This window comes from Drosophila kikkawai, chromosome 3L, assembly GCF_030179895.1.
Source record: "Drosophila kikkawai strain 14028-0561.14 chromosome 3L, DkikHiC1v2, whole genome shotgun sequence".
Lineage (NCBI taxonomy): Eukaryota > Metazoa > Arthropoda > Insecta > Diptera > Drosophilidae > Drosophila > Drosophila kikkawai.
In genome coordinates this window covers 26,580,354-26,652,442 of record NC_091730.1, presented here as the reverse complement: position 1 = coordinate 26,652,442, position 72,089 = coordinate 26,580,354, and the positions used below count along the sequence as shown (strand labels likewise).

Genomic DNA, 72,089 nt, shown 5'->3' with positions numbered 1-72,089 from the left:
AAATTTTAAGCAGAAATCAAAACTACAATTAAAAAATAAATTGAATATCAAAAAATGCTACCATTGTGGCAAAAGTGGGCACTTTAAGAAGGATTGCTACATATATTTGAGGGAGAAAGAGAAAGAAAATAATAACGACAATAACAAACATGCACAAATGGCAGAAGCTTCAACTGATTCGAATCGTTCTGGATTTGCGTTCATGTTTAAACGTGAAGTAGAACAAGAAAAACTAATTTCATTCCTTTTAGACTCAGGAGCATCTGACCACTTAATTAATGACGAGGGTTTATATAAAAGTTATACGATTTTGGAAACACCTATAAAAATTGCAGTGGCGAAGTGTGGCCAATTTATAAATGCAACAAAAATTGGCACAGTGGAATTGTTCACTAATTCTGAAGCGAGAGTTATTTTGAAAAATGTTCTGTTTTGTTCAGATGTTCCACACAATCTCTTGTCAGTAAAGAAAATGCAGGATGCTGGATTAACAATCTTGTTTCATCCAGGAGGTGTCTCTATTAGTAAAGCTGATGAAATTTTAATAAATGGTAAATATTTAGATAATGTTCCGATAATTAACCTCTCAAGTCCAAAAAGGGCATGTCTTTCAAATTCTGTTAAAACTAACAATTATATTTAAGTCGTTACTGTGAAAATAATAGTATAGAGTTGTGGCAATGCTTTAAGAGAATTTTATGATATCTAAAGGGTACAATAGATTTGAAATTAATTTTTCAAAGAAATAAACATTTTAATAACATTTTGGTAGGGTACGTAGATTCAGATTGGGGAGGCAGTGAGTTAGAAAGAAAAAGCACAACTGGGTATATCTTTAAAATGTTTGATTCGAATATGATTTGTTGGAATACGAGAAAACAGAGTTCAGTAGCTGCTTCTTCAACAGAAGCCGAGTATATGGCATTGTTTGAAGCAGTAAGGGAGGCAATTTGCCTAAATTCTTTATTGACTAGCTTAAAACTTAAAATAGAAAATCCAATTAAAATATATGAGGACAATCAAGGTTGCATATGTATTGCCAAAAACCCTTCATGCCATAAACGAACAATACATATAGATATAAAATATTATTTTACAAGGGAACAAATAGAAAAGGTTTTGAGAATTGCGAAATCAAATGAATTTGATGAATTAATCAAAAGAAGGAGAAAAGGATCTCATGGACAATATTTTTGTAGGGATAATACAAATTAAGTTTATTTTATTTTAGGGTAAAGTTCACAAGATTATAAATGTTTAAATTATTTACGGAAAATTCTTCTTTCGCACTATGGACGCACTCGACTTGCCTCGTTCAGTTTTCTACAGCGACTGACTCCGACTGTACGAATTTAGGGTTATGGACACTATGAAAGAAAGAGTGATGGCAGATCAGAGTTTGGAGTGGGACAACAATACTGTACTCCTTTGCTGATGAAATAGTGGCGGTTATGGTGAAATAGGAATTAGTGTGTACACTCCATGTTTATTAAGGCTGTCCCTAATACTCCTACTTACTCCAATCCCACAATCGGCCATCCTGAAAATTCATTCGCCCCTGAATGAACTCCATTTTTTAACATATTCTGCTGCAGTTGTGGTAACTTTAGGTCCTTCCTGGTTCCCTTCTTTCTCAACTTCATAACGACCGTGGTTTAGTTTTTTTGTTATTTTATACGGGCCGAAAAATTTTGGTCGAAGTTTCATACCTGTTCCATACTGAGTTCTCTTTATAGCAACCAAGTCTCCTACTTCATACTCAGTTTCGACCTTTCTTTTCTCATTAAAGTTTCTCCTGTTCTCCTGTTGCACCTTTTCTATGTTTTCCTGTGCTTTCTTTCGAATTTCATCCCTCTCATCTTTTTGTTCTTCTATTTCTAATTCTTCTAGCAGCTCCTTTATATCATCTATTTTAATTCTCATCTTCAATCCTGTCAAAATTGTAAACGGACTATACTTAGTTGTTCGAGAAGGAGTACTGTTTATTATCTGTTGGACTCTTTCTACGTGGCGATACCAATTTACAGGGTTTTCCTGACACATTTTCCCTAACATCGGAATTACGATCTTATGAATTCGTTCGACTTGTCCATTGCCTCTGGGTAAACCTGTTGTGATGTGAAGTAGCTGAATGCCTTCGCGATTGCAGTACTCTGTGAAAGATCCTGAAGTGAATGCTGTTCCCCTGTCTGTGACTATCCTGCGAGGATTCCCAAAAACTGCTGCTTGCTTTTGAAGTTTTTCTATAACCTCTTCTGTTCCTGTTGATTTTGTCGGATAAAGCCAGACAAATTTTGAAAATCCATCCACAACCGCCAGTATGTGGTTATACTTCTTCTTCGTGTCGGTAAGTGGACCGACGTGGTCGATGTGGTAGGTTCCGAGTGGTTCCTGAGCTTTGTCGATCGGCGATAGTAATCCCTCCTTTTTTCCGCGTTTAGAGTCTATAATCAAGCACTCTACACATCCTCTAACAACTCTTTCTACTTTATTTTGAATTCCTGGAATGTAGTAGGACTTCTCTAGTACGTCTCTGGTTTTTTTAACTCCGAAGTGACCCTCCTTGTGTGCTATGGAAATAATTTCATCTTCCATCGATTCGGGAACGACAAGCAGTTCATTTACAGGGTCCTTATAAAGGATATCATTTTGTAAATAGAAATCTTCGTGCTCCTTGTTGCTGACCAATATTACTTTAACAGCTTTTATCCAATTGTCCCTGTTCTGTGCTTCAATTAAACGTGATTTTGTGGAATCCGTAATAAGAAAGCAAGACAAACGGCTGAGCGCATCAACATGCCTCATCTTCGTTCCGGCTCGGTGTTCTACTTTGAACTCAAATTCCTGCAAAGACATGGCCCACCTTGCAACTCTAGGGGGCAGATCGTCTTTTTTGATGGTCATTGCAAAAGCGTTGCAATCTGTTACTACTGTAAAGGGTTTCCCTAACAAGTACACTCTCCACTTTTTCATTGCGTTCACAATGGCTAAAACCTCAAGCTCATAAGAACTGTACTTCTCTTCACAAGCATTTGTTTTGCGGCTCATAAATTCGATCGGGTGAAATTGCTGATCATCTGGGTCCTTTTGCATCAAAACGCCGCCAAAGCCGTATTTACTTGCATCTGTATGTACTTCCGTTACAGCCAAAGGATCGAACAGTTTGAGTACTGGTGCTGATACCAATAGTTGTTTTAAGTGGTTGAAGGAAACGACACCCTGCTCAGTCATCACGATGGTCCTATCGTTTTTCTGATTTGATTCCTTCCGAAGCATGTCGCTCAAAGGCTTTGCTACCAAGGCATAGTCTTTGATAAAGCACCGCATATATGACGTTAAGCCCAAGTATCTCTGCAGAGCTTGCCTACTTTGAGGAACTGGAAAGTTAACGACCGCTTTGATTTTCTCGTCCGTTGGGGATATGGTTCCATTTTCAATCGTATAACCTAAAAAGTTTATCCTGCCTTTCAAAATCTGTGCTTTTTCCCACTTAATTCGTAAACCTGCCTTCGATGCTGCGTTTAATACGATCTCCAAAGCCTTTATTCCATCTGTTTCGTCCTTGCTGGGCACGATTATATCGTCCATATATACTACGATTGTCTGATTTTGAATAAGTTCTCTCAAGACTGCTGAAACATAACGACAAAACACAGCCGGAGAGTTTGAGATACCAAATGGAACATGCGTAAATTCATACTGTCCGTTATGAGTCACGAAAGCTGTATATTTTCTCGAATCTTTGTCAATTGGGACATGGAAAAAACCGTTCATCATGTCGAGAGTGGTAAAGATTTTCGACCCTTGCAGTCTATCCAGGACATCGTCAATCAGGCTCATTGGAAAGTTGTCTTTCTTGATTTTTTGGTTGAGTTTTCGATAGTCGCAACAAAATCTCTTCGATCCATCCTTTTTTGAGAGCAATACTACAGGTGATGCGTACTCTGAGCAACTTGGTAAAATTATTCCCTCCGAAAGCCATTCCTGCACCTGCTTTTCTATGAAACATTTGTTCTCATACGAAGTGCGTCGCGGGCGTTGATAAACCGGAACATCATCTTCCAATATGATCTTCATATTAACGGGAGACACTAAAGACTTTGCTGGCTTGTAATTTTTAACGAGACTTTCTACTTTTAGCTTCTGACTGTTTCCCAGGTGAGATAAATCAATTTTATCGAGGACTGAGGTTTCATCGATTATCTCTGTGACACGCATTCCTTTGAATGCCGAAGCGAACTCTTTTTCTTTTGCCTTAAATACAACTCCTTTCGAGCTAAACATTACATCAATAGATTGTAGCACGTCATTTCCTACAATGGCTGCGTACTCCAACTCATTCTGTTTGACTACATGAAAAGTTGTCGTGAAGCATACGCCATCCGCCTGAAGGTTAAGGTCGAAGCATCCAATTGTTTTAAGCTCGCCTTTTCCGATACCTCTAAGATGTTTAACTACAGGCTTGAGTTTCAAATCTTCAAAACTTCTGAAAATATCCTCCCTCATCAAGCATAAGTCGCACCCCGAATCTATCATAGCTACAAATGTCAAACCTTCCGCTACTACTGTTTTATAAATTGACCCTTTTTCGGTATTAACTCCAACAATATTCGCCTGTTCTCTCTTTACGACAACATCGTTTTTCTTCTGCGTGCAGTTCTTTGAGATGTGCCCTTTCTGGTTGCAATAATAACAAACTATCTCTCCTTTACACTCTCTGGCAATGTGACCTTCATTGTTGCACTTGAAACATTTTCTCTGAGTGTTACCATGTGCTTTGTTAACTGTTACCTCTTTCTTAAAAATTTCCTTACTATTTCCTTTTCCTTTAATCTTTTCGTAAAATGAAATTTCGTCCTTCAGCTCTCTGACAGTTTTAGCGCGATATAATCCAGCTTTATTTATCTTGCCATCTGGTATGCCCTCAACAACATACGAAACCAAACTTTCCTCATCAAGATTAATCGATTTGCTGATCTCCATCATGCTGTACAAATATTTAATACATGTCTCTTTTGGTTGTTTTTGCTTCTGCCGAAGAATCTTACGAATCTCAGCTGAGCATAGTTTTTTACCGAACTCTTCCTTCAAAGCTTTCTTCAACTCTTCCCAACCCCTAATTCCGTTTGTACTTTTGATATAAAGCTTGGCGGCTCCAATCAAAAGTTGTTTGGCGTAAATGAATCTTTGCAAATGGTCCCACCCTACAGTTACTGCAACATCTTCGAACTCGGACAACCAATGATTGACATCTTCCTGCTCGGAGCCAGAGAAAGATGAAATGCTGTCTTGAACATCGCGTAGAGTAAATCTCGAGCTTACGTTCAAACTAGCCTCCTGATAATTTGATGAACCTGAAACACTCACTGCATCCTCATCCGCCTCTCCGCCCACATCTAAGCCAAAGTGATCAAACAATCTATCCTGCAAAGCACTCTTTCTTCCACTTGTATCCAAACCCAATTCCGATAATTTTGCTCTTAATAGAGGCACTGTCAAATCGAGGATTGTTCTAGCATCCATGTTAGTACGTAAGCCGATTACAAATACTTTTAAATGTTAAATTATAGAATTCAATAATTGTAAACAAGCAATGCAATTATGTTAACCAATTTCAAGAAAACAAATTTGTTGAACACTCCGTTTCCAGCTCACCCAGAGCCAGTACTTACGACTCTCTTCCGCCGCTCTTCTCGTCTCTTCAATGTTGTCGTAGTAAAGCTCTCTTTCGTTGCGAAATTCGTCTTTTCCGCAACCTCAATTAGCTTTACGTTATGGATCACGTCTCTCTCTCTCGCCTTTACGTTGTCTGCTTTCTGTAGTTGTCGCTACTGCTTTACGTCGTCTGCTCCCTGTAGTTGTCGCTACTGCTTTACGTCGCCTGCTTCCTGTAGTTGTCGCTACTGCTTGTCTAACGTCGTCGATCTGCTGCTCACGTAGCCGTTGTCTCTTCTGCTTTTATATAGTATACTTTTCTGCTTTTATATAGTATACTTTTCTGCACCTCGTCGCTGCTTTTCTCTAGCTCGTACTCGTCGCTGCTCTCTAGCTCGTACTCGTCGCTGCTCTTCTTTATTCGTCGTTGTTCTCCTCGATTTGTTGTTGCTGTAAAATTCGTCGTCTATTTCACCAGCTCTTCATCTGCTCATCCATTCGTTTTCCAACACGGAAAATTCCTGTTCAGACACGTCTTCAAAGTGTCCAAAAATTTTCACAAGTACGCCGTCGTTGCAATAGGTTTCTATTCACAGGGTCTATTTGTCATCTGCCATCACTTCGTCCAAAAATATTTGCAGCAGTACTCCAGTTCTTCTGTTTCGTCGCTCTCGAGAATTCACACACACACTACAATGAGGTTTTCGTCTGTGTTGTGAGCGTTTGTGCGTACGTGACTTCGCTGTCTACCAATACATGCAGGAATACACCTTTTTAGTTAAAAAAAAATGCTTCTTCGAGTACACTTTTTAATGGTTTTGTTTCTTCAACGTTTCTTCAATGCTTCGAAATTTTGGTGACTCCGTCTTGATCAATTTTCCGTCGTTTTAGCTAGTTTTTATTTGCTGTTTGTGTTAACGCACTTTTCTTTAATTATTCTTGGACTTATCCCGGACGAGCCCCCAATAATTTGTAGGGATAATACAAATTAAGTTTATTTTATTTTAGGGTAAAGTTCACAAGATTATAAATGTTTAAATTATTTACGGAAAATTCTTCTTTCGCACTATGGACGCACTCGACTTGCCTCGTTCAGTTTTCTACAGCGACTGACTCCGACTCTACGAATTTAGGGTTATGGACACTATGAAAGAAAGAGTGATGGCAGATCAGAGTTTGGAGTGGGACAACAATACTGTACTCCTTTGCTGATGAAATAGTGGCGGTTATGGTGAAATAGGAATTAGTGTGTACACTCCATGTTTATTAAGGCTGTCCCTAATACTCCTACTTACTCCAATCCCACATTTTTTTTTTTTTAATTTTGATTTGCTAAGAAATATTGTATAACTTAATTTCTAATTTCAAACTGGTTTGATTGAGGTTTTTCTGGGTGTTCCCTCAATCCAAGCAACGAATGTTGAACCATATTGTAATTTCCCAGAGCCTGCCTTATTGCTCAAGTTTGATTTAATCTTAATGTATAAATAACAAACTATTAATTATGTTTTTGAGGAGGTGTGTTAGAAGACCCTTAATATCGATATATCATTTGAAGAACACCCTTGATATCGATATTAGTATGTCGTGGCAAAAACACAACTAATGGAAGACGTCCACAATATATTCTGCGTGGTCACTTCCTCTTCCGTTTTTAATCTTCTGAGAGAGAAGACGTGTTATCTGATTTTCATTAAATAAAATAAAGTGCAGTGTGACGAAAAGAACTAAATAAAGAGGAAATATTAAACTTGATTTAAACAAGAAGAAGCCTTAATACTGGATGGGTGTTGACTGGATGCGATTGAGGAGATATTGCTGGATTTATCGCGCAGCCTTTTTGTCTAAAAGAGAAGCTTCTGAACCTTTTAATAAAATATAAGACGAAAATTGTCGAAAGTGAGGCGTCGCTGGAATTCGTGGAAAACGGAACTTACCGAGAATTGGTGAAAAGACCGCGTCTTGCTGGCGTCACACAAACAATCCGAACGACTTGAAAAGGGGCAACCGCGCATTACATACAGATAACGATCGGCAAATCGGTGTGCGTGTGTGTGTGGAGCACCAAGCAGGAGTGTGCAAGCAAAACAAAAGAGGAACGTCGTCGAGGGAGTTGCAGTTGAAGAGCGCCAATTCTGTGCGACACAGAGGTCGTAGATTGGCAGGGTGCAACAAAAACAACAACTGTCGCAAAGCAGTCGACTGCAACAGAAACTACCAAGCAGTGCATCGACAAGGGATCGGTAAAGTAGACTGAGGTGAGATCATAAGTCTTAAGTACGAATTTTCTAATTGTATAAGGCCAAATCAATACAATTATGTGAGTATACGATGTATATTTTGTCGCAATGATAGACTCTGGATGTGATCTGAGCTTGATGAGGGAAGATCTAATGAAGAAGTTAAAAGGAGTATGTCTGAGGAAGGAGACAAAGAGTTTGTGAGGCATAGGGAATGGAGAGATTAAAACGATTGGACAATTTGAGACACAGGTGACAGCAGGAGGCGTGAGCTTCAATGTAACTTTTAATGTAATCAAACAAAAAGACATTGAGTATGCAACTATCATTGGAAACGACGTTTTGAAGGAAGTAGATAATATCTTTAGTTCAGGTGGTGTACAGTTTAAGAAAAAAGAAGTATCGGAGATATTTAAGGGATTGTGCGTAAGTGAGGTAATTTCTGAACCTAAAACATCCGATGGAGTGCAATTAATCATCTTAGTAAGAGTTTGAGAGGTGAGGTTGAAGAGCTGATAAACAACTATGAAGCAAAGAAGGAAATTGAGTCGCCAGTAAAAATGAAACTTGTGCTTGAAGACACTTTTCCTATTTATCAGTCCCCACGTAGAATTTCATATGAAAATAAGATGATCATTGAACAACAGGTCCAAGATTGGTTAGAGGAAGGAATCATATCACCCAGTTGTTCTCCATACGCAGCACCAGTAGTTCTGGTTGGTAAGAAAGATGGCTCAAAAAGACTTTGTTGCGATTTCAGGAAAATTAATTTAAAAATTAGAAGAGACAATTTTCCAATGGTGTTAATAGATGACGTACTTGACCGATTGAAGAGGGCAAAGGTTTTTTCAACGTTGCATCTCAGTAATGGTTACTTTTATGTCCCTCTAGAGCTAGATTCTAAGAAGTACACTGCGTTCGTAACTTATAATGGGCAGTATGAGTTTAATTTTGTACGATTTAATATATCAAACTCGCCAGCAGTATTCTGCAGATATATAAATGCTGTTTTGAGAGATTTAGTGCAACAAAAGAAGGTAATAGTCTACATGGACGATATAGTTATCCCGACAGTTGACGAAAAGGAAGGACTATCAGTTTTGAAGCAGTTTTTAACAGTCGCGAGTAAAGCAGGGTTGCGTATCAAGTGGGAAAAATCACAGCTTTTGCAAAAAAGAATTCCGTTTTTGGGGTTTGTTATCGAAAACGAGTCTATTTCTCCCTCAAAGGACAAAATTGAGGCTGTATTACACTTTCCATGTCCTAAAACAAAGAAAGCGTTACAAAGATTCTTGGGTTTAACTTCGTACTTGCGCAGATTCATCAAAAACTACGCAACAGAGGCAAAACCGTTAACTGACATGCTAAGAAAAGAATGCGAAAGAACAGATAAGAAGTATATCGAGTAAAAGGATACGTAGTCAGTAGCGTTCGATCATCTGAAATGTTTAATAGTTGAAGCTCCTGTTCTTAAGCTGTATGATCCAAAAGCTGTCACGGAGGTACACACAGATGCCAGTAAGCACGGATTTGGTGCCATGCTAATGCAGATGGATTCAGAAGATAGGCAGTTCCATCCAGTAGAGTTCATGAGCCGTAAAACTAGTCCAACGGAAGAGAAATACAGCGCGTATGAGTTGTAGGTACTAGCTATAATAAATGCCATCAAAAAGTGGAGAGTATACTTACTTGGAATCGAGTTCAAGATAATAACGGACTGTGACGCTTTTGCAATGACAGTAGGGAAAAAGGATGTGCCTGTAAGAGTAGCAAAATGGACAATGTTTCTGGAAGAATATAGGTACAAAGTCGAACACCGATCGGGTAGTCTAATGAAGCATGTAGATGCTTTAAGTCGAGTGTCATGCTGTCTGTTAGTCAAAGCATTAGGGTATCGTTTAAGGGAAGCGCAGGACAAGGATGACAGAATCAAAGCCTTGAAGATGCTGTTGGAGTCTGAGAAAACCTATGATGACTATTTTGTGCGAAATAATATTTTTCACAAAGACCCAAATAAAGAACTATTAGTAGTACCAGAATCAATGCAGGATGAAATAATCACTAAGGCTCATCAAGAAGGACATATTGGAAGCAAGAAAACGAGAGAGTTGGTAGAAAGAAATTATACTATAAACAGTATACAATCGAAGGTAAAGAAAATAATTCGAAATTGTGTAGAATGTCTGATTGCTGAAGCTAAGCGAGGAAAGAAAGAGGGATTTTTATGTCCGATTGATAAAGCACAAGAACCGTAAGGAACATATCAAGTGGATCACGTAGGACCTCTAACAGAAATCAAAAAGATGTACAACCACATATTTGTCGTAGTTGATGGGTTTTCGAAGTTTGTATGGTTATACCCCACTAAATCTACAGGGACAGAAGAAGTTTTAGACAAACTCAAAAAGCAGGCGGCAATATTTGGTAACCCGCGAAGAATTGTAACAGATAGATGAACAGCGTTTACTTCGAGTTTATTTCGAGACTACTGTGAGGAAGAAGGAATACAGTTGTTGCACTTTACCACAGGTATGCCAAGAGGTAACGGACAGGTGGAGAGAGTCCACAAACTTGTTTTTCCAATGCTGAACAAACTCTGCCATGGCAATTCGACCAAGTGGTATGCACATGTAGATCGGATACAGCAGATTATATACAACACACCCCCTCGAAGTACGAAGTTCACACCATTCTCAGTGCTAACAGGCTTACAAATGAAAACAAAAACTGACGAAATTAGAGAACTTTTACAAGAAATAGCTTTAAAGGCATTAACAGAAGAACGCGAAGAGATCAGGCGAAAGGCACAAGAAAACAGAAAATACAGCAAGAAAATAGAAAGAGCTTCAATGAAAAGAGGAAAATAGAAATAGAATATGAAGTAGGGTATTTTGTAGCAATTAAAATAACTCAGTATGGAGCAAAAATGAAATTACGACCAAAATTTTTTGGACCTTATAAGGTAGTTGCAAAGAAAAGTCATGGACGCTACGAGGTAGAAAAAGTTGGTTGCCAAGAAGGTCCCAATCGCACGTTTACAGCAGCAGAGTTTATGAAAAAATGGGTTTAGTTCGGGACGAACTAAGATTCAGGATGGCCGAATATTTGTAGGATTGTAGGATTGGTATATTTGTAGAAGAGTATCCCTAATGTATTTAAGTATATCCTTAAAGTATGTTAGTATTTAAGTATATCCATTGATGAAAGACTAGAACTAAGATTCGGGATGGCATGCTTTATGAGATGCGGGCACACTACACTTAAGAGAAGAGCTGAGCAGTTGTGAAGTTAAGAAGTTTTAAGAAAAACCGCGACATATATGTAAATTGTTTTTCATTTCATCACTTCTATAAGTACAATGTTTATTATACATTTTTATAAACTTGCTTGGAGATGTTTCCGACCCTATAAAGTATATATATTCTTGATCAGCATCAACAGCCGAGTCGATCTAGCTATGTCCGGCTGTCCGTCTGTCCATCTGTCTATCTGTCCATCTGTCCATCTGTCCGTCTGTCCATCTATCCGTCTGTCTGTTTTTTTCAACGCAAACTAGAAGAAGATTTTTGTATGAATAAAGAGAAAGACGTGAAATTTCGACCTCCGCACAAAACATTAAATATCACTACAAAGACACCAATTCTATTGCTGAGTTCCAGCACATAGCTCCATAAAGTCGTGAAATATAATCCGAAACACTATAAAATCACTCAATTCAACAAAAGCACTCAATCTACAAAACAACAACAACATGTCTTCTGCTAAGAGACTGCGAGAGCGTTCCAACACGGAGTTTAAAGCGCTCGATGCCACATCGACTCAAATGCTCCAACTCATCAATGCGAGGTTTGATGAGCAGAAGGATATCCTTTCCAAGGAGCTGCGGGAAAGTGAGGCACGCGTTCTCTGCAACCTTCAGGAGAAGTTCCAGGCGATGGCAGCAGAGATATCCAACCTCACTCAAAGAGTCACTCAACTTGAGAATGAGGTAAAGAAGGTAGACGAGCTGCAGCAAAGGGTCCAGGAATTGGGGAGCCAATTGTCAGCAAAGGACTCTGCCAGTGGCCTAGTAGGATAGTTGAAGCACAAGTCGTAGACTTGGACGCAAGGCTGGCAGCCAAAAGCATCGCAGAAGAGGAAGCTGCGGTCGCAACCAATTTGCGTTGGCATGCTATACCACAAGCTGTGCTTCTCGCTGAACTTAACTCCGCCTCCTCCTGTAAGGTCCGTTTTCCGCACACGGCCACGTTGATCGGGTCAAACATTTGTAGACCCGGTCATAATTATAAAATTCGAGCACGTGCTCGGCAAGGCGGAGCTACTGCGAGCAATAGGGGCATACCGGCGAAACAATAAAAAACAACTAAGCCTGCAGCTGATCGGGTTTGAGTCGCCAGCTCTAATATATGTAAATGAGCAGCTGACAAAACACAACTAAGATATATTTAAAAAGGCCATGCGATGCAAAAGGCACAACCAGCTCACAGGTGTTTTTACACGACGTGGTGTGGTGTACGTGAAGCTGAGCGACGGAGGGGAACCTCGATATGTGCAAAGCTCACACCAGCTTTCTGATCTAATCAACGATGCTGGCGGCGCCGATTAGAGCACATTTCGAGATTAAGACTCAATTTTGTATCTCCTATGTTTACACATAACTATATTTATTAGATTTAAAATTAATGTTGGTCGCTATGTTTTCTTTGTGTCCTTTTCAGTATGTTTCCAATGCCTTAATTTATGTATAATATCTGTGCAACAGGTAATTTTTCTTATATATTTGAAATGGAAGGCAGTGTAGTTGTATCCCATAGCCATACCTTGCTGCGCATACTGGGAAAGCAGAGATCTGGCCTTAAAATTTGCCACATAAACGCTCAAAGTCTGCCGAAAAAAATTGAGGAGTTCAGATATATGTACATATGTTTGTCAATTCTGGGTTAGATGTCATATGCGTATCTGAAACGTGGTTTGTACAAGACTTCCGTGACTCGTTAATTTCATGTGATGGTTAAATGTTTACCGTGGGTATCGTGCCAGTCATGGGGGGGGTTTAGCAATTTTTGTGTCTAAAAAATTAAAGACAATGTTCGTATGTAAGCATCCGGATAATAGTCAGATAGAATATATTTTCCTAGAGATTATAAATAAATTTGCATCAAGTAAAATTATTATTGGATGCATTTACCGCCCACGATGTGATATTACTTATAATGAAATAATTAGTTTGCTAGGAGATATATCGCAAAATTATGCAGACATTATAATAGCTGGAGATCTGAATAGCAACATGCTGAGGGAACACATCTTAAAAACAAGAAAGGAAGCTAACTTCGGCACGCCGAAGTTTGTATACCCTTGCAGATTGGTTTTTATGTTTATATTATAGATTTAAATGCTGAAAGCACTCACAAAACAGAGTTTCATTACATTTTACCTATACTTATTATGTTTACAGTTTGACAGTTACAGTTTTACATTCCCAGCTTTACATATTTTATACATTTACCGATCGCTTCTATGGCAGCTATGTATAAGATATAGTTGTCCGATTTTTATGAAATTTATACCAAAATTCTAGAATAATAAAAAAAGCTTATATCTCAGAGTAGATAAACATACGTTGAAAAACAACGAAGCTATAATTTTTTTCCTATTTATTTCTCGATCGTTCCTATGGCAGCTATATCATATAGTCGTCCGATTTTCATAAAATTTTTACCAAAATTCTGAAATAATATAAAATGGCCATATCTAAAAAATGTTGAAAAACAGCAAAGTTATAATTTTTTTTCTAAAAATATATCGAACATTTGTATGGCAGCTATATGATATAGTCGTCCGATCTGGCCCGTTCCGACATATATAGCAGTGAGAGCATATAGAAGACTATATGCAAAGTTTCAATTAGATAGCTTTAAAACTGAGGGACTAGTTTGCGTAGAAACAGACAGACGGACAGACGGACAGACGGACAGATGGACAGACGGACAGACGGACATGGCTAGATCGACTTGGCTGTTGATGCTGATCAAGAATATATATACTTTATAGGGTCGGAAACGTCTCCTTCACTGCGTTGCAAACTTCTGACTGAAATTATAATACCCTGCAAGGGTATAATGAATTTGAATCCATAGGCATGCACTTGGTAAACTCTGTGTTTCCAACACATTTCAGCAGAACTTGCAGCTCTTTGTAGATGTCTTCTTTGTCTCTGACGTTAAAAAAGTATATTTGTTTGACCAACTCATCGTGCCTTCGTTCTCAAAACATGACCTTATATATTTGACCTCCAATACAATGACGAGTCGATAGTATTTAGTGACTTTAAGAACCTTGACTATGGCTTGCTTATGACTGAATTTGATAAGTGCAACTGGAATAATATTTTTGTATCTCGTATAGACCAGCAGCAACTTGCACAGTTTCAAAACAACATCAGCTATTTATACGAAAACTTTGTTCCGGTTAAAACCAAAGTGATTAAACATTCCGTCAAATGTTGGTTAAATAATGACATTAAGCTAGCAATAAAATCCCGAAATGACGCATACCAAAAGTGGAAAAGGTATAGGACGCCAGAACATTATGGACGATTTAAGTTACTGAGAAACACGGTGACCAAACTAATTGACTCTGCAAAGACAAACTTGTATAGAAGTAGATTACAAACATCAGCATCCACCTCACAAACTTGGAAAGAGTAAAGTCATTAGGAATAGGTAGGAAACCAGCAGCGCCGAAACAGGATGTTGACATAGAGGAATTAAACACAAGTCTGTCGAAATGCAATGTACCTGAAATCTGCGAAAACAATATGTACCTGAGATCAGTACCTCGAAACCTCTATGATAGTAGATTTAGATTTGTTTGTGTCAATCAGTGTGAAGTGCTCGTCAATATTCTTAAAATGAAATCAGACGCAGTTGGACTTGACGACATTAATCCTAAATTTATAAAAGTATTGTTACCAAAAATCCTGAAATACATAACATATATATTCAACACGGCCTTTACAACTTTCACGTTTCCAGACCGTTGGAAAATCGCAAAAATTATCCCTGTTCCGAAGGCAAACAGATAATATAGTCCCATTTCTATTCTTCCGTATCTATCAAAGGCCTTTGAGAATATAATGGCATCTCAAATTAACTCGTTCATCCATGATAACGCTTTACTGAATAATAACCAATCAGGAGTTAGGAAACACACCAGCTGCACTTCGGCAATTTTAAAAATATCAAATGATATACGAGAATATGCTGACAACTCCAATGTGACGCTTCTTGTACTACTTGACTATAGTAAAGCCTTTGACACCGTTAATCATAATGTCCTATGTGCAAAATTAGTAACTCAGTTCAAATTCTCAAAAACTGCTGTCAAACTAATGACATCATATTTACAAAACCGTCGTCAATCTGTCGTAGTGTCAAATGTGTCGCCTTCTTTTGCGTTTACAAAACGCGGTGTGCCGCAAGGTTCTATACTTGGTCCGCTTTTGTTTACCCTTTATGTAAATGATCTTCCCTCCATGTTGTCAAGTTGTAATGACCATATGTACGCAGATGACGTCGAAATGCATATGAGCCGTCCCCTAAATAGAATAATTGAGTGTGTAGACATATGTAATAATGAATTAGTGAAAATAAGCAACTGGGCAAAAGAAAACGGACTAGGACTGAATCCGTCAAAATCCAAGTGCATAATTATTTATAAAAAGAAAATCAGTCTTAACATTGGTCCCTTAATTTTAAATGACATTCCTATTGAATGCGTAAAAAGAGCGACCAATTTGGGTTTTATTTTTAATACTACGCTGAACTGGAGTGATCACATTAACACCGCGGTTGGGAAAACGTGTGGATTGTTAAGGTCGCTTTATTTGGTTAGAAACTTTCAACCCCTAAATGTAAGAATGTTGCTTGCGAAATCTTGCCTGATCCCAACTTTATTCTATGGGATCGAATTATTTGCTAATTGTGACTCAATCAGCCAGCACAAACTTAAAATGGCCTTCAACAGCATTACAAGATTCGTATTTAATTTGCGACGATTTGATCACGTAACTAGACTATCAACAAAATATTTGAACTTCACTTGGCAGATTGGATAAAAATGAGAGTGTTAGTTTACTTACAAAAAATAATTTTTTCCAAATTACCAATTTATTTGTATTAAACACTTAGATTAAGATTTAAGATTAAGACTTAAGATTATGGAACCAATTAAGGAATGTACCGAAAAGAAACTGCACACTTTTTTTCTACTATAACTTTCATGTTTTTGATTCGATTTCAATTTTTCTTTTTGTTCTTTTTATAGCAAAACTTAAACTTTCAAATTTTATAAACAGAATTAAAAAAAAATTAACTTCTTATTTTTAAGCGAATTTTTCGCTTAACTCCTCTCATCAGGTTCTGCACACCCTCCTTGGTGACCTTGCCGGCTGCACGCATCCAGTTTTTTTTCATTTCTTTGTTATTTTGGGAGAGACTACCATTTTTTATTAAATTTCGCTTAACGATGGCCCAATATCTCTCAATGGGACGCAGCTCTGGGCAATTTGGTGGGTTCTCCTCTTTTGAAACAAACTTGATGTTCTCCGCCTCAAGGAGCGCCAATGTTGACCGGGCATAGTGCGCTGACGCTAAGTCTGGCCAAAATATTGTCGACACGTTGCTTTCTATAAAACGGTATTAAACGTTTTTTAATGCACTCTTTTTGGTAAACCTCTGCGTTTATTGTGCCATTTGTGAAAAATGGGCTGGTTTTTAGGCCACATGTGCAAATTGCCTGCCATATCAGGACTTTCTCCCCAAATTTGTCCACTTCTATTTTGGTGACCGAGTCGCTAATTGTTTCACCTTTGGCTTTTGTGTAAAATTGGGGGCCTGGTAATGTTTTTGAGTCCAATTTTACATTTGTTTCGTCGTCCATTACGACGCATTCCACTGCATCAGTGAGCAAGCGATCATAAAGCTTGCGTACTCTCGTTTTGCCGACTTCTTGTTGGCGCAAACTTTTTTTTGGCACTTTTTGTTTTTTTATAAGTCTTTAGGCCATGCCGTTGTTTTATGCGCTGCACCATACTTACACTCGTTCGCGCTTTTTTGGCCAAATCTCGAACTGACGTCGTATTTAATTTGCGACGATTTGATCACGTAACTAGACTATCAACAAAATATTTGAACTTCACTTGGCAGATTGGATAAAAATGAGAGTGTTAGTTTACTTACAAAAAATAATTTTTTCCAAATTACCAATTTATTTGTATTAAACACTTAGATTCTCCACTACGCGAAGGTCAAATATTATTATACAAATAAGGCACAGATCCCACAGATAAGATTATGGAACCAATTAAGGAATGTACCGAAAAGAAACTGCACACTTTTTTTCTACTATAACTTTCATGTTTTTGATTCGATTTCAATTTTTCTTTTTGTTCTTTTTATAGCAAAACTTAAACTTTCAAATTTTATAAACAGAATTAAAAAAAAATTAACTTCTTATTTTTAAGCGAATTTTTCGCTTAACTCCTCTCATCAGGTTCTGCACACCCTCCTTGGTGACCTTGCCGGCTGCACGCATCCAGTTTTTTTTCATTTCTTTGTTATTTTGGGAGAGACTACCATTTTTTATTAAATTTCGCTTAACGATGGCCCAATATCTCTCAATGGGACGCAGCTCTGGGCAATTTGGTGGGTTCTCCTCTTTTGAAACAAACTTGATGTTCTCCGCCTCAAGGAGCGCCAATGTTGACCGGGCATAGTGCGCTGACGCTAAGTCTGGCCAAAATATTGTCGACACGTTGCTTTCTATAAAACGGTATTAAACGTTTTTTAATGCACTCTTTTTGGTAAACCTCTGCGTTTATTGTGCCATTTGTGAAAAATGGGCTGGTTTTTAGGCCACATGTGCAAATTGCCTGCCATATCAGGACTTTCTCCCCAAATTTGTCCACTTCTATTTTGGTGACCGAGTCGCTAATTGTTTCACCTTTGGCTTTTGTGTAAAATTGGGGGCCTGGTAATGTTTTTGAGTCCAATTTTACATTTGTTTCGTCGTCCATTACGACGCATTCCACTGCATCAGTGAGCAAGCGATCATAAAGCTTGCGTACTCTCGTTTTGCCGACTTCTTGTTGGCGCAAACTTTTTTTTGGCACTTTTTGTTTTTTTATAAGTCTTTAGGCCATGCCGTTGTTTTATGCGCTGCACCATACTTACACTCGTTCGCGCTTTTTTGGCCAAATCTCGAACTGACGTCGTGGGATTTTTCTCAATTAAGGGGGTCTTCTCATTGGGCAACTTTTTTTTCGATTTTTTTTTTTTGCATTTATTCATAGCTTGGGATGGTCTGTATATGTCCCCAAAAGGATTCTTAGAAATTTGAAATACTTTAGAAGATACAGCCTCATTTGTGAAGCAAAGTCTTCGCAAAATGAGCTTTTTTCAAACTTCAAACGCGTTTATCTCGAACCATGTTTTTCGAACTGGCGGCCATGATATCTCCAGTTCAACTCAACCGATTTTCATGAAACAAAGTGAAATCGACGCAGAATTGTCACCATTCTCGGGTGACGGAACAGATTTTTTTTAAATTTTTTTTTTTCTATTTTTTTTGTACACTAAACTACAAAAAAAAAGCCCGAAATCGAAATTTTTTTTTGAATGGCCGCCATTTTGTTTAAAAAAATTTTTTTTTAAATCTGTTCCGTCACCCGAAAATGACATCTATTCTGATTATAACCCCGTTTTCTTTTTTAATTTCGGACGCTCTGGAGACCCTGAATAGTGGCCGCCAGGACGACACCTTTTTTTCGACCACCAAGTTTGAAGTCTCATTACTCTTTGAACAACCCTCGCATCGAGGCAAGAACAACTTTTTTAGTTACTTTGAACATTTTTGAATACAATAAATAAAAAAAGTTTTCAATTATTCTTTGCGTTTTCAAATAAGAATTTTTTTAAAAAGGGTCCAAAAAACGGGTTTTGAATGAGAAGACCCCCTTAAAGCTAGCACCTTCTTATCGACGCTGGCATCCCTTGGACCTTTTTTTCTGACAGTTTTTGGCAAATCTTTTAGAGAACATGTCTTCCCAAATTTGATAATAATATTCTTAACACTATTAACGCTTACTTTATAGCGTTTGGCTAAGTTTCGGTACGAAACACCGTTTTCTGTGCAGTAATTGTGCAAAATTTTTTGACGGACGTGTTCTTCAATACGAGGCATTGCGAAATGTGCAAAACAAATAGTAAAAAGAGAACATGCAAACAACGCAGAATTAATAGAGCTTTCTAACGGTGCACCGCATGGCATGATCGAATGCTCCCACTGAGAGCTTTTCACAATTGAAAGTGTGCAGTTTCTTTTCGGTACATTCCTTACCAAGCTATCTAAGAAATATTAGCAGTGCCGCGCAGTTTAAGGTAAAACTTATTGCACACTTTCAAGAATAAAATCTGACATAAAATAAAACAAAGCGACCGTAGTTTTTAATTTTAGTATAAGAATAATTAAAAATTGTATATCATATAGATGTGAACTGATAAGGAACTTGTCCTGTGTGACTAGCGCATTAACTTATAAGTATTTTGTACTCGAAGCGTTAGGAAGAATATCTTCAAATAAATAATAAATAATAGTCCCTCAGTTTTAAAGCTATCTGAATGAAACTTGGCATATAGTCTTCTATATACTCTCACAGCTATATATGTCGGAACGGGCCGGATCAGACGACTATAACATATAGCTGCCATACAAATGTTCGATAAATTTTTCGAAAAAAATTATAACTTGGCTGTTTTTCAACATTTTTGCACCGTTTTTGAGATGTGGCCATGGGATATATGTTTTCAGATTTCCGGTGTGAATTTTATGAAAATCGGACGACTATATCTTATAGCTGCCATAGGAACGATCGGGAAATTAATACGAAAAAAATTATAACTTCGTTGTTTTTCAACGTATTTTTATCTACTCTAAGATATAGGCTTATTTTATTATTTCAGAATTTTGGTATAAGTTTTATGAAAATCAGACAACTATATAATATAGCTGCCATATAAACGATCGGTAGATGTTGAGAAAATGTAAAGCTGGGAATGCAAAACTGTAACTGTCAAACTGTAAACATAGTAAGTATAGGTAAAATCACTAACCATACAACGTATAGACTGGTCATTTCATACAACGAAAATGGACACAAAAATTTCTTAGCGTACGGTCCCATGTTAATTGTTTGCTGTTAGCGACAGACCGTCTGTTAGATTTTAGCTGTTAGCGACCCGTCCCATGTTAGCTGTCAGCTGTTAGCGTCAGGCCTTTACATGTATGCGTGTTCATGCATGTGTGCGATCGTTTCATTTCGGCCCAGCAAGAATATTTGGTCTTTTGCTACTTTTCGCGCTAGGTACCCTAACAATATGGGCATATTCGCTATTGGGTTAATGATAAAAATATGAATGTTATATGTTATAATACATTCCTTAATGTTTCAGCATACATTTCATATTTGTTTACAATTCAAATCAGTGGCAGCAGTGAAATGTGTTGCATATATGTACATACATATGTATTCGAATGAATACCAATCCATCTACTGAGATAGGAACAGGGCATATTGCAGTCGGTGCTCGCGATCGCTTGCACATTCTGTGTGCTGCAACGCGTCGAGACGCTGGGGGTTGTTGTTGTTGTTTTTTTTTTTTTGGCCGAGCTGCTACCCAACCGTTAGATCTCGTGCCCGTCTCTGTTTTAAGTGACACCGACTGCAATATGCCCTGTTCCTATCTCAGTAGATGGATTGTTATTCATTCGAATACATATGTATGTACATATATGCAACACATTTCACTGCTGCCACTGATTTGAATTGTAAACAAATATGAAATGTATGCTGAAACATTAAGGAATGTATTATAACATATAACATTCATATTTTTATCATTAACCCAATAGCGAATATGCCCATATTGTTAGGGTACCTAGCGCGAAAAGTAGCAAAAGACCAAATATTCTTGCTGGGCCGAAATGAAACGATCGCACACATGCATGAACACGCATACATGTAAAGGCCTGACGCTAACAGCTGACAGCTAACATGGGACGGGTCGCTAACAGCTAAAATCTAACAGACGGTCTGTCGCTAACAGCAAACAATTAACATGGGACCGTATGCTAAGAAATTTTTGTGTCCATTTTCGTTGTATGAAATGACCAATCTATATGTTGTATGGTTAGTGGTAAAATGTAATGAAATAATATCTGCAAGGGTATACAAACTTCGGCGTGCCGAAGTTAGCTTCCTTTCTTGTTTGTATTCATACCCTTGCAGGGTACTATAATTGTAATCAGAAGTTTGCGACGGAGTGGGGAATTCCGATCCTATAAAGTATCAAGAATAACCGGCCAATCTAGAATATTTGCTAGAAAAGCAAACAAATTTAATAATTTTGTTTTGTTTAATTTTTGAGCTGTTTCATAAATGCATATTTAAATTCAATTGGTCGACATTCGTTTCGTCCACCACTGGAAAATATCTGCAGTGGGAACAGTCTTTCATTGTGTAGCAGGAGCAGTCTGGGAATTCCATTGGCACCGTGCAACAGGTGTAATCTGTAGGAGCCGCACAGGTGGAAACGCAAGGGTTCACACAACGACCCGCGCAGGGTGGCGCGCAGGGTGGCGTGCAGGGGGCTGCACAGAGGGCCGCACAGGTGGCAGTGCAAGGGGCCTTGCAAGGGGCCGTGCAAGGGGCCGTGCAAGGGGCCGTGCAAGGGGCCGTGCAAGGGGCCGTGCGGGGGGCCGTGCAGGGGGCCGTGCACGGGGCCGTGCAGGGGGCCGTGCAGGAGGTCGTGCAGGGGGCCGTGCAGGGGGCCGTGCAGGAGGCCGTGCAGGGGGCCGTGCAGGAGGTCGTGCAGGGGGCCGTGCAGTGGGCCGTACAGGGGGCCGCGCAGGGTTCCGAGCACGGGGCCGCGCAGGGGTCCTCACAAACATTCCTACAACATCGGCAGTAACATCTCAAATAATGACTGCAGCAGATGGCGGGCAGAAGCATCAGGGTGAAGGGTAGAAGCCAGAACCAGATGGCGTTCTGGAGAATAAGGGAAATGTTATATATTATATAATTAAAGATACATACACTTATCGCAATTCCCACTCACCATTGGATTGGCAATACTCCCACAAAGATCTTTGTAAATCAAATAGCGATTCAGAGCTAAACTATTATAGAAATAGGGATCAAAGCTCCCATAGGGATACGAAGCATGATAATCGTGGTGATGATGATTGTGGTGATGCTCATTGATGTGATGATCATCGGTGTAATTATCACCATGGTGATGATGATGATGAAAGTGGTGATGATGATGGTGGTGATTATAGTTGTGGTGATGATCCTCGGTGTGATTATCATCGTGGTGATGATGGTTTGTGTGATTATGGTGGTGGTGGCCGTGATGGTGGTGCCCGTGATGGTGGTGTTCGTGATGGTGGTGGCCGTGATGGTGGTGGCCGTGATGGCCATGGTAATGGCGAGCCTGAGCTAAGCTCTTCATCGATTCCTTGGTTTCATTTTGCAGACCAAATCCAACGAAATCGCGGCGTTGAAACTGTTTAATCTTTTCCAGAAGTCGGCTCATGTACATGTCAAAGCTTTTATTTCCGCCGGACAGTAGGAGATCCAGCTGCTTCAGTTTACCCAGCAGTCGCTGAATGATCGCGGCTAGCGGTTGCCCCAGTTTCTTGTGAGCGACTTGCAGCCTGATGGTTTGGTTTAACAGAAAAGGAGGCGATCCCACACTCCTGGTCAGGTTGGCCAGTCTACTGATCAGCTCCGGCAGAGGTCCTGGTTTGGGCTCCGGCACGAGCTCTCGGCACATATATTGGGTGAATTCTGAGCTGTTGTAGCTGAAGAGCTTACTCCGCAAGAGCTCCTGGTCCTGGGCCGCCTCCCGGATATCCCTTTTCGTATTGACATAGAACTCTTTGCGACCCAAGTCACCGCACAAGGCCTCATTACCGGCGCACCTCTGCAACGTATCTCCAGATCTTAGAACAGGTGGCTTATTATCCGGTAGATACAACGTATCTGCAGACTTTAGCACAGGAAAATTATCATCCGGTGGATTGTCATCCGGTAGATACAACCTATCTCTAGATCTTAGCTCAGGTTGATTATCATCGGGTAGATTATCATCCAGTGGATTATCAACCGGTGGATTATCATCCAGTGGATTGTCATCCAGTAGATACAACGTATCTCTAGATCTTAGCACAAGTTGATTATCATCCGGTGGATTGTCATCTGATGGATTGTTATCTGATGGATTGTCATCCAGTGGATTGTCATCCAGTGGATTGTCAGCCGGTGGTAGATACAACGTATCTCTAGATCTTAGCACAGGTTGATTATCATCCGGAGGATTGTTATCTAGTGGATGGTCATGCAGTTGACTGTGATCCGGTGGATCTACCGTATCTCTAGATCTTAACATAGGTTGATTATCATTCGCTGAATTAGCATTCGGTGTATTAGCATTCATTGTATTATGATTCGGTAGTTTATCATTCGCTGGATTATTATTCGGTCGATACAAAATCGGTCGATTATACATCGGAATCCTCCTTTCGGGCACCTGATGTCTACAAGAGTACATGAGGGATTATTTAAGCTTGGAGCTCCTCATAAAACTTACCCAGCACAGAAAATGTCATACGTCAAGAATCCGTGGACCAGAAAGAAGAGCACCAGGACAAGGGGTATCGAGAAAAGCATGAAGGCGGCAGTGAGGAATGCACAGAGTAGCCCATTCGACACATTTGGACTAAACAGTTTTACCACAAGAGCAATTAGCAGGAGGATGGGCAAAATCATAAGCACCAAGAGCATTCCTAACATGCTTCCATACCACGAAGGTCCCAGCTTTCGGCGCAGAGCAGCTACGGGAATACGACGAATCGCTATTGCAGGCCCTATCTTATTTACCCGGAGTTCTACTAACGATGCTTTGTACTTATCCTGCAGATATTTGTCTGAGGGTGGGCTTTTTGAGGCTAGAGGTAAATATGTCTATAGTTTTTTTTTGGCTAACCGTCTTTATGGGGATCCTTTTTAATTGTGTCCAGCAGGTTATTAGTGTGATTCCTGTACGCCGTTGCGATCTGTTGAGCAGCCATTAGGGGATAAATGACAAAGTTACCGGCCAGAATTTCGTTAATGGACTTGATCAAGTCTTCCGTTGAGGGAATCTTTAACAGTTGTTTGGTGTTAATCCTGTTACGTTCCTTTTACTTAGCCTTTAATGTACTTACTCTATCAAAGTGCAGACATCCCTCGTCTAGCATCCTGACCTCATTGTCTCTGTAGAAATCTCTGCACTCCTCTTGGTTGCAGTGCGAGATGAGGAATTCCTTAAGATTTTGTTTGACGGCACGCAACGCTGTTGAGGATCATTGTCATTGTTAATCCTTTAAAAAACCAAAGGATTCTCACCATCCCGAAACCTAATAGCCAACCCCTGAGCTACGGGCAGCTCATTCTGGAACTCCTCTAAAATTAACTTAGCTGTGTGCATATTTTTAAGAACCTCGCTTAGATCCTTAATGGCTTCAGCATGGTCCCCCGCTTGTGTGGCATCAGACTGAGCTTCGATTCGCTCCAAAAAATGCTTATAATTAGGGTCATGCAGAAGTCGCATGCGCCTGTAGGGGTGATGGTAGAGGGATCGCTGCGAACAAGGCCCATATTTCTCCAGGCCCTTCGTTAACTGCCTGGCTGACATTATGGCCAAAAAGAGAAATAAACTAAACCTCGTTTAGCCAGATCAGCGGTAGTTACGAATCCCTAACAGACTTACAACATAAGGAGTGCCGCAACGGCCAGGAGGATGCCACAGCTATAGCACGTTCTCTTGCTGCCTGTCCTGCAATTTCTGCATCGCCCCCAAAACCAGCCATAAAGGGACCTATGAGGTAAAGCTGCTCGTTGAAATCCTTAACACGAATAAGAATTAAAAGCAAAACTCACCCCACGATTGGCATTGCTAAAATAAGAAACAACAGCAGGAAGATCAGTACCTTCAGTCCATCCTGCATAGCGAGGAAGTCCCTCCAGTCATCAATCTCCGCATTGACTCCGATATCCAGGCCATTGTAGGAAATGTAGCTCTGGGGCAGTCGGCCATGTTTGCAAACCAAAAAGCTCGTTGCAGATTGCGGCACATAGAAAACTGGACTTCGACCGAGAATAGGGTCGAACAGATTGATTGGATAATGGTAGTCGTCATAATAGTGATGGTCATTATGATGGTGGCCGTGATGGTGGTGACCGACATGATAGTGATGATGGTGGTAGTCGTCATGATGGTGATGGCCGTGATGGTGAAGGTCGTCACGATAGTAGTGGCCGCGATGGTGATGGTCGTCATGATGGTAGTGGCCGTGATGGTGGTGGTAATCGCCGTAGTGCCCATGGTGGTCGTCATGATAGTCATGATCGTGGCCATGATAGTGGTCGTGATCGTGGCCATGATCGTGGTCATGATAGTGGTCATGATCGTGGTCATGATAGTGGTCATGATACTGGTCGTCATGATGGTGGTTGTGCTCTTGCTTATGCTCGGTCTTGATAGGTTCGACATGATGGTAATGATGGATAGGCATCATCATTGTTACTACTTTTATTTAATTTAAAAATTTGTATTATCGAATTTGATTTAAAAATCAAGGACTATTTTGTTGTGAATTAAAAAAGAAACCAAGATTTAATAATCTAGAGATTTCTGAAAGATCTTACATGAATGAATCTTTTTTTTTTTTTTTGTCAACTTGTATCAAAAATTAAAACTAAATTAAATTTTTGTAATAATTTTAAAAAATATTAAGGTAAACCAACAAGAATTGCCAGCAAGTGAAACAAAGCGAGTTGTCTCTCGAATTAGAGATTTTAAAAATATCTTTTGAAAACATAGGATTATTAGGCAACATTTCTCCTCTATAATTTCTGTAAAATAGAGAATTTTGAGACTTACATACATAAAAAATAAAAACACTTTAAGTTGATTGAGATAAATGTTTGCTGACAAAGACAACCATCAACGGATCTCACTGATTGACTGGCAACTGGTTTGGGTTTTCGGTTTTTGGTTTTCTTGAGTATATTCTTCTTGAGGATCTTAAGCGATAATTTCTTTATTTGCTCAGGACAATGAATTGATACATTGGTCTTTTTCTTTTTATACCCTTGCAGGGTATTATAACTTTAGTCAGAAGTTTGCAATAAACTATATATATTCTTGATCAGCATCAACAGTCGAGTCAATTTAGCCATGTCCGTCTGTCAATTTTTCCGCAAACTAATCACTCAGTTTGAAGCTATCTGAATGAAACTATAACAAGAAAGGAAGCTAACTTCGGCACACCGAAGTTTTTATACCCTTGCAGATTGGTTTTGATATTTATATAATAAATTTAAATGTTGAAAACACACAAAACAGAGTTTCATTACATTTTACCTATACTTATTATGTTTACAGTTTGACAGTTACAGTTTTACATTCCCTGCTTTACATTTTCTCTACATCTACCTCGCTCCTATGGCAGCTATAAGATATAGTTGTCCGATTTTTATGAAATTTATACCAAAATTCTAAAATAATAAAAATTTTTTTTATTACCTCAAAGTAGATGAAAATACATTGAAAAGCACCGAAGTTACAATTTTTATTCCTATTAATTTCCTGATCGTTCCTATGACAGCTAGAAGATATAAACGTCCGATTTTCATAAAATTTTTACCAAAATTCTGGAAAATTATAAAATGGCTACATCTCAGACATAATGCAAAAATATTGAAGAACAGCCAAGTTATAATTTTTTTTCCAAAAGTTATCGAACATTTTTATGGCAGCTATATGATATAGTCGTCCGATCCGGCCCGTTCCGACATATATAGCAGTGAGAGTATATAGAAGATATATATGCAAAGTTTCATTCAGATAGCTTTAAAACTGAGAGACTAGTTTGCGTAGGAACGGACAGACGGACGGACGGATCACTATATAATATAGTTACAATATAATGATCAGTAGATGTAGGGCAAATGTAAAGCTGCGAATGTAAAACTGTCGCACAGTAGCGCCTTTTCTCATTTAGCGTTGCAAAAATCATATCTTTTGAACCAAATAAGGTAATCGAATAATTTAAACGGCATTGGACAGGTAATTGTTGTAAAATGTATATATGTACTGCATAAAGTACCACGCCCACAAATACGCCTTTTTAAAGGGGATCAAAGTGAAAAAATAATTTTTTTTTCAATGAAAACAATTTTTAAAAAATATTTTTTATTTAATTTTTTATGTTTATTTTTATGTATTTGCTCAAATAAAAATTAATTGAAAACTGAAAAATTTTTTTTTTTTATTTCAAAGTGTAACCGCCACGCGCTACAGTTAGTGTATTTCTTGGAATGCACTATGGTCCATGAGGCCGATTTTTTGGCATAAAGTCAAATTTTTTATGTTCATTTTTTTTATTTTTGATTTTAAATTCTTAAAGTTAATACATCATGCATTTAATAAATTAATATAGAAAGCTTTAAAGGCCTCAATGAAAGCTTTTATAAGCTTTCAAAAGTACACAACCGATCAGCTGCTTAGTGTTGAGAAATTGGCGCCAATTATTTTGTTTTCTTCTGTGCGTGAATATAAAAATTGTGTGTCCGAAGAAAATAAAGTTAAATATGGAAATTAAAGATCAAGGTATGTAGAATTCACTGTATATAGTACATTTACATGTAGTCAGTCTTCGTGATGTGTTTATTGTCCAATTTATGTGTAGTTGTTGTAGAAAATTAACACGTGTCTCCTGTGTTTCGTGGAATAAAACTAATCGCCTGAGGTCTGCTGAGGACAACTAAGTACGCCAGTTTGTACATTGAAATGTCCTTGTTCATCGCTCATTAACACCTTTTCCCCGTTCGTCCCCCTTTTCTCACAATTCTACAATATTTAGCGACGTTCGAGTTTCGCCATGGCGATCTCTTTGATATATGGTGCAAAAACAATCGTGAAATATCATCTGTGTCAGAATGGATTTATAAAAAAATTAGCGTTTATCACGTGGATGATGATAAAAAGTAGAAAGAAATAAAAAAATAAGTAATTTTGAATCCTTTATAAAAAAATACCTTAAAAAATGTAATTATATGGTAGAACGTTTTAAGTCAAGGCACGATGCATTTTTATCGTCTGAAATATCATTTACATTAAATATTTGTAAGACACCACAACGACCTGGACGCCCAACCTTGTCTTATACAAATGCAGGGCCCAGATTGAAAAGAAAATTGGCATCTGAGCTTGCGAATGAAAAAGAAAACAACACAAATCTCCTTGTTCATGCTGCAGCAGTTTCAGCTAAGAGAGAAAATAATACGAATGTGGCGTTTATCCTAAAAGAAACGATTACTACACCTGAAAACACAACGGAACTGAAAAAGCAATTTGAAATGCTAAAACCGACTTCACTTACACCAAATGAAGCTTTAGCCTACATCCTGGAAAATTCATTGACTAAGCAGCAGTATGTCAACACTAGAGCCTTGAATATAAGTCATAACAGTAACATTTATCCGAGTTACAACCAAGTTATTGAAGCTAAAACTCAATGTCGGCCAATAGGAATCGATGTTACAGAAACTACTGCTCAAGTTTCTTTACAAAACCTCCTAAATCACACTGCACAGCGATTAATTGAAATGCAATCCGATGTTTTTAAACAATTTCCGGAGAGATGTAGACTAAAATTAATTTGCAGTTATGGTTTTGATGGGTCAACTGGCCAGAGTTCATACAAACAGAAGTTTGAAATAAACACTCCAGACGCGCAGATTTCAGATCAATCGTTATTTGTAACTTCTGTTATCCCCATAAAAATGATTGACTCATTTCAGAGAAACATATGGGTTAACCGAACACCGCAGTCCATTCGATTTTGCAGGCCCCTAAAAATTCAATTTGTAAAAGAAACTACTGATCAAATTATTATGGAAAAAAATCAATTGGACTATCAAATAGATAATTTGAAAACGTTTTATTACAAAACAGATGACACTGTAGACATAGCAGTAACGTTTGAAATGCATATGACCCTCATTGACGGAAAAGTACTAAACGTACTAACTGGTACTAAATCAACTCAATGTTGTCCCATCTGTGGTGTGACCCCAACAAAAGTAATGGACACCAAAGATTTTAATTCAAAAACCTTCACCCCTAAGCTAGAAGCTTTACAATTTGGAGTGAGTCCACTACATGCGTGGATTCGGTTTTTAGAATTTGTCCTGAACATATCATACAGAATAGAAATACAAAAATGGCATGTAACTGGTGATGATAAACTGAAAATGGGTGCACGCAAAAAATATATTCAGGAAAAGATATGGAATGAAATGGGTCTACGAATAAGCCAGCCAAAACAGAACGGCAGCGGCAACAGCAATGATGGCAATACAGCACGAAGAGCTTTTGCAAAAAGTAAAGAACTGTCATCTATAACCTGCTTTGACGAACAAATTTTAAATAATTTTCACATTATATTAATAGCAATTTCCTGTAACCATTATGTAAGCTCTGAAAAATTTCGAACTTTTTGTGAGAAAACGTTTTACTTATATATGAGTAAATACCCGTGGTTCCCAATGTCACCAACTATTCACAAAGTATTAGTCCATGGGTTTCAAAAAAATAACTCAACTTTGGTTCCACTTGGCTGCTTGGGCGAAAATGCCTCAGAAGCACGTAATAAAATTTACAAAAAAGACAGACTTTCACACGCAAGAAAAAATAGTCGAATCAATACTATGACTGACCTTTTCCACAGGGCAATAGATTCATCGGATCCGTTACTTTCAAGTGTTTGTTTAAAAGAAAGAGAAAGAAAAAATATAAAAAAACCTCTTCCCAAAGAAGTATTAAGTCTTCTGGAGCTGCCGTCTACTGAAAGCCAAAATATATTAGAAAAGGAATTGAATTCTGATTCCAATTCTGATGCTGATGAGGACCTGAACGACCAATGCTCTTTAGTATTAGAAGAAGAAGACGATGAAGTTTAAGGACAAAATCACATATAATAAATTATTATATTATTGTGTCCTTCCCAAAAGAGATGTAAGTAATTTGTCTGAATTCAAAGTCACATTTGTACTAACACAAAGAAATTGTTTGTGTGGGAGGCAAGAGAGGGCGTGGTCGCACAGACTCAAAAATTTGTTTACATATTAAGATACCTTGAAATACAATATGTGCAAATTTTTAAAAAATATTTTTTATTTAATTTGTTATGTTTATTTTTATGTATTTGCTCAAATAAAAATTAATTGAAAACTGAAAAAAAATTTTTTTTTATTTCAAAGTGTAACCGCCACGCGCTACAGTTAGTGTATTTCTTGGAATGTACGAAATTGTGTCGGTATTTTGGTATATTTCACCATGAGTAGCTTTGATTTATGTCGTTGCATTTTCGCAGACGCAGCTCGACGCAGCCGATGAAAGTTAATTCTGGTCCAGGAAAGATCCACGTAACTTGTAGACATAGTGTAGTCGGTGGCTTTCATCGGCTTCAGAAGTTATAGACTACTTTAGGCAGAAAAAGGTGAAAAAAATGGACACCTGGCAGGTAGCGATTTACCTGTACAAGCCCAAACCAAAGTGCCGTTTTTTTTGGGTTAATTAAAAGTTTATGAATGTATCTATAATTTAAAGTAAAAACCATGACCAGTGGTTTTATGGTTTTTGTGTAATATTACCATTTACCAATTTTTTTTGGTAAGATGCAAAAAACGAATGAAAGTTCAACTTTGAATGCTCATTTCTACAAAAAAAATCTTAAAATAGATATTATTGCAGATTCTGAATCCTTGGGAAATTTTCTGTCGAATAAGTATGGTTTAAATAGTTTTTGCGAACATGACTTTTTCGATTTTTGCAACGCTAATTGTTCGAGAGGCGCCGCTGGAATTCTACGAAAACGGATCTTTCCAAGAACTTGAGAAGGCCCCGTATTTGTGGTCCCAGCAATGATTAAAAAAAGATTTGTCTTATGCGCGACTCATAAATGACTCCAAAAAGAGTCGTAAGTGACCTTTAAATACGATTTATAAAATAGCAAAGCAAAATTGTAAAGCAATCGAAAATTGATCATCCAGATGATTGAAATGAGATTATTTATTGCTTTGCATTTACATTCGGTCAGAGAGCTTGGAGAGCCTAATCGCGCGTTCTCCTTTTTACATGCATTCTTGTGTCGGCCTTATCTCGTTAATCTTTTAACGGTACTTTCACAAAATTTGAATCGTTTGCTCTTCTGTTCTGCAGTTTTAAACTCAGTTTTAGTAAGTTGGTGAAGCTCAGTGCGAACAGGTAGTGTAAAAATGAATACGTCAGCCAAAAATATTAGGAAATTGGCAAAAAAAACAAGCCAAACAATTATTTAGTAAAGACAATGTGTTGTCTGCATTAATAAAAAAAGAATACATGGCAGATGAAACAAAAGAAGAAGATAACAACAATGCAAATTTTAACGACTCAAGCGCGTCAAGTGAACATTTTTTTCCTATAAGTGATTGTGATAGTGAGAGTGCAAGTGAAAGTGAAGAAGAAGAAATAAGCTTGTGCGAAGAAATTTCAAAGTGGGCTACTCAATTCGGAGTAAGCTTTGCTGCACTTAATGCACTGCTTTTATTATTAAGAAAGTGCAATATAACAGTGCCAAAAGACGCTAGAACCATTTTAAAGACTCCTCGCTCTGTGGCTCAGAGAACAGTTGGAAAGGGAACATACATACGTACATTATGGAGTAAAATGCGGACTAACGGATTTTTTGACTATAAAAGATTGGAAGTTACCGAATTTGGTTTTGGACTTCGGTATTGATGGCCTTCCCTTATTTAAAAGCAGCTCCAAACAAGTTTGGCCCATATTGGCCAGCGTTGCAGACACATCATATGTTTTCCTTGTTGGCGTGCATAAAGGAACTTCCAAGCCAAGTTGCGCGATAGATTTTTTACAAGAATTTATTTCTGAAATTTAAATTGTTATGCAAGAGGGGATTTCGTTTTCTAATAATTTGTACCACATTTCTATTCGATGCTTTGTGATGGATGCACCTGCGAAATCTTATATTTTGGGAACTAAGGGTCATAGTGGATACTATTCATGTGGACGGTGTACACAAAAAGGTCAAATGCTTAAGCATCGTCTTATTTTTCCACCAGACCCTACCGATTTACCTAGAACTAATTCTTCTTTTAGAAACAGATCTCAGCCAGAACATCACTTAAAAGCCTCTCCATTGGAATTTTTAAATATTGATATAGTTTCACAATGCTCCCTAGATTATATGCACGTTATACAACCCTAGTCAAAATTATTTTCACAACACACAATTATTTGCACATTCCAACTTCTTTTAGTTGTTATTCTTATTGTTGTTGATTAATTTCCCTGAAATAAATTTTATCGCTTAGCTTGATCTATGCTGAAGCAACACAAAAAGAAATGCATAAGATAACGGTTCATAGGACAAAGATAAAAGCTTTTTATTGGTTTCTTTAGTCTTGGCTGCAACAATAACAATTCTACTAGTATCAAATAACAATTAACATGTAGTAGAGATAAAGGAACAATAACAATACAATTTAAATCAGTTTATTTGCCGGGTTGGCAGCTCCCGGATAGTGGTCCTCTTCAGTCGACGTCTTCCTCTCGTAGTAGGCAGCGCTCTGGCCAGCGGGTTGGGATGTCCAGTCAGCCTGGCTCGGTGTCGGGCAGCAATGGTATTAATGGCGTCTCCCACAGCAGGGACGCGTAGCTCTCTTCTTATGTCGAGGTTTCGAAGATACCACTCAGCGCCTGAGATGCGCCTCAGGAACCGAGATTGGAACGCCTGTATTTTCTGTAGGTGGGTTCTGGCTGCAGTGCCATAAACCGCCACTCCATACTTCCATATTGGAGCAAGCAGGGACTGGTATAAGCGGGTCTTGTATGCCAGGCTCAACTTCGATTTCGGACCAGTAAGCCAGCTAATACGCCTGGCCGTGTTTTGGAGTTTGGCTCTGACCTGCTTGATGTGCGACGCATATGTCAGCTTCTTATCCAGCGTCAAACCCAGGTACGTGTGCTCCACAAGTTGTGGCAGGAGCTGACCGTGCAGAAAGACACCAGGGCAAGTGCCTCTCCGCAGGGTGAACATGACCACCGCACACTTATCAGTGTTGATGGCCACATTCCATCTACAAGCCCAGTTTTCAAACTTCTTTAGAAGCAACTGGAGTTTGTCCGTCGCACTGTAGATGCAGCTTGACCTGGCCAGTATTGCGGTGTCATCCGCGTACGTGGCAGCACACGTGCTCGTTGAGCTTAGGTGCAGCGGCGCGTCGTGGGCGAAGAGGTTGTAAAGCGTGGGCCCCAGCACGCTTCCTTGTGGGACTCCAGCTCGAATCCTCCTGGTGGTAGAGGCCACTCCGTCCTGGACCACTTGAAAGCTCCTGTCCATGAGGTAGCTACAGATAACCTCATATAGCTGTGGTGGCAGGAGTTTCTTGATTTTGGACAGGAGTCCTTCATGCCAGACCCTGTCAAAGGCCTGCTGGATGTCCAGGAAAGCAGCCACAACATACTGCTTCCTTTGGAACCCCTCGACAATGAAGTCAACAACTCGGTGGAGCTGTTCTGGGGTGCCATGGCCTTTGAGGAAACCGAATTGATGCTTCGGTATTGCCTCAATGATCTGGGGTAATCGCAGCATCCTATCCAGAAGACACCTCTCAAACACCTTAGCGAACGTGGGAAGGAGACTGATTGGCCTGTAACTAGCCACATCGTTGCAGGGCTTCCCCTTCTTGTGCAGCATCACCACGTTTGCGTTCTTCCATGAGGCCGGGAAGTGTCCAAGTCGCAGTGCGGCATTGTAGACTAGGACCAGGAAGAGAAGTGCCTTGACCGGAAGGAGTTTAGCAACTCTACTGGAAATGCCATCCGCTCCTGGCGACTTCCTCTTCTTCAGCTTCCTGATCCTGGCCTGCACTTCCGTGAGCAGGATCGGTGCGATGGGAGGCGACATTTGGTGTGGTGTCTCCAGAGATGCTCGGACCTTTTCCGTCCTGTCCTTTGAGGATGTGGCAAACGGGGTAAAGCGTTCCTCGAGACTTTCCGCGAAGGCTTCCGCTCGGTCCAAAGGTGTCCTCGCCCAGTTTCCGTCAGCTTTTTTGACAGGGAACTTAGGGGTAGCTTGTCGCTTGTTCTTGCCCGCAAGCTTCCACAGCGCGTAGTCAGTGTCCTTGTTTGGTGTAGCCTCCTCCAGCTCCCTGTCCATGCGCTCCTGTCGCAGCTGTTGCAGCATCCTCCTGACGCGGTGAGCAAGCCTGCGGTACACTCGCAACACCCTGGCTTCGTGCGTCCTTGCATATTCCCTCCGGAGCCTGTGTTTTAGGTCAATCAAGGCCCTGATGTCCGGTGGCAGAGAAGCGCGGGGCACCATGCGACTGTTTCCTTCCGGAGGCGCGGCGAGCTCTGCTGCAGCCTTGATTTTGGAGTCCAGGAGGGTGGTGGCGTCGTCTACGTCATTGGCTGTGTTGATCTCCATATGCAGGTGTATTGAGTCCTCCAAGGTTCTTTTAAACATCCTGACGTCAGATCCGGGGGGCAGGAGCGTCCTTCTTGGCACATAAGCGCTTCCTGGCAGGTGTAGGTTGACTATGAGTGGGATATGATCCGAGCTAAGCTCAAAGGATTCATTAATAGTCAGCCGACGTCCATGGAGTCCTTTAAGTAGGGCGAAATCCAGAGCAGAAGGGGTTCTGCCGTTGCAGGGAAAGCACGTAGGTCTGCCAGTGGCCAGGATTTGTGTGTTCGTGTTATCCAGGGCCTCAACCAGCATTGTGCCTCGCCTGTCAGCTCGGAAGTTGCCCCAGTTGCGGTGCTTGGCGTTGAAGTCTCCTCCTAAGATGGCTTTATCTCCACAAAGGTTAAGCAGAGCCTCAAATCCATCACATGTCCAGGTGGGGCGAGGGGGAAGGTAGACCGCTGCCACATCCAGATCTCCAAAAGGCGAGTTGAGAGTGATCATCGCCATCTGTGCCAATCCCAGGCGTATCGGGTTGTGCTGAAAGTAGGTCAGTCCACTTCTGACCAAAATCGCAGCTCCACCTCTGGTTACAGCACCAGGGAAGTCAGCTCTATGGAGGAAGTACCCAGGAATGTTGAAGAATACTCCGTGTTTAAGGAAGGTCTCAGACACAAGCATAATGTCAATGCTATGTCTTGAGAGGTACACCAGAAGCTCCTCTCGATTAGCAAGGAGACTTCTGGCATTCCATATACCCACTTTAAGGGTCCCCATGGATAGTTGGCATTCCTCTTTTCAGCTCTCTTACAACAAGAGATATCGTAGCTAAGGAGGAAGCCAATTGGTCCACAGTGGCCTTGAGGCTGGTAAGCATGGTCACTATCCTCGTCATGTCCCAATCAGAGTCTGGGTTGGGTGGCGCTGTAGTATTATGAGACCTGCCTCGGCTTCCTAGCACTGGGAAGTCGTCCTGCAGGTTATAGCTTGCCTGCCTGAATCCAGGAGGAAGTTCAAAGGCGGCCGTATGCGCGGCTGGTTGTTGCTGCTGGGCTCTCGTCCGTTGGGCATACGACAACCCTGGTTGAAGCATTGCCGACGGTATTGCAGTATCACGTCTGCGGGCACCTCTCCCTGAGTTGTTAAATGGCAAATTCTCTCTGGGGAGGACTCTCTTAAGCAAAGATGCAAAGATACGGCATTTTTTGTCATATGCCGCATGGCCTTCTCCGCAGTTAGCACAGCAGAGATCCGCTGCGATGACTGCCTTACAGGCCTCAGAGCCCGTCCAGTGACTGTCTCCACACCTTCCGCAGACTGGTGGTTTAAGGCAATAGTTCTTGGTGTGATTAAATCCGAAGCATCGAAAGCATTGTTTCAGCCTGTTGCTATCCCTTTTTAATTCAGCTGTAACCCTCTGCCTGCCAATCTTAGCAATCAATAGCGCTTCTTTATTATTAGGGGCCTGCTTAAGGTCCACAAACCAGCAGTTCTGCCTCGCCTGGTCCGATGATTTTTCTTGAGTTCCAGAGCTTCTTGTTCTAGACGGGGGGTTGTAGAGATTCACAACTGTATGCCCCAATTTTGTAAATTCCTGAATAATAAGGCTCTGCGGTGTAGTAGCAGCCAGGTTTTTGAGGACTAAACGGAAGCTCCTGTCCTCTTTCAAGCAAAAATGCGTGTAGATGACATTGTTAGCAGACAGGAGCCGGGTAATGGCTCTGTGGGTGGTGGAGTCCTTGGCATATATGCGTAAGTCTCCAGAGCGGGCAGTGCGCAGCTCAAAACCATCTTCCTCAATCTCCTGCAGGAGCACCTTCTCCATTTCTACAATGTTATTCACATTGGGAACAGTGATCGGCCTCGGTTTGTAGATGGTGGTAGCAGGGGGCTGAGCAGCAGCAGCCACTTGTTCAGCCATAGAGGAAGTCTCCTCCACAACGACGTCCTCATCCTCACAATCCATATCCAGTGCGAGGTCTGACGAAGAAAGGGGGGAGAACCGATTCGCCATCTGGGGTTTACTGATTTTCAACTTCCTGGATAATAGATCAGCTCCAGGAGCACGCCTCTTGAAGGAAGGCCTGCCCGGGACAGTTTGCCAGCTCGGCTGGGGGTTTTGAATGAGTCCCCCAGGAGCGGCTCCTCTCCACAGAGGGAGTGCTGAGGACTTAATTACATCCAGAGCTTGAGCTGCGTCCAATTTAGTCAGCGCCTTACTCGGGAGCTGGTTCTTCTTACTTGCTTGCTTTGTAGCAGCGTTAACGAGGGAAGCCTTCTCCCTTGCCTTACGGGAGGTGGTTGGTTTCTCAGCTGAAAGATTAGCTTCAATCTCAGAATGAGAGGCATAGAGAGCATTAAATTTTTTCACAGGGCAGTTTAAAGCATCCCTCATTTTTTTTTGAACAGCAGCCACATTTGCTTTAATGTCAAAATCTGATTCCGAAGAGCTTGACACCTCAGCAGGAGAACTTTTATTGGTGGCATTGGAATCTACCAATCTGTCTAAGAAGGTAGACAAGTCGCTTTGAGCTTCGCCCGGGCCTGCAGAGGAAATCTTACGCATATCTTTAAGTTTAAAAGAATTATCCATTATTAACCCTCCCGCTTGCGCTAGCGCAAAGCGAGAGGCAGATGTACACGAAGTTGACCCAAAACACACTCACAAGACGCTATTTTGGAAAACAAATTTTCAACGGAAGACCGAAAATATTTTTTATAGAAAAAAAAAAAAAAATTTTTTTTTTTTTTTTTTTTTTTTTTTTACTTTTTTTTTGAGGAGCACAAAAATGAAACACGTCCACACGCTATGACAGTTAGGTCGATGAAAAGATAAAAGCGAAAGAAAGAAAGCTTAACAGTTGTCAAAAGTATTTGCGCACGTATTATTCGCGTCAGAAGTAATTTCACATAACTTAGATTAATTTATTTAAGCTTAATATCTAATTTTAACAAAAGATTATCTTAAATTTAAAAAAATACATTATTAATATTTAGTTAAACCCCCTTTGGCATCAATAACAGCTTGCAGTCTTCGAGGTATTGAATTAACCAATGTTTGGGCAAATTCCAGGGTCAATTTGGACCAAATTTCATTAATTTCAGCAATGACTCCGTCGCGTTTTCTATTTTTATCGATGGTTCTTTGATTTTTTATGAAAGCCCAAACGTTTTCGATAATATTTAGGTCTGGGCTTTGTGGAGGCCAAGGAAGTACCGCCATATCAAGGTCAATCAGATGTAGGAAAAAGTCTATCTCCTGATACAAAGGCCGTTAAGGTCGTTAAGGATTCCAACGTATCCCATCTGGTTTAAGGTGCCTTCTATAGGTACGAGGTCTCCGAAGCCATAATAGGAAAGGCATCCCCAGAACATAACTGTGCCACCACCAAACCTATTTATTGGCTGGGCTGCTAAATGCTTTTGGTTTTTTTTTAAATGAATAAAATGATGACTGTAGGACCCCTGGTACTGAAATGCAGCCTCATCCGTCCACAAAACATCGAACCAAAAGTCAAGAGGCTTTTTAATGTACTCCAATGCAAATTGAAGCCGTTTTGTTCGGTTGGCTGGTGTGATGTCAATCACTTTGCGGACAACGTATGTATTAAAATCAGCCTCTTTAAGCCTGCGACGGATTGTAGAATCACTTACTGGTTTGCCAATTATATTTTTTGATTCTTGGGCAATTTTAACAGGACTTACACTAGGATTGCTCGCTACAACTCCTAGAATGTGTCTGCATTGTCTTTGGTCTAACACAGGTTTTCGGCCGGATCTTTTTTTATTTTTTAATGTGCCAGCTGTATCGAACTTTTTTACTAAATAGTAAACATTTCAGCGCGAAATTTTATAGAGTTCGGCGATTTCACCTGCAGAGATACCGGCTTTAAACTTAACAACAATTTCAGCCCGGTGCTCAAGGGTTAACTCCCTTGTTTTAGACATTTTGTTTTGATAACTGTGAAAGATAAATGATTATTTCAATTGAATTTTCACAAAAATAAATGTATTAGAGCAAACGAACCTCCACTTGTCGCTGCAAACCAAATACTAATGACAAAAGTGCATTGTGAAAATAATTTTGACGCACCGAAAACGTGTGCAAATACTTCTAACAATTGATAAGCATCTATTAATATGCCTCTCCTTTTCGCATAAGAACAGATATTTCTTGCATTCTTCTTTCATCTGGCTCTGCATAGGTTTGACCGTTAGGAGACAAAAGTTTTTTTGCATTTCACCTCTCCCCTCTTGCTGCACAAGCCTATATGTATAGACCATGCACAAAACGCCACCTTGTGAAAATAATTTTGACTAGGGTTGTATGTTTAGGCGTGATGCGGACTTTGTTGAATGCATGGGTTGAAAAAAAGGGTGTCGATTTTTCGTTAACATCTTGGAAAATCGAATCCATGTCAAAAGAATTGATTTTTAATAGGAATAAGATGCCAAGGGAATTCAAAAGAAAGCCTCGAAGTATAAAAGAACTAGACAGATGAAAGGCAACAGAGCTAAGACAATTTTTATTATATACTGGACCTTTTATATTACAAAAAGTTCTAACTGCAGAAAGATATGCACACTTTTTAAAATTGTCGTTAGCCTTAAGAATTCTTTTAGATAAATGTGACTGTAAGGTCAATAACACAAAATAAATAAAATGTTTTGTGCTCGATACATCAATGTTATATGATTTGTCCTTTGTAACGTATAATTTTCATTCATTGGTACATATACATGAAGACGCTAAGCTTTTTGGATCTTTAGAAGATATCAGCGCATTTAAATTTGAGAATTATTTACATAAAATTAAACGTTCGGTTAGGAAAGGGGATAGTGCAGCTATACAAACATATAAAAGACATGTTGACAATAGTTATAATTTAGAGAAAGAAGTAGAATATGAATTAGATACTAGGTTTGGGAAAACTAAAAAGGGAAAAATTTTAAATGTGCACGTGAAAGGTGTCCTTTTGTCAGTGGAAGACCCAGATAATTTTTGTTTGGTAGGAAATAAAATTCTTAAGATAACTGAAATAAAAAATAGTAATAATAAGCCAGTTTTTTTGGAATGACAGTAAATAACTTGACGCCAGCTTTTCATCAACCAGTTGAGTCAAGCAATTTTAATATATATTGTGCGGCTAATTTAATATTTGATTAAAAAATTGAGTTTTCAGTAAATTAAATAATAAAAAAAAATATATGTTTACAAAATTCAGCGGACGGCAGTAAATTTCTTATACCCCTTGTTCACAATGGCCGATGTTGTAAAAGGCCTCCCAGGTATTATCTCAAATTAATAATAAAACAGTAGGGTTTGGTTTAAATGTCTTTTAATATATTTTCTTTTAACCACACAACTTGTCCGTTCTACGTTCGAAACAAAAAGGAAAGAAGCCAGAGTGAATCAATACAGATCGGCACACTTTTAGTGTTACCAGAATTCGTTTTGTTATGAATCTTTTGCATATAAAAATACTAAGTTAGTATTTTATTTCTATACACCTCCTCAAAAGATACATTGAACAATTTAGAAATTAAGTTAGTGTTACAATAATATTCATTTTCGGACAGTTGTGTTTTCTGGGAACAATAATAATGATCCACATTCATCTGGAAATAGTTTTAGAATCAAAACAAACTAGTTCTAGGATTAAGGGGGGGGGGGGTAAAGTATTTAATTTTTTTCGTAAATTTTTTTTTATTTTTATACCCTTGCAGGGTATTATAATTTCAGTCAGAAGTTTGCAACGCAGTGAAGGAGACGTTTCCGACCCTATAAAGTATATATATTCTTGATCAGCATCAACAGTCGAGTCGATCTAGCCATGTCCGTCTGTCCGTCCGTCTGTCCGTCCGTCCGTCTGTCCGTTTCTACGCAAACTAGTCCCTCAGTTTTAAAGCTATCTGAATGAAACTTTGCATATAGTCTTTTATATACTCTCACTGCTATATATGTCGGAACGGGCCGGATCGGACGACTATATCATATAGCTCCCATACAAAAGTTCGATAAATTTTTAGAAAAAAATTATAACTTAGCTGTTTTTCAATATTTTTGCATCATTTTTCAGACATAGCCTATATTATATATTATATATATTCCAGAACTTTGGTAAAAATTTTATGAAAATCGGACGACTATATCTTATAGCTGTCATAGGAACGATCGGCAAATGAATAGGAAAAAATTATAACTTCGTTGTTTTTCAACATATTCTTATCTACTTTTAGATATAAGCTTCTTTTATTATTTCAGAATTTTGGTAAAAATTTTATGAAAATCGGACAACTATAGAATCGAACGGTAAATGTATAAAATATATAAAGCTGGGAATGTAAAACTGTAACTGTCAAACTGTAAACATAATAAGTATAGGTAAAATGTAATGAAACTCTGTTTTGTGTGTGTTTTCAGCATTATAATTTATAATAAAAATATCAAAACCAATCTGCAAGGGTATACAAACTTCGGTGTGCCGAAGTTAGCTTCCTTTCTTGTTTATTTTTAAAGTTTAACATCTTAAGAATATTGTGTCCAAGTTTTACATCGATCAGAACGAAATTGACGAAGTTATGCGGAGTTGAACGAAGGTCGGTTGGTGTTCAATGCATGAGAATCACAAAGTTTAAAGCGCTCTCCTGAAAAATTCAATTTTTCAAATCGGTGTACACGATTACAGAAAAAGTACTAGACCGGTCGATTTGAAATTTGGCACACGCATTCTTTAACTAATTCCTCAGGTATTCACGTCGGCCTTTTTTAATTTTTAATTTTTATATATTTTTAAATTAAGAAATAACGTTTTTTTTTTTTTCAAAAATCGGGTTTTTGATGTACACCGCAAAACAGCTTTTTTTGGAGGCGACTCTGGAGATTCCCTATAAATTCTCTATCTCTAAATATTTTTCAATACAAAATTTATCAAAAATTATTCAAATGTTATGTGTGTTATTATATGGTATTTAATTCATTAAGCTAACTTTAGCCGTTCCGCCACAATAATTTTTTGAAAAGTGGCCTTTTTTGCACCGAATTAACCTTACCCCCCCCTTAAGGGAAACCCAGTAAAACCTTAATCGGATCATTGATTAAAATTAAAAAGAATTAAGCTTCAATTAACAAATTAAATGTTTCCTAACTTCTATTTAACAAAGGAATCAAAAATCATAATTTTAGTTAAATTAAATTATTAGTTATTCTTTCTTTAAGCTACCTTTTTTTTTTTTTTGTTTTTAATTAAGTATCAGTTTTAATAGCTTCTTTTGGTTTGATTTTAAATTTATAGTTATGGTATATATATATATATAGTTTTAGTTTTTGAGACCCATCTCATGTCTTAGGGTCAAGAATCTTGCAGCAGTCAACGGCTTCGTGAGGGCATCAGCTATCTGGTGTTCTGTGGGAATATACTCTAAAGTAATTAGTTTATTTTCAATTTGTTCTCTTGAGAAATGGTACTTGATATCAATGTGTTTTGATCGTTTGTGACATGTAGGATTATTCGCTATACTAATGCAGCCTTGATTATCTTCTAATATTTTGATTGGTTTATTTAATTCAAATTTTATACTAGAGACTAACGATTTTAACCATAAAGCTTCCCTTACTGCTTCAAATAAAGCCATATATTCCGCTACTGAATTTTACTTCTTCGTATTCCAGCAAATCACATTATTGCCAAACATTTTAAATATAAAACCTGTTGTACTTTTTCTATCGGACTCACTTCCTGCCCAGTCAGAATCAACATATCCAATAATTGTGTCGTTAAAATTTTCATTTTTGATAAAAGTTAATTTTAGATCAACAGTACCCTTTAAATATCTTAAAACTCTTTTAAGATTTTGCCATAATTCTGAATTGTTTTTGTTTGTACATATCTATATATATATAAAAATCAATTGCTGTTCATTAGTCTCGCTAAAACTCGAGAATGGCTGAACGGATTTATCTTATCTTGGTCTTGAATTATTCGTGGAGGTCTAGGGAAGGTTTAAAAGGTGAGAAAAATTCGAATAATTGCCGGGAAAATCCTCAAAACAGTATTTTTCTATTTCCCATACAAACGTTTTCTAAATAAAATGGAGAGTCAATTTGTAATTTATTACCGCTGTATAAAGTTCAAATTCGCATGCGCGTTGGAGGATCTAATATCGCGTTCCGAAACTCAACAAAAGTGAAAGTGAATCGCGAACGCGACAAAATTGCATAGTCTCACAGCTTCATATAGCTTCGAGAAAATTAATTTTAGCTAACTTCAGTTGTTAATCTGTCTTTTGTTTTTAATAAGACTATATAGAAATCGAAAGATAAATCTTAAGTTTTGTCACAAACGTTAAATTATAAATCTTAAGTTAAATTTCTGAACGCAATCATAATATTTGACATTAGATTTGACAACCAACTAATATGTCAATCCATCCTGTCTGTCGCTTTTCAGTCAGAATGGCAGTTTCGGCAGGACAAGGAGGAATCTTCTTTTTTATGCACTCCTCCGAAACGGCTTTACCGATTCTCATGAAATTTAGTGTGCTTATGCAGTTTGGTTCAACTTGAGAGATAGGATAGCTAAGATCTTTAACATCATGGCAGTTTCGGCAGGACAAGGAGGAATCTTATTTTTTTATGCACTCCTCCGAAACGGCTTTACCAATTCTCATGAAATTTAGTGCGCTTATGCAGTTTGGTTCAACTTGAGAGTTAGGATAGCTAATCATGGCAGTTTCGGCAGGACAAGGAGGAATCTTCTTTTTTATGCACTCCTTCGATACGGCTTTACCGATTCTCATGAAATTTAGTGTGCTTATGCAGTTTGGTTCAACTTGAGAGATAGGATAGCTAAGATCTTTTACATCATGGCAGTTTCGGCAGGACAAGGAGGAATCTTATTTTTTTATGCACTCCTCCGAAACGTTTTTACCGATTCTCATGAAATTTAGTGTGCTTATGCAGTTTGGTTCAACTTGAGAGATAGGATAGCTAAGATCTTTTACATCATGGCAGTTTCGGCAGAACAAGGAGGAATCTTCTTTTTTTATGCACTCCTCCGAAACGGCTTTACCGATTCTTATGGAATTTAGTGTGCTTATTTAACCAAATCTTTCTGCTTTGCTCGGGCTATTTTGTTGATGAGTTTGCACCAAATTGGTTGAGCGGTTCTTCACGTATTACATATTTTGTAATAAATTATTTCAATAAATCGCATTTTGTCAGATTGTCTTTTCTTTTATTGTCATTTGTCATTCATAATTATTGTTTTGTGTTTATAAGTGGTGAGTCTCTAAATTCTCATTTGAAATACATTAAGAAGGTAAGATATTATTTTCAGCAAAATGCCACCGAAAAGATCGAATCTCAACAACGTAAGCAGCAGAGTGGCACGACGCAGACGTTTCGAAAGAGCTCATCAGTTGCCAGAACAAGTCAATACAAGAAATAGAGCTCAAAGAATTAGGACAGCAGAAGGTCGTGCACAAGAATCCCAGGAACAGCGTAGCGAACGTCTGCAGCAGAATATTACGAGAATCAGGGCGGCTCGAGATAGAAACATAGATATGTATAGTACGAGCACAAGTACGACAAAGGCAGCGGAACAGTCGCTCATTAGTTCGTACATCATTCGTTCGTCTTGCTTTTGAATATGCACCAGATATTAACTACTTTGCGCATTCAAAAATTGCTATCGGTGGAATGGACAAAGTATGTCAATATTGTCAGGCGTTTAAATTTCGGAATGAAACTGCCGGTATGTGCTGCGCAGCAGGAAAAGTCGTTTTGCAACCTCTACTTGCTCCGCCAGAACCTTTATTATCCCTTCTTGCTGGAAATTCAAATGACTCAAAATTATTTTTGCGTAAAATACGCAAATTTAATAGTTGCTTCCAAATGACGTCATTTGGGGCCACTAAAATTTGTGATCTTGCATCCGATGGACGTAATTTTGAAACTACATTCAAAATACAAGGCCAGATGTACCACAAAATTGGATTATTGATGCCTGATGATAATCCGAAATTTCTTCAAATTTATTTTATGGGCAATTGTGAAGAGCGCGTAACGACCCGATGCCAGTATCATTTTATTGAACAAGCAGAGGAAGCGGTTTAGGAGTCTATAGCGAACAAACATAGTGACAGGAGATTTTTATATATTAAGATTACTGTTGAAGGTTTAATATTTTATTTACTGACAACTCTGTAATATGCTCATTGTTTCCGTATTGTTTCCTACAAATAATATGCATGACAAAACAGTGTTTGCCGGGTCAACTATAATTAGTACGGGCCCAGCAAAGCGGGTCGGGTCTGCTAGTATCTACTAAAAATACTTATTGCTGTGCTTAAATCAGGACGGGTACATAACATTAGATACATTAAACAACCAATCAGATTTCGACATGGCGCATTATATTCTTCATCTGAGTCTAATGCTTCATAATTCAACTTAGTTGGAAGTGGTGTACTAACTGCATGACATTCTTCCATATTAAACTTCTTTAAAATATTATTAATGTATGCTGATTGACTAAGATATAAATATCTATCTGTTCTTTCTACTTTTATTCCAATAAAATGTCTTATTTCACATAAGTCTGTCATCCTGAATTTACTCATTAGGAATGTCTTAAGATTATTCATTGTGTCATTGCTCTCTGTTGCAATTACCAAATCATCTACATATAAAAGCACATAGATATTTTTTAAGACATCCCCATGGTCTCGTAAATAGATACATCTATCCACTGCTGAATTATTAAAGCCCATGCTTTTTAAAACATTTTCAAATGTCTCAAAGCAGCATCGGGCCGCTTGTTTCAAACCATAAATTGACTTATTCAATTTACATACTTTACCATTTTCATATGGCAGTCCCTCCGGAATCTTCATAAAGATCTCCTCTTTCAAAATACCATTTAGGAATGCCGTCTTAACATCCATATGGTGAACTTTTAAACTGAATTGGTTTGCTATGGATAGAATGAATCGAAAGCTAGATATTCCTGCAACTGGAGCAAATGTCTCATCATAATCTAACAGATACTCTTGAGTGAATCCACGAGCTACCAATCTGGCCTTATATTTGATTTGCTTGCCATGCTCGTTAATTTTTATAGTAAACACCCACTTGCAATCAACAATATTTTTATCTAGAGGCTGATCAACTAAAGTCCAAGTTTTATTATAATAATGCGAATCTAATTCTTCTTTTACAGCTTCTTCCCACTTAGTTCTGTCTGTTCGAATGACAGTAAATAACTTGACGCCAGCTTTTCATCAACCAGTTGAGTCAAGCAATTTTAATATATATTGTGCGGCTAATTTAATATTTGATTAAAAAATTGAGTTTTCAGTAAATTAAATAATAAAAAAAAATATATGTTTACAAAATTCAGCGGACGGCAGTAAATTTCTTATACCCCTTGTTCACAATGGCCGATGTTGTAAAAGGCCTCCCAGGTATTATCTCAAATTAATAATAAAACAGTAGGGTTTGGTTTAAATGTCTTTTAATATATTTTCTTTTAACCACACAACTTGTCCGTTCTACGTTCGAAACAAAAAGGAAAGAAGCCAGAGTGAATCAATACAGATCGGCACACTTTTAGTGTTACCAGAATTCGTTTTGTTATGAATCTTTTGCATATAAAAATACTAAGTTAGTATTTTATTTCTATACACCTCCTCAAAAGATACATTGAACAATTTAGAAATTAAGTTAGTGTTACAATAATATTCATTTTCGGACAGTTGTGTTTTCTGGGAACAATAATAATGATCCACATTCATCTGGAAATAGTTTTAGAATCAAAACAAACTAGTTCTAGGATTAAGGGGGGGGGGTAAAGTATTTAATTTTTTTCGTAAATTTTTTTTTATTTTTATACCCTTGCAGGGTATTATAATTTCAGTCAGAAGTTTGCAACGCAGTGAAGGAGACGTTTCCGACCCTATAAAGTATATATATTCTTGATCAGCATCAACAGTCGAGTCGATCTAGCCATGTCCGTCTGTCCGTCCGTCTGTCCGTCCGTCCGTCTGTCCGTTTCTACGCAAACTAGTCCCTCAGTTTTAAAGCTATCTGAATGAAACTTTGCATATAGTCTTTTATATACTCTCACTGCTATATATGTCGGAACGGGCCGGATCGGACGACTATATCATATAGCTCCCATACAAAAGTTCGATAAATTTTTAGAAAAAAATTATAACTTAGCTGTTTTTCAATATTTTTGCATCATTTTTCAGACATAGCCTATATTATATATTATATATATTCCAGAACTTTGGTAAAAATTTTATGAAAATCGGACGACTATATCTTATAGCTGTCATAGGAACGATCGGCAAATGAATAGGAAAAAATTATAACTTCGTTGTTTTTCAACATATTCTTATCTACTTTTAGATATAAGCTTCTTTTATTATTTCAGAATTTTGGTAAAAATTTTATGAAAATCGGACAACTATAGAATCGAACGGTAAATGTATAAAATATATAAAGCTGGGAATGTAAAACTGTAACTGTCAAACTGTAAACATAATAAGTATAGGTAAAATGTAATGAAACTCTGTTTTGTGTGTGTTTTCAGCATTATAATTTATAATAAAAATATCAAAACCAATCTGCAAGGGTATACAAACTTCGGTGTGCCGAAGTTAGCTTCCTTTCTTGTTTATTTTTAAAGTTTAACATCTTAAGAATATTGTGTCCAAGTTTTACATCGATCAGAACGAAATTGACGAAGTTATGCGGAGTTGAACGAAGGTCGGTTGGTGTTCAATGCATGAGAATCACAAAGTTTAAAGCGCTCTCCTGAAAAATTCAATTTTTCAAATCGGTGTACACGATTACAGAAAAAGTACTAGACCGGTCGATTTGAAATTTGGCACACGCATTCTTTAACTAATTCCTCAGGTATTCACGTCGGCCTTTTTTAATTTTTAATTTTTATATATTTTTAAATTAAGAAATAACGTTTTTTTTTTTTTCAAAAATCGGGTTTTTGATGTACACCGCAAAACAGCTTTTTTTGGAGGCGACTCTGGAGATTCCCTATAAATTCTCTATCTCTAAATATTTTTCAATACAAAATTTATCAAAAATTATTCAAATGTTATGTGTGTTATTATATGGTATTTAATTCATTAAGCTAACTTTAGCCGTTCCGCCACAATAATTTTTTGAAAAGTGGCCTTTTTTGCACCGAATTAACCTTACCCCCCCCCTTAAGGGAAACCCAGTAAAACCTTAATCGGATCATTGATTAAAATTAAAAAGAATTAAGCTTCAATTAACAAATTAAATGTTTCCTAACTTCTATTTAACAAAGGAATCAAAAATCATAATTTTAGTTAAATTAAATTATTAGTTATTCTTTCTTTAAGCTACCTTTTTTTTTTTTTTTTTTTAATTAAGTATCAGTTTTAATAGCTTCTTTTGGTTTGATTTTAAATTTATAGTTATGGTATATATATATATATAGTTTTAGTTTTTGAGACCCATCTCATGTCTTAGGGTCAAGAATCTTGCAGCAGTCAACGGCTTCGTGAGGGCATCAGCTATCTGGTGTTCTGTGGGAATATACTCTAAAGTAATTAGTTTATTTTCAATTTGTTCTCTTGAGAAATGGTACTTGATATCAATGTGTTTTGATCGTTTGTGACATGTAGGATTATTCGCTATACTAATGCAGCCTTGATTATCTTCTAATATTTTGATTGGTTTATTTAATTCAAATTTTATACTAGAGACTAACGATTTTAACCATAAAGCTTCCCTTACTGCTTCAAATAAAGCCATATATTCCGCTACTGAATTTTACTTCTTCGTATTCCAGCAAATCACATTATTGCCAAACATTTTAAATATAAAACCTGTTGTACTTTTTCTATCGGACTCACTTCCTGCCCAGTCAGAATCAACATATCCAATAATTGTGTCGTTAAAATTTTCATTTTTGATAAAAGTTAATTTTAGATCAACAGTACCCTTTAAATATCTTAAAACTCTTTTAAGATTTTGCCATAATTCTGAATTGTTTTTGTTTGTACATATATCTACTAAAAATACTTATTGCTGTGCTTAAATCAGGACGGGTACATAACATTAGATACATTAAACAACCAATCAGATTTCGACATGGCGCATTATATTCTTCATCTGAGTCTAATGCTTCATAATTCAACTTAGTTGGAAGTGGTGTACTAACTGCATGACATTCTTCCATATTAAACTTCTTTAAAATATTATTAATGTATGCTGATTGACTAAGATATAAATATCTATCTGTTCTTTCTACTTTTATTCCAATAAAATGTCTTATTTCACATAAGTCTGTCATCCTGAATTTACTCATTAGGAATGTCTTAAGATTATTCATTGTGTCATTGCTCTCTGTTGCAATTACCAAATCATCTACATATAAAAGCACATAGATATTTTTTAAGACATCCCCATGGTCTCGTAAATAGATACATCTATCCACTGCTGAATTATTAAAGCCCATGCTTTTTAAAACATTTTCAAATGTCTCAAAGCAGCATCGGGCCGCTTGTTTCAAACCATAAATTGACTTATTCAATTTACATACTTTACCATTTTCATATGGCAGTCCCTCCGGAATCTTCATAAAGATCTCCTCTTTCAAAATACCATTTAGGAATGCCGTCTTAACATCCATATGGTGAACTTTTAAACTGAATTGGTTTGCTATGGATAGAATGAATCGAAAGCTAGATATTCCTGCAACTGGAGCAAATGTCTCATCATAATCTAACAGATACTCTTGAGTGAATCCACGAGCTACCAATCTGGCCTTATATTTGATTTGCTTGCCATGCTCGTTAATTTTTATAGTAAACACCCACTTGCAATCAACAATATTTTTATTTAGAGGCTGATCAACTAAAGTCCAAGTTTTATTATAATAATGCGAATCTAATTCTTCTTTTACAGCTTCTTCCCACTTAGTTCTGTCTGTTCGATTTTTAATATCATTGAAGTTAATTGGGATGTCATCACAAAAGGCGTTAGCATTCATTAAGCAATTATTTAAGAACCGATAAGATGTTTTTGGCTTGTCCATTAATCTTTCACTTCTTCTGACTTCAATTTCAAGTTCCATACTTTCATTCTGAAACTCTGAGTCATTTTCCACAGTCCTTGTATTCTCCATATCCATTTCATTAACAACAAGAAAGGAAGCTAACTTCGGCACACCGAAGTTTGTATACCTTTGCAGATTGGTTTTGATATTTTTATTATAAATTATAATGCTGAAAACACACACAAAACAGAGTTTCATTACATTTTACCTATACTTATTATGTTTACAGTTTGACAGTTACAGTTTTACATTCCCAGCTTTATATATTTTATACATTTACCGTTCGATTCTATAGTTGTCCGATTTTCATAAAATTTTTACCAAAATTCTGAAATAATAAAAGAAGCTTATATCTAAAAGTAGATAAGAATATGTTGAAAAACAACGAAGTTATAATTTTTTCCTATTCATTTGCCGATCGTTCCTATGACAGCTATAAGATATAGTCGTCCGATTTTCATAAAATTTTTACCAAAGTTCTGGAATATATATAATATATAATATAGGCTATGTCTGAAAAATGATGCAAAAATATTGAAAAACAGCTAAGTTATAATTTTTTTCTAAAAATTTATCGAACTTTTGTATGGGAGCTATATGATATAGTCGTCCGATCCGGCCCGTTCCGACATATATAGCAGTGAGAGTATATAAAAGACTATATGCAAAGTTTCATTCAGATAGCTTTAAAACTGAGGGACTAGTTTGCGTAGAAACGGACAGACGGACGGACGGACAGACGGACGGACAGACGGACGGACAGACGGACAGACGGACATGGCTAGATCGACTCGACTGTTGATGCTGATCAAGAATATATATACTTTATAGGGTCGGAAACGTCTCCTTCACTGCGTTGCAAACTTCTGACTGAAATTATAATACCCTGCAAGGGTATAACAACGTCTCTAGCTACCAAAAACTTCTTTGAATTTATGTCCCACAACTTATAGCCTTTATGTTCGTAACCAACCAGTATGCATTTGAATGATTTTTCATCAAATTTTCTTTTCCGCATTTTATCATGCACATATACTGTTGAACCGAATATCTTTAGATATTTCAATTTTGGCTTTCTGTTGTGCCACATTTCAAATGGAGTTTTCTTATCCTGAAACGCTCTACTTGGAGTTATATTAATTAAATATGTTGCTGTTAAAACAGCTTCACTCCAAAAACTTTTATTTAATTTAGATCCACTAATCATTGCTCTAGCCTTTTCAGTCATGGATCTGATCATGCGTTCGGATACTCCATTTAATTGCGGTGTATGTGGAACCGTCAAATGGTAACTTATGCCTTTTTCACGACAATAATCTTTCATCTCATTTGACAAATTTCTCTGCCATTATCGATGTAAAGATTCACAACCTTTAAATTGAAATGAGCTTCACTCTTTGCGATGAAATCTTTGAAGAAATGAAATACCTCAGATTTATAAGTCATCAAGTAAGTTACACAGTAATGTGTATATTGATCGACAAAGATTACATAATAGTTTCTTCCATCAATACTGGAAGGAGTTATCGGACCACAAACATCTGAATGAATTATAAATAAAGGCCTCCGTATATATTCTTTATTCTTAATTTTCTCAAATGGAAGTCTAGCTTGCTTACCATTTATGCAAGCTTCGCATAATTCATCATTCATCTTAACATCTTTTACAAGTTCTATATCTTCAAACATATTATTTCGCACAATTTCTAAAAACTTTCCCTTGCTAATATGTCCTAATCTTTCATGCCACAAACTATAGTTTTGATTTCTTTTTGAGTTAGTTGTATATGCCTTATGGTTTATTTTCAAATTAACAATCGATACATTGCTTTCACACGTACCTTCAAGAACTCCTTGTCCATTCATCGAAATTCGCACTCCCTTCGAATTAAACTCAACTGTCAAGCCTGCAGCTTGCATCTTTGAAACGGACAATAAATTTTGTGGAACATCTTTACAGAACAGAACATTTTCCAGTGTAATGTTCGTATTGAGATTGCTGCAAAGTGGACTGTTCCCTTTGCAGAAGCATATATGTATGCACCTTGCTTCGCAATTGCAATTTCCATTGGCGTATCCAGGGTAGAATAAGTTGAGAACAGATTTATGTTGTTTATCATGTGGTCTGAAGCTCCAGAGTCTAATATGAAGGATACATCAGCGTCACCTGTATAGTTTCTACCCTGCCTTAACATAAACGCAAATGATCTACCTGTTTCGACATTAGCAACTTGGGCTTGTTTTTCTTTATCTTTATTCTCTAAGCCCCTTTTGAAACTAAAGCAATCTTTCTTGAAGTGACCTTTCTTACCGCAATGGTGGCATTTTAAATTGGATTTAAAGTTCTTAAAAGGTTTGGTCTTAAACTTTGATTTCAAATGCAATGCCGTTTGTTTGTTATTATTGAGAGATACAGCTTGAAGTACTTTATTGCTTGTGTCTTTGCTTAAATTCCTTATCTTAGTTTCATGGTCAAGTAAGCGATTTTTGACAAAAGAAAGAGTAACATGTTCGGCAGATAAAGTTTCTATCGCTGTCACAACTCCATCATAAACTGAAGGTAATGTTAGAAGAAGGTGAGCTACTTTATCCACCTCCTCGATTTTTGCTCCCGATGCCATTAGTTCGCAGATTAATTCGTCAAATTTATTGAAATGAATAATTAGAGGAGTGTCACCATTTAATTTAAATGTCAATAATTGCTTCCGCACAGAAAGCTGCGTAGCCAAACTTTTACGCTCATAAATCGAATCTAATTTTTCAAAAACTTCTTTAGCAGTCGAATTATTGTCAGCAAAACATAGAAAAGAATCGCTTAAAAATTCTATTATGACACTTTTTGCTGATCTCTCTGCCTTTGTCCAGATCTCATCTACTTCTTGTGGTTTTTCCTTTTCAATAACAAATAAAATATCACTTTCAGCTAAAAGTGCCTTTACACGAAATTTCCATACGGAATATTTTTCACCACGAAAAGGAAATATTCTTAAACTTATTCTCCTTATTCATTTTTGTTTTGTACTTTATATTTTCAATTGTAACCATCGTATATTCGAGAAGAAAGGAAGAGAGAAAAGGAAATTAATATCAAACAACCACTGTAACAACCCTGCAGTACCACATTTCATCAGTAGGCTTTTTCATCAACAAATCATCAACGCGCCGACTGCGACGCCGACAGAATCGACGCTCTGCCGACTGCTACTTGAACCCGAACTCCCTTCGGAGACCCGTACTCCCTTCGAGTCCGATTTGTCGGTGCATGCAAAAAAAAAACAAAAACAATTTGCATGGGCTTCGTTTTTTGAAGTCCGAAACAAAGTAGAAGACGCAATTAAAATAGATTCTCGAAGGTTCGACTCCATATTTTCGGAGCAACGGTTTTCGGTTTTGTCTTGCTTCTTCTTATTCCCTTTGCATTCGAAGTTGAAGTGCTCTGCACTGCAGAAGTGTCGTGTGTTTCATTAATTAATAAATAAATTATTAAATAAATTCGTTCCGGGCCTTATTGGAATATATAAAAAGGTGAGTAAAGTGAAGTGTTTTTAATTAAATAAAAGCCTATGTGTATTATTTTATTTATTATATATTATATATTATATTATTTTTTTCTTTTCTGATCGCAGTAATGGCCAACATATTGAAACGAGGATCTTTTGGGTAAATTCTATTTAATTGTATTATTATTATTCCCTTGATTAATTATTATTTTTTTGTAGATGCAACTGCCCAAGTGGATAGAACTGAGCCTCCAGAGAAGTTACTGCGCAAAAAATTTGGTCTACGTCAATAAAAAGTGGAAAACCGAGTAGCAAACAGACCCTGAGGCCTTTCAATATATGGATTTAATGTTAATTGTTTTTATTTGTGTCTTAGTGTTGGTTTAGAATTAGTAAGAATAAATAATATTAATAAAATTTCAAGAATTTAATATTATATATGAAAAAAAAATCATCAATAATTCATCGAAGAATCATCATCATTTCATCGATCAAATATTGATGAAATGTTGATGAAATACTGATGAAATGTTGATGAAATACTGATGAAATGTTGATGAAATACTGATGAAATGTTGATGATTCATCAGTATTTCATCAACATTTCATCAGTATTTCATCAACATTTCATCAGTATTTCATCAACATTTCATCAGTATTTCATCAACATTTCATCAGTATTTCATCAACATTTCATCAGCCTTTCATCAGTATTTCATCAATAATTCATCGATGAAATGATGCTTAAATGTTGACGAATTGCTGTTGATGACAGCCTATGACATGCCCATGTTAAATTCATCAGTAATTTGTATGGCAATTCATCGCTTAATCATCAACAAAACGCTTCGGCTATTGATGAAACGTTGATGAAATGTTGATGAATGGTACTGCAGGGAATTCTTATTGAATCTCACATTGGCTTATGTATGTATATATGTGTTTGTGTACATGTAGGCACTTAAGTGCATACATTAATGTATGGTGAAATAGAAAGAGAAAAAAAAAATTGCGGCGTCGAATATGCACACACACATGCATTCACTCACATCTACATTTGTAACATGTATGCACTTGGTCGGATTCACAAATTTTGCACAAAAAGAATCAAATATTTTATACAAACTTGTACTTTATTTCGATATTTTTCACAGTTTTGTTTTATTTTCTTTGGTACTTGTTGAGATGCGCTTCCTTCTTTATCCAAATTTGTTTACACGCACATATGTACATACGCTTCTTGTTGAATTTCACAATTTTTAGAAATTTGGAATTTCCAGAAATTGCAAATTATTTAATTGTGATTATTAATTTTAGATTTTGCGAACACGGACTAGTTTTTGAGATAATAAATATGTGGTCAAAATTTGGTGTTGATCGGATTAATAGTTTTTTAGTAATCGTGTCCACCGCAAAGGTAACTTCGAAAAAAACGATTCTGAGATAATCGCGTTAAAAGTTTCAAGTTTGTTCTGGCCGACGCACAGTAGCGCCTCTCGAACAATTAGCGTTGCAAAAATCAAAAAAGTCATGTTTGCAAAAACGATTTTAACCATACTTATTCGACAGGAAATTTAACAAGGATTCAGAATCTGCAATAAAATCAATTTTAAGTTTTTTTTTGTAGAAGTTATGAGCATTTAAAGTTGAACTTTGTTTCGTTTTTTGCATCATACAAAAAAAAATGTGTAAATTGGTCGACTTTCAGGTAATATTACAAAAAAAACATAAAACCAATGGTCATGGTTTTTACTTTAAATGATAGATACATTCATAAACTATTAAAGAACCTAAAAAAAACGACACTTTGGTTTGGGCTTCTACAGGTAAATCGCTACCTGCCAGGTGTCCATTTTTTTTCACTTTTTTCTGCCTAAAGTAGTCTATATCTTTTGACGCCAATGCCGGCCACTGACTACACTATGACTACAAGTTCCGTGGATCTTTCCTGGATCAGAATTAACTTTCATCGGCTGCGTCGAGCTGCGTCTGCGGAAATGCAACGCAAAAAACCAAAACAACTCAGGGTAAAATATACCAAAATACCGACACAATTTCATACATTTCAAGAAATATACTAACTGTAGCGCGTGGCGGTTACACTTCGAATTAAAAAAAAAAATTTTTTTTTCAGTTTTCAAATTATTTTTATTTGAGCAAATACATAAAAATAAACATAAAAAATTAAATAAAAATTTTTGTTTAAAAATTGTTTTCATTGAAAAAAAATTATTTTTTCACTTTGATACCCTTTAAAAAGGCGTATTTGTGGGCGTGGTACTTCATGCAGTACATATATATATTTTACAAGAATTACCTGTCCAATGCCGTTTAAATTATTCGATTACCTTATTTGGTTCAAAAGATATGATTTTTGCAACGCTAAATGAGAAAAGGCGCTACTGTGCGACGCTATAAATAGCTACTGCTCCGATCGTTATGAATTTTTGTGAGAGTATTCTCAACAGAATATACTTTAAGAATATGCCATAAAAAAAATCGATTTTTTTGACTATCACAACTGTATATAACCCCTTAATTGTGATTATTAATTTTAGATTTTGCGAACACTGGGCCCATAACCTGTTGTAAAAGGCCTCCCAGGTATTATCTCAAATTAATAATAAAACAGTAGGGTTTGGTTTAAATGTCTTTTAATATATATTCTTTTAACCACACAACTTGTCCGTTCTACGTTCGAAACAAAAAGGAAAGAAGCAAGAGTGAATCAATACAGATCGGCACACTTTTAGTGTTACCAGAATTCGTTTTGTTATGAAACATTTGCATATAAAAATACTAAGTTAGTATTTTATTTCTATAGCCGATAATTATTAATCCTCTGAAAACTTCCAATATACACAAACGAACTGTTCAACATCATGTATGTAAGTAGAACAATAATAAATATATGTATTAACAAAAAAATTTTTTTTTAGCACAAAATGACTCGAAATTGGAAAGAATAACAGACATTTTATTAGAAATTCAACGAGAAAATAATATATTGAAGGCTGAAGTGGCTGAACTGAAGGAATCAATAACGAAATTGGCAGAGGAAGTAATAACGGTGAAATTAGAAAATAGAAAACTGCACAGCTCCAGGGGGCAGCAAACACTTGATTTGCCAGATTTTAGAGAGCTTCCATTCAGTGACATAAATGAAGATGATGAAAAATTACAACAATTTGTAAGTATTGTGTACGTGAATCAATTTTTATTTGTTTATAAATAACCTAATTTTCAGAAAGGATTCATTGAAAAAACTGGTGGAGAAGGTCCAACTCAATTTTTAAGAGCAGCTATTAGAAAGGTTTTCTCGGACGAATTGGCTACAAATTACAGCTGGAAGGGCACCAGCACAAAGCCAAGCGCTGAAAAGTGCTTCCTTGTATCCATAATTAAAAGTAAGAAAATATTTTTATAATATTTTTGAACGAAAATAATATTTTCCTTTTTTTTTTTAGATATTTTCCACATAAAATATAACTGCACGGACAAGGACATGAACATGCCAAAGACCGTGTTAGCAAAAGGAAGCGCGTGACTTAAATTAGTTCTCGTTTGTTAAAATTTAATTATTATTAGTTTACTACATAAATATTACATTACTGCTATCATTATATTATTTGATAAATTTCACTACTTAAAATTAATTACCTAATAATTCGATATTTAAATATATATATTAATAAGTGAATTTACTGATATTAATTGTTAAATATTTATAATTATTACAATACCAACTTAATTACCTATTGCTTAAAATTAATTACCTTATAATTCGATATGTAAATATATATATTAATAATTGAACTTACTACTATCTTGATATTAATTGTTAAATATTTATATTGCAAAACTCTTTATTTCTTTAATTTCTTAATTTCACGTTCTCTTTGACTTGCGCTCGTTTTATTAGTGATCGTACTCCTCGATAACAATATATCGAGTGCTCGTGTTCTTATCGATATTTACATATAATAGTTCTTAGTGTTACCTTATCTACTTTATATCATATTTAAACTATTTACATTCGGCCGACCTGACTACAGATCGACCACGATCTTTACAAACAAAGGGCAACAGTTTCATTAACATTACTTATCCAAGGCTTAAGTCTAGCAGGTTCTAAAACACCTCTAAAGGGCATTTGCGTTAACTGGCAATCATCAATATCAACGACTTCGTATCTATCATTATCGAACACACGGCTTATCTTATAAGGCCCACGGTACTTGGGAGCAAACTTCTTATTAATTCCTGCAGTGGTATCGACATTTTTTTTAAGGCCACATAATCACCTACTTGATACTCTCGAGGAGCTCTATGCTTTCTACTATAAAAGTCTTCGTTCCTCTTTTGGGAATTCTGAATATTGACAGCTGCATGCTCACGGATTCTGACCAGATCTCTAGGTTCATCATTGAATTTATTCTCCAAGTACTCAGAAAGCTCATCCACTATAGGTCCCTTTTGTACTATTCCAAACAATAAAACACTAGGCGCTACCTGGGTGCTACTATGTACTGCGTTATTAATTGCATATTCGACTTTATTCAGTAGCTTATACCAATCGGACTGACTTAAAGGTTCTGATAATTTCCCTAACATAGGCGTTAACACACGGTTCACACGCTCCACCTGGCCATTAGCCTGAGGTGCTCCAGTAGCTACTTTTATGTGCTCAATGTCTCGCTCTTGACAAAAGGTGGTGAACTCAAGTGATGTAAAACAAGTACCGCGATCCGATATAATTCTATGGGGTCGTCTATAAAAATCAAAGTATTTACTCAACGCTCAAGATCTCTCGCTTCTCTTGTACTAGTTGTATTTACCGGAAAGAGTTTGACAAACTTGGTAAAAGCATCAATAACAACTAGGAGATGCTTTCTCTTTGAAATTATGCTCGGTAAGGGGCCCAAATGATCTATATGGAGTGTATGAAACGGAATACTAGGTGTCGGAATACTATGCAAGGTTCTATCATGAATCGATCTCGGCACTGAGTGCAAAATGCACGAAAGGCAATTTCTAATAAAATGCTCAACTTTAGTTCTCATGTCGGGAAACCAATAGGTCCTTCTCAAATCCTTAACGCACTTATCTGCTGCCAAATGTCCTAGTTTTTCGTGAGATTTCCTAATAAGCTGTTCTTCCATACAGGCAGGCACATATAAAAAACAAGACTCGTCGCCATTCCTTCTACATACTAGTCCATCCCTTAACTCAAAGTTACACAAGTTTCCTCTCTCTAGTTTCTCAATCGAACTATATTTTCATCTCTCATTTGCTCCGTTTGTAGAATCAGGTCTACGTCATCAGGTGGTGCTCCTACGACTCCAACTAAAGGTAATGATTTTAGAAAAACATCCTCACGAGACTCCAATTTACCCTCTCCCCAGGCCATTTTACTACCGTTCATGTAATTCTTATCAGCCTTCTCTTCCTCTTCTTCCTCACTAAGCTCCTCTAACATAACACGTATTCTCTCTAATGGGTCTTTACATGAACTATCGACAGGTATGTCTCTACGGATCTCTAAAATGCTTTTAATAAAACTATCTTCACTGTCTTCATCGAGGTTGTCTCTACGGTTTTCTCGAAGTTCATCTCTACGGTTTTCTAAAAGTTCGTCTCTACGGTTTTCTAAAAGTTTGTTTCTACGGTTGCCTCTATGGATCTCAAAAAGTTTATCACTACTGTTCTGCTCAAGGTTTTATAACAAGTCTTCATCATTGCCTAACTCACTATTCTTTAACAGCTTCACAACTTCTATTTGTCTGCTCAAGGCATCAACATGGGCCATAATCACAAAGGGTCTATGCATAATTGAATAATCGTAATTCTCCAGCTCAAGGGACCATCTGGCAATCCTAGGATTAATAGCTTTTCTACTAAGTGTTTGCACTAACGAATTGCAGTCCGTAATTATTTTAAACGGCCTATGCTCAAGGTACACTCTAAAACGGCGCAACGCATTTATTATTGCGAGTGTTTCCAACTCAAAACTATGGTATCGGGATTCTGCTGCAGTGGTTTTCCCTGAATAAAACGAAATAGGATGCATTTTCCCATCATCTTGTCGCTGCAACAATATAGCACCAAACCCATGGGCACTGGCATCTGTATAGAGCTCAGCTTCTCTACCAGGACTGAAAATGGCTAAAACAGGTGGATTAGCTAAAGCATTCTTCAACTCGTTAAATGCACTTAATTGCTCATCGTTTAGTGGAAAAGGACTGCCTTTCTTCAATAACTCTGTCAGGGGTTTAGCTATTCGCGCAAATGAAAGGACAAAACGTCTGAAATACGAAAAGAATCCTAAACACGAGTGAAGGGTGTGAACATTTTGTGGCATAGGAAAATTTCTCAAAGCTTCTAGATGCGATTCACTAGGTTTTATCCCAGGAACTCACATTCTTTCTTCAAAAATACACATTTCTTCTTATTTATCTCCAAATTTTATTCACTAATACGATCCAAAAGTTTTCCTAATATCTCTAAGTGCTTATCTACTGTCTTTGTCGCTATAACTATATCATCCATATAAATAACTAGGTTCTTTTTTCTTATAAAGTCTGAAAACGTTTCTGAAATAAATTGTTGGAACACCGCAGGACCATTCTTCAAGCCAAAAGGCATCCTCAGATACTCATACTGTCCTTGAGGGGTAACAAATGCCGTATACTGTACGGATTTTTCTTCGACCTCTATTTGATGAAACCCGCTTTTGAAATCAATCACAGAGAAACAACATTTTCCTTCCAAATACTCCAAGCAATCTTCAATAAGGGGCAAAGGAAAATTATCTTTGACAATACGCTTATTTAAACCACGGTAGTCAACGCACATTCGAATTTCACCAGACTTTTTTTTCACAAGGACCAAAGGTGACGCATAAGGTGAGGCGCTCGGGCGTATTACGTTTTTCTTGATCAGGTCATCAACGATCTCCGCAACTTTCTTTCTGTCAAAGTAAGACAGACGTCTCGGAGAACAGTAAAACGGAGTGGTATCGGTTAATCTAATAGACATCCGATATCTAGGTGCTGTGTTATAATCATATTGCTTACTAACATAATGGGATTGAATAACTTTTTTACACATCTTTGCCGATTCTAACCCAAATTCAGTCCCTATCTCAAAAGAATCATCTAACACTGGTTCGATGGCATTCAAAAATCCCTGCATATCGTTGTCAACATTCAAAATTTCTCCAAAACTTTCATTATCTAAACCTGACTTGTGATTATGACTTATATTAGAAGGTACTTGCGTATTTTTGTTATGCTTTGGTTTTATCTTCGCGGTGAAAAGGGACGGGTCTTTGGATTTAGCAGCATTAAATTTAACATTATCATCTCTTCTATGAACTAATTGAACCTTTATTATTTTAAGTGAATCTCGCCCTAACACTACAGGATATGGTAATATTTTATCGTCGATTATATTTACAAGAAGGGAGTATGTTTTCTCGTAAAACTTAACAGAGGCATTCAAAACGCCCCAAATGTATAGTCGCGGTCCTCCTAAACCAGCGTATCTCGATTTTGTTGAACTCAAAACAATATTTTTTGGAATTAATGACTTACGAATAAAGCTAACCGGACTGCCGGTATCGAACAAACTTACAACAAAAATATATTTTCCCTTTTCACCTCGCAATCCTCAAATTTTGATTTGTTCAACCGCTGTCAAGTCCTCGGATCCAGATTCCTCTTCAGCATCCATCAGTGCCGTCCTTGTTGACGCCTCTCGCTTAGGGCATTGCGGGTACTTGTGGTCCAGCCCAAAGCACTTGAAGCAGGCCCCATCCGGCCTCTTGGGTCGTCCGCAATCTCTAGCCAGGTGCCCCATTTGCCTGCAATTATAGCAGCGAATGGCTTCAGGAACAGGCGCACGTGCTTGGGGCAGCTCGTTCAAAGAAGTGCAGTAAGCCATTGCAGCCGACTTTCCAGACTTATCTCCCAAGCCTTCCACGACGAATCGGATGATATCCTCTGGCGCCAGATCCACCTGTCGTCCAATGCCGCACATTGCAAAAAAATATTGCAGGGCACTTTCTCCAGGTAATTTCTTCCTGGCTTCCAACTGCTTGAACACATCAAATGCAGTGATCTCGAGGTCAAATACGGCAATTAGTTCTGCTCGCAGCACATTCGTTCATGAATGCTCTTGCAGATCTGTTCAACAAACGTTTGGCGAAAATAAAACGTTTTTTCTCCGGCACGCCGTATATATCCATGATGTTGGAAAAATCGTCGATCCAACACAATACAGGGTATCCATTGTCCCCAGAAAACGGTCGAATTAGGGCGTCCAGATCACTGATATCGATAGTGGTTTCTTGAGTTTGGTTTTGGTTCAACGCTTTTCCTAAATCAGCCACCCGTTTACGCGCAGCGTACAACTTCTCAATTTGCTGTAGGTGTTGTAGCTCTGCCTCTAAGTTCGCCGAAACTCGTTCACGACTCTGCATGTCCACCGCCGCCACATCAATGCTTCTCGGAATTTCATCATTCGCCGACACTCGTTCACGATTGTGCATGTCCACGGACGCCACATTAATGCTTCTTGGAATTTCATCATTCGCCGACACTCGCTCACGCTCACGCATGTTTACCGTCGCCACTAGGTCGCCATTTGCCGACGCACAATCACCGTCTCTTTCTTGCTCACGTTCATTTTCGTCTCCAACACAAGCGTCACCACCAGCTCTCGAAAATTCTTCGGCTCCACGCGGAGTTTCCTCCAAGATTAACTCCTCCAACTTCAGCTTCTCCAGTTCCAACTGCTCAAGTTTAGATTCCTCCAGCTTCTGCTTGTCCATTTCAGCTAACTTCTGCTTGTCCATTATAATTTTTATATAACTAACTTACTTAATTACCTTATAATTTCCATGTGTAAATATATATATAAATAATAAATAAAACAACAAAAATGTTCTATTCAAATATGACTAAAAGAAGTGTTGGGGGCGGCGCTTCCTTCTGGATAAGTGGAGGTGTAGTGGATGGAAATTTATGAAAATTTCCCACGGCGCAAGCGTACGGTGGAGAAGAAAAAAAACAGCGGGGGCGTCGTGGGTAATCTCAGCGTAGTCGATCAGCTTTATTTCGCTGCATACATGGAACTAATTCTAAAACTTCAGCAAATGGCCGCGCTCCCGCCCGCTGACGTCGCTAAGCGAGAGCGAGAGAGCGGCACGAAGCCCGAGGCCCGCGCTCGAGAGTGCGAAAGCGCTTAGCGCTGCGGGAGAGCGAGCGCGAGAGAGCAAGAGGGCGAGAGCGGGCGAGCGTTGCTACGCTGGGAGCGCTTGAGCTTTTGGACGCTCAGACGCTCGGTGGGCAGAGGGGGAACAGGGGCCTCCTGGCGTGAACATTCTCCCCCCCCCTTGCAAACACTCGGGTTGCAATAATCCCGTACCGGACGATGGTAGAGGAGCGGCTGCAGAACGCCGCGGAGTGCCGGACGAGGGCCGAGGAGCGGCTGAAGATTGCCGTGGAGACAAGGTCCGAGGAGCAGCAGTAGACTTCCGAGGCCGGGCACCGGCGCTCCGGGACCGTCGCGCCTCCAGACGCGACTGGCGCGGATCCATTGGCGGTTCGGATAGGTGCAGCAAACACCTCGCTGGTCGGAGCAATCGGCGACGGATCTTGAGCGGATGGATCTTGTTGCAGACTCGGCATCGGTAGGAGCTGGAACCTCGAGTACATCTGCGCTTCAGCGCTATGGCGCTGCGTGGATGTGGAGACATGCGGTTGGCTATTACTGGCGGAATAGGACGGAGATAAAAATCGGAATTAGTAATAGAACCCTTGCGATTTGGAACACGGAATAGAGCTACAACACCACAGTTACATATAACATCGGAGTGACAAGCGACTGGTTATTGCGGGCAGACGGGCGCTTCCATCGGGAAAGGGACGACCTTCGCTATGGTCGTTGGTGTGCGAATTTGAAGTATGAAGGTGCCCGCTGCTGCGAACGGGGTGCATGCCCTGGATGGTCATGCTGATGCAGGAGTGTGTGGTGGTGCTGATTGCACGTCTTGCATTGGTCACCACTGCGGCAGGTTCCCTCAGAATGTTCGTGGGCCAAGCAGTTTGAACAATAGCGGTTGTCGAGAACCGCACGGAGCCTCTTGTGAGCGCTGAGCTTCAGGAACTGTTGGCATTTCCTGAGCGGGTGGAACCCGTTGCAGATTCGGCAACGGTAGGACTGCGCGCTTTGGGTACGCCTGCTTTCCAAGACAGCGGCACTGCGAATGGGACGGAATTTGTCCACCGAGCGGTTTGACTAGACGGAAATTCGTGTAGAGAACACAGACACGCCGCTCGTGGCCTCTGAAGACACTGGGCCTGAGAGCACCCATCCGAAAATCGTCTCTTGCGCCAGGAGAGAGCCGAAAATGTTTTTCTTGGAGCCGCCTAGAAGCACGGACGGAAGAATGTCAGCTCCAATCAGGACGTCGATTTCGGAGCTCTCGGAGAACGTTGGATCAGCAAGCGGGACGTCAGGAAGTTCCTTCAGTAGGTCTCGTTGAATCGGATACGAGGGGAGCTTCCCGGCTAACTGCGGAAGAACATAAGCTGCAGTTTCCAGCTGCAGCCCGGGTCTGGAAGGCGCTCGGATGGCGAGAGTGCAGAGCTTGGTGGATTGGGCGGCAACTGTCTCGTTGAGCCCAGACACTCTGGTCTGAACTGGCGTAAATGGTGGGCTAATTTGACGGAACAACCTCTCCGTGATGAAGGTTGCCTCGGAACCAGAGTCGATTAAGGCTCGCGCTTGGAAATCGCGGCCTAAATGGCAAATGTTAATGAGGGCTGTGCCCAGTAGAACGGCTCTTGAGCCGGAAGCGAAGCACACTTGCACATCAGTGTGATCTTGAGCGGCGCTCGTGCCCTGTGGAGTAGGCGCCGATCGAGGCCTGGGTGGCGCCGTCGGACTTGGTGCGGTCGCGGAGGGATTATCGCGGTGCAGAAGGGTGTGATGACGACTGCGGCACGTAAAGCAGCTATGGGCACTAGTGCAATCCCGTTGCTGGTGCCCTCTTGCAAAGCAATTCAGGCAAAACTGCATTCTTCTGATATAGTCGGAGCGACTATTTACGTCCATCTCGAGGAACCGTGGGCACACGCGAATCGGATGGTTCTCCCTCGAACAGAGATGTCGTCGATCGCTTCCAGAGTGCGATGCCGCTCTGTCAGGAACGAATCGAACTCGTTCCAGGTCGGAATTTCAGCCTTGTTGTGTATGGATTGCTCCCACATCGAAACTGTGATTTTGGGAAGCTTTAAGGAAACCATATACACTAAGAGACAATCCCACGCCTCGATTTGAATGGAGGACATCTCTAAGGCTGTCAGACAACTTTGGACGGTGCTTTGCAGTTCTTTTAGAGCTGCTCCGGACTCTTGGGGGACAGCCTGAATGTTGAAAAGGATTTTCAACTGGCTGTTGACAAGTAACCGCCGATTCTCGAAGCGGTCGGTGAGGCTTTGCCACGCGGAGATGAAGCCATCATTTGTCAGAGGGGCTTTGGATACGATGGCGTGCGCATCGCCACTTGTTTTGGATAACAAGTGGAACAACTTTTCCACCGGCGTGAGGCGCGAGTTGTGAATATATATCGCGGTGAAAAGGTCTCTGAAGGTGGGCCACCGAAGATAATCGCCAGCGAAAACTTCTGTGTCCACTGGTGGCAATCGACAACCCATGGACGGGGGTGTGGGCATAGGGGCGGAAGCCGGAGTGGACTGGGCGGCGGCCCTGTCGATAATTTCCTGCAGCTGTACAAGGCACCTCGAATATACGGAGTAGCACTCACTGTACTTGGATTCAAGCTCAGTGGCGGTGGCTGTACGGTCGGAGGACACTGAAAGTAGGTCGGAGCAGTTTTCATAGGTCTTCTCCACCTTATCCCACAGGGCCCGAATCTGATCCCGATGAACCTTGCACATGGCGGGGGAAAATCTATCGGTTTCAGGGGCACTCGGAGTGTTGATGTCAGCCTCGAAATGGCTCACACGGTCCGTTGTGGAAATGAACTTGCGGAGGGCGATATCGAGTGCGGATTGAGCCATCTTGGCTACTGACCGAGTAGATCTGGATGAGGTACTGGGGGCAGTGTCGAGTGCCTCTTGACCTTTTGCCCTTGGAGTGGCAGTGGCCGCCTTTGGCTTTAATTGATCAGGCCGAGGAGATACGGACTGGGACCCTTCCAGAGTAATTGCCGGAATCAGAGGAGTCTGTTCCTCGTCTCCCGTGGGCATCCTTGAAGTCGAATGGGCCGCGAATCAGTTGGTCGCCGCAGGAAACGGACAAGTCCCGAACTCAATGGTTCGAAAACGTGACGGAAAACAAGTTTTGGAATGGGACTTGGGAGGAATAGGAACTGCCGGAAGCCGCGGAATTGTATAACTTATGCAGTACAAAATATCCCAGAAAATTCCGCACTCGGAGAGGAGGACAATGTGCTCGCTTACGGTCACACTGCCAGTGGATGCTGCGGGTGAATTCAAGAATTAAATGCCGGGCTCAGGTTCTGAGAGCCTCGGGCACCACCGAGCAAAAAAATTGACGAAAAACTCGTGAAGGAGGAAATCACTCGAGTAAGGGCGTCAGGCGCTGACTTGGACAAAAAATAATAAAACAACGAACGTCGACCGGAATGTCGAGGAACAAAAATTCTGTATTTAGGTGTCTCGGATGAGAAAGTTGTATCCGGCTTTGGTCGGCTCAGAACAGGACTAAACAGCGACCCACCAATGTTTGGTTTCTTCCCGCAATAAATAAATTAATCCACCAATAATTCGAAAAAAATTATTGGCCGCAAATAATTAGTTAATAATTCGGAAAATTATTGGCCGCAAATACTCCACTAAGAATTCGAAAAATTATTGGCCGCAAATAACTAATTAATAATTCGGAAAATTATTACGGAGCCGGAAAGGTGGAATTAAAACCTTGGCTTTTGTTTGGAAGAACACGGGCACTGGGTTCTGCCGCCGGCTAAAACAACCCCAATAAAAAACACAGGTTAATTTGGAAAAGGCGGAAAAAAAACACAGTCGTAATCGCACCCGTGAATTGATTTGCCGTTTTGTCCTAAACGTTTGTTGTTTTGTCGCGGTTTATATATATATTTTAATATATTTTATATTTTATTTTAATTTATTTTATTTGAATTTTGAAATGTTTATTTATTGGTCGTTCCTGTGTAGGAGGCGGAAAATATATTGTTTGGGCATGCATGTATATGGAAATATATGTGTATGTGTAAGGCTTGTGTTTCACAGTGGAGCTTCGAGAAGTGGACTGTATTTCGATTGGCGGAATAGCACAAATTATGTGGAGAAAAAAATTGCACACAAAAAAAATATCGCGGCAGCGGCGAACTGTTCGGCGAACAGGGAACTCCCGAAACAATAACTTTCCGACTGCCTAATATTAATTATGCCTTTTTTTTCTTCACCACACAATTTCACTTTGCCTTTTGATTTTCGCGGAGCTGCCGATATTTGGCGCGCGAGTATGTGTGTATGTACACCGGAGCAACGGAGGAACGGAGAACCGAAAAAAGCCAGGAATATGGCGACACACACAAAGCGGAGGCGGATAGAAAATTTCCACGAAACGACGAGAATGGAGGAATGGAAATTTCTCAACTGCCGTTGTGTCATGAAAACTCGGACTTGGAGTCGACACGGAAAATCTTGCAGCAGAGTGAACGAAATTCAATGTTCGGACCACTGCTGAAGATCGGCAGAGAGGGGGGAGACGGAATGCTCGTACTTATCTTTGGAAAAAAACGCCGATAACTGCTGGTGGGGCGGAAAATAATCCGGAATCCAAAAAAATCCGGCTCGAAGGACCAAAATGTTGGGGGCGGCGCTTCCTTCTGGATAAGTGGAGGTGTAGTGGATGGAAATTTATGGAAATTTCCCACGGCGCAAGCGTACGGTGGAGAAGAAAAAAAACAGCGGGGGCGTCGTGGGTAATCTCAGCGTAGTCGATCAGCTTTATTTCGCTGCATACATGGAACTAATTCTAAAACTTCAGCAAATGGCCGCGCTCCCGCCCGCTGACGTTGCTAAGCGAGAGCGAGAGAGCGGCAGCGGACGATCCGAGTGTTCGGCACGAAGCCCGAGGCCCGCGCTCGAGAGTGCGAAAGCGCTTATGCTGATATGACACAGCCGCATTAATTAGAGACTTCATTAAAGATTTGACAGCGCTATAGCGTTTTACACAAGTGCGAGCAAGACGACTATATGGCGCTCTAATGCATTAGAATAATGCATTAGCTACTTCATTGGAGCGATAATCGATAGATCTACATATTATATACTAGATACTCGATAACAAAATACGGGTTTAATGAAGAAAATTGTAATTGAAAAATGTATTAGCCAGCTCATTGACAGTATGGTCTCATAATGAGAATTTTATTTATATATAATTTCGCTGGTTTTTTGAACTGAAAAAATATTAGAAAATTAGGAAAAAATAATATGTTTTGCGAGGGCAAGGTTCTTACGCTGTAAAATTAATTTAAAATTTTTTTTTGGTAATAATTAAAAAAATTTTAAGCATCATAGGTTAAAAACATAAATTTAAAGGATTCTGCATTTATTTATGCAAGAATACTTCGACGAGGAATTCAGAAATTCATAGTCATACGCCGCGAATGGCGGCCGTTTTTTTGTTTACCTTTTACGGACGATGTGACCGTAGCCGTATTACCAAAATAATCCAAGCAAAATTCAAGCCAAATTACACAAAATTACACATATAGTGGTCTCTTTCAAGGTTCTAATGAAGTAGCTAATTAATGAAAACTGCATTAGTGTATCATATGGGCATTAGCGCTGCGGGAGAGCGAGCGCGAGAGAGCAAGAGGGCGAGAGCGGGCGAGCGTTGCTACGCTGGGAGCGCTTGAGCTTTTGGACGCTCAGACGCTCGGTGGGCAGAGGGGGAACAGGGGCCTCCTGGCGTGAACAAGAAGTGTCCTAATTAATAAAAATGCGACTCAAAAATGATTCCCTTATTGCTACTAAGATGAGTTGCAAACGTGCAAATTTTGATTAAAATATGACTCGAAAAAGAGTCCCCTCTTGGCAGAAAGAGGAGTCGGAAACGACTCTTGCAGAAGAGTCGCGGCTAGGGGTCCAATTTTTCCCGAAGACAGCGTCATTTATGATCAGAAAATGAGCGCATATATGCTTATTTTAATCAGCAAGAGGAGTCGAAAATGACTCGAATTCGATCAGAATTTTCATAAAATGCTTGTGTGCGGATTCAGAATAAATCCTAATGCTGAAATGGTTTTAGTTGCGTGCCTCAGGTTCAGTACCAGTGGCAATGGTCGCCGCAATAAGTACAATACAAATTGGGCTGCGGAGAAGTGAATACGCAGAGTTCTTTTCGTACTGATTTTATTGGATACTGCATGGGGTTTATATACATGTTTTCGGGTCAAAGGGTATTTACTTAGGTCTACTTTTGGGTTACATGGGTTTATCCTATAAAAACATAAACAGCTGGATACAGCCATGGGAGCTACTTAGATAACTAATTCCTGTGACGTCTGCATGCAAATGGTGTGAAGAACATGACCGATCGCGGGATTCTTGTTTATGACCCGTAATCACACATGTGTGCGCGGACCTGCGTGACCCGGGTATCGCGAGTTTCCCGAGTTTGTTTAGGTAGATGGGCAGCGTCCAGATGCAATCTTATCAATAGATGGCTGGTGGCAGCTGCGAGCAATTATCTTCTTGACGAAATTGTACATTCTCCCGCCCGTTGAACGGATGTTCAACAATCATCAATGTTGACTGTAAACGGTTGATTTGCGAGAGTAGCCATAGTTGCAGACGTGGTATGGCCTCGTTGATTTTGGTGAGTTATTTGCCATTTTTTAACGATTCATTTTTTAACGATGATGCTAATAATCATCACGAATATTAGTCCAACATAAATGGCGATATGATGATGCTCAATAGGTGCAAGACTATGTGGTAGCCTGAATGTGTCCTTCGGGAACAGTTCCATTTTCCTTTGCAACAGCTCATTGACATTTAGAGTCCTTACATCGATGGAATTCGTAGTATTGGAGCTCTTTGTCACAGTTTCTGTTAAGTCGATGTCTCCAAAACGAGCATATGATGCTTGAAGTTTAGTTTCTGTGGCTTCTCGTGTAGTGATTGTCATTAATGTATTTCGAATCGTACATCCAGGTCTGGCAGTTAACCATCCAGAGCCTTGTAATTCTATATCAGATGCACCATCTACACACACAGCAGATAGCTTTAAGCATGAATTTGTAGCAAAGATCCATTGATTTTCGGCATACGTTCCAAGCCATAAAAATGCTCTTTTTGTAGTTATTAGTTTGCAAGAAGCATCTGTTTTATTGTGAAACAATTCATCTCACAACTTGTCTCTGAAGAGAACATCGCTTGCTTATTGTAGCAGATGAAATCATTCTTAGCCCGTTCTTGGCAAGTCTTAAAGTCCGCCTCAGACATTTCTACAAACTCATCATGATGACTGTTGATGGCCAGAAACGGTGCTCGTGTTTCAATTGACTGGATCCCTTCCTGAGATATGAATGGAATGGGAGTCAGTTTGTAGATGTCTAAAACTTGTGAAGAAATCAACGGAAACTTGACTTTAATAATGACGTGATCATCCACAATAGCTCCTTCTCCTTTCATCATCTGGTATGACATGAGGATGTTATTTGGAGACACTGGAAGAATTTGTCCAGTCTTTAAGTGTCTTCGTATTTGCTCCAGTTGTTCCTTAAGCTGTCGTGGTGATATCAACATTGGGTTGATTTTGTTGTGACGAACATCGGTTAATATATTAATTATTTCCGATTGTACACGTTGAAGATTTGACGCCATCATCGCAAGCTGAGTCGACAGTGACGTATACCACGACCATTTATCAAATAGATTACTGGCATTTCTTGTGTCAGCAATGTAGTCCTCAATCAACTTAAGTCGCTTAGAGTTCGAAATTTCGTCTCTCTTTATGACATTAATTGTTGAATCTATTAAGGACGTTTGATTCTTTAATAAGGTTAATAAGTGTTCCTCATTATATTTAACCTTATTTATTGTGCTAGCCATGTCTTTGGCATATGTTGAATCCAATACACCAAAAAGACTACTTGCTATATTTCCAACGATGTCGAGTGGGGCTCTTTGTTTTCTAGTTCTTGCTAGTAGCATATTTTCAGCTTGCAGGTCCTCCTCCAGATGTTTCAAATGATGATACATACTCGTACCTGCTTCCTTATATGGAAATTGTGGACATACGTGGCCAACCTTCGTAACTCCCATTGAGAATGTGTTCATATCATGCCAGTAGGGATTCAAATTGTAATATACAACGATGGACCAATCCGTGGTGGCAAGTTGGCCCTTTCCAATTTTTTCGAAGAAAATTCCAGGCCTTGACATAAACTGTGTCACGTTAATGGATTGTGCCACAGTTAATGGTAACACTAGAAGCATTACTATCAATGTCATTGCCACTGTAGACATAGTTGATGTCTTTTTCCTCTTCGATGCATGTTCATCAACGCTGTTGTCGTCGGATTCTTCGGATACAGGGTGTTTGTGTACTGGTTCTTCTTCCGGAAACAGCGGTGCTATGTGTTGGATATCACGCTTGAAGTATCCTTTTGCTGTTTTTACCTCTACTACTCTGACAAAATTGTCCTTTCCATGAAATATCTTGACAACTCGTCCCATTGGCCATTGGAGTACTGGTGTGTTGTCTTCTTTGATCAACACCAAAGCTCCTTCCTTTATGTTTGCTGATGATCGCCTCCATTTTTGCCTTTGTTGCAATTGTTGAAGATAGTCGGTTGACCATTGACTCCAAAAGGCATGCTTTAACTTGGATACAGCTTGCCATCTTTGTCCCAATGACTGTGGTTGCTGAGAAGGCTCGCTGTCAGCTTGAGCGGTTAGTGGTTCTCCAATAAGAAAATGACCGGGAGTAATTGCAGTCAAGTCATTTGGATCCGATGACATTGGAACTAGCGGCCGAGAGTTTAAGATTGCTTCAATCTCTACTATGACTGTTTCCAACTCTTCATATGTTAGATTCGCTGTGGTGACATTTTTCAGCAGCAAATGCTTAGCTGATTTTACAGCAGCTTCCCATAATCCTCCAAAATGAGGTGCTCTTGGCGGAATAAATTTAAAGTTGACTCCTTTGTTAGAGCAACTCTCAATAATAGCCTTTCTGGCTGTCTCCGAAAAGATGGCATCTTCCAGCTCTTGAAGCTTATTCCTAGCTCCAACAAAATTGGTTGCATTATCGCAGTGCAGCGTTTGACATCTTCCACGTCGACTTATAAACCGACGCAGTGCTCCCAAGAATGCCTCCGTTGTAAGATCGCTTACTAGCTCCAGATGGACTGCTTTAGTGGCGAAACAGCAAAATATGGCAATGTATGCTGTATGTGGTTTCTTTCCACGAATTTTATAGTGGATTTTAAAGGGTCCACAATAATCAACGCCGGCATTAAGGAACGGCCTTGCTTGCGTTACTCTTAATGGTGGTAAATGTCCCATGATTTGTTCCATCAATTTTGGTTTGGCTCTTGTACATTTTACACAGCTGAGTACAACATTTCGGGCAATTGTTTTTGCCTTTATAGCCCAATATCTTTGTCGTGAAGTGGCCACTAAATCTTGGGCTCCACAGTGCATATTATCCTTGTGCACTTTTTCAAAGATAAGCTTGACAATTGGGTCATTGTATGGAAGCAGTATTGGGTGCTTAGCATCATATGATAATGCAGCTGCTTCCAACCTTCCGCCAACTCGGATGAGATTGTCCTGGTCTATAAACGGTGTGAGAGAGCTTATGTTGCTGCTCTTTTCGACATCGCGAGACTTCTTCAAACT

At 38.8% G+C, this 72,089-nt stretch overlaps 2 protein-coding genes and 2 long non-coding RNA genes across 6 annotated transcripts; 2 read left to right on the top strand and 2 right to left on the bottom strand.

Annotated features, from left to right (window-relative positions):
• Positions 1 to 21,364: 21,364 nt before the first annotated feature.
• Positions 21,365 to 25,671, bottom strand: LOC108079693 (uncharacterized). Of its 3 annotated transcripts, none has more exons than XM_070285614.1 (8): positions 24,940 to 25,671; positions 24,770 to 24,877; positions 24,406 to 24,716; positions 24,225 to 24,352; positions 24,005 to 24,161; positions 23,609 to 23,945; positions 22,073 to 23,555; positions 21,365 to 22,002 (listed from the first exon to the last, which is right to left on the bottom strand). In XM_070285614.1, exons 1-8 carry the CDS (start codon positions 25,578 to 25,580, stop codon positions 21,388 to 21,390), a joined length of 3,780 nt encoding a protein of 1,259 aa, XP_070141715.1. In that variant the 5' UTR covers positions 25,581 to 25,671; the 3' UTR covers positions 21,365 to 21,387. The 3 variants fall into 3 exon arrangements, with proteins under 3 accessions (XP_070141715.1, XP_041631406.2, XP_070141717.1); XM_041775472.2 differs by having other exon boundaries at positions 24,406 to 24,683; XM_070285616.1 differs by having other exon boundaries at positions 24,406 to 24,687; positions 24,940 to 25,079.
• Positions 25,672 to 52,993: 27,322 nt separating this feature from the next.
• LOC138928653 (uncharacterized) lies at positions 52,994 to 53,542 on the top strand. Its single transcript, XR_011445047.1, has 3 exons — positions 52,994 to 53,176; positions 53,278 to 53,311; positions 53,371 to 53,542. It is a non-coding gene; the product is annotated as an uncharacterized lncRNA (long non-coding RNA).
• Positions 53,543 to 55,863: 2,321 nt separating this feature from the next.
• On the top strand, positions 55,864 to 56,758 carry LOC138928650 (uncharacterized). Its single transcript, XR_011445043.1, has 4 exons — positions 55,864 to 56,035; positions 56,091 to 56,341; positions 56,399 to 56,558; positions 56,619 to 56,758. It is a non-coding gene; the product is annotated as an uncharacterized lncRNA (long non-coding RNA).
• A 6,695-nt stretch (positions 56,759 to 63,453) lies between these two features.
• LOC138928391 (uncharacterized) lies at positions 63,454 to 65,429 on the bottom strand. Its single transcript, XM_070285461.1, has 3 exons — positions 64,985 to 65,429; positions 64,486 to 64,852; positions 63,454 to 64,357 (listed from the first exon to the last, which is right to left on the bottom strand). Exons 1-3 carry the CDS (start codon positions 65,427 to 65,429, stop codon positions 63,454 to 63,456), a joined length of 1,716 nt encoding a protein of 571 aa, XP_070141562.1.
• Positions 65,430 to 72,089: the final 6,660 nt, after the last annotated feature.

Bases quoted from the DNA above. Each gene is read 5' to 3' on its own strand.
- LOC108079693 (XM_070285614.1), bottom strand. From the start codon at position 25,580: ATGATGATGCCTATCCATCATTACCATCATGTCGAACCTATCAAGACC. The intron at 24,878-24,939 runs GTGAGTTTTGCT...TTTACCTCATAG, and splicing joins TTAGCAATGCCAATCGTGGG to GTCCCTTTATGGCTGGTTTT. The intron at 24,717-24,769 runs GTAAGTCTGTTA...AACGAGGTTTAG, and splicing joins GTTGCGGCACTCCTTATGTT to TTTATTTCTCTTTTTGGCCA.
- LOC138928391 (XM_070285461.1), bottom strand. From the start codon at position 65,429: ATGCCCACGGGAGACGAGGAACAGACTCCTCTGATTCCGGCAATTACT. The intron at 64,853-64,984 runs GTGAGTGCTACT...GATTGCCACCAG, and splicing joins TGAGCTTGAATCCAAGTACA to TGGACACAGAAGTTTTCGCT. The intron at 64,358-64,485 runs GTGGGATTGTCT...CGTTCCTGACAG, and splicing joins TCCTCCATTCAAATCGAGGC to AGCGGCATCGCACTCTGGAA.